The sequence below is a fragment of the Convolutriloba macropyga genome, chromosome 8 (genome assembly GCF_964194025.1).
Source record: "Convolutriloba macropyga chromosome 8, txConMacr16.3, whole genome shotgun sequence".
Classification (NCBI taxonomy): Eukaryota; Metazoa; Xenacoelomorpha; order Acoela; family Convolutidae; genus Convolutriloba; species Convolutriloba macropyga.
In genome coordinates, this window is record NC_134475.1 from 43,249,171 (window position 1) to 43,316,544 (window position 67,374).

At 34.9% G+C, this 67,374-nt stretch overlaps 3 protein-coding genes across 4 annotated transcripts in view; 1 reads left to right on the plus strand and 2 right to left on the minus strand.

The window, feature by feature from the left end:
* Nucleotides 1–1,577: 1,577 nt before the first annotated feature.
* On the minus strand, nucleotides 1,578–27,708 carry LOC142344746 (pseudouridylate synthase RPUSD4, mitochondrial-like). The gene is made up of 5 exons (XM_075396637.1): nucleotides 27,651–27,708; nucleotides 21,848–22,102; nucleotides 20,874–21,180; nucleotides 12,881–13,057; nucleotides 1,578–2,229 (listed from the first exon to the last, which is right to left on the minus strand). Exons 2-5 carry the CDS (start codon nucleotides 21,917–21,919, stop codon nucleotides 1,580–1,582), a joined length of 1,206 nt encoding a protein of 401 aa, XP_075252752.1. The 5' UTR covers nucleotides 21,920–22,102; nucleotides 27,651–27,708; the 3' UTR covers nucleotides 1,578–1,579.
* A 699-nt stretch (nucleotides 27,709–28,407) lies between these two features.
* LOC142345063 (uncharacterized) lies at nucleotides 28,408–31,464 on the plus strand. Its single transcript, XM_075397145.1, has 4 exons — nucleotides 28,408–28,904; nucleotides 29,623–29,779; nucleotides 30,169–30,424; nucleotides 30,806–31,464. Exons 1-4 carry the CDS (start codon nucleotides 28,734–28,736, stop codon nucleotides 31,416–31,418), a joined length of 1,197 nt encoding a protein of 398 aa, XP_075253260.1. The 5' UTR covers nucleotides 28,408–28,733; the 3' UTR covers nucleotides 31,419–31,464.
* A 7,538-nt stretch (nucleotides 31,465–39,002) lies between these two features.
* The window catches only part of LOC142344742 (tRNA (carboxymethyluridine(34)-5-O)-methyltransferase alkbh8-like), a 29,770-nt gene continuing 1,398 nt past the window's right edge, over nucleotides 39,003–67,374 (minus strand). The window contains exons 3-8 of one of the 2 annotated variants that reach the window (XM_075396634.1): nucleotides 65,689–65,906; nucleotides 65,212–65,401; nucleotides 64,033–64,175; nucleotides 61,912–62,048; nucleotides 45,725–45,880; nucleotides 39,003–39,656 (exon numbers count right to left, since the gene is read on the minus strand). In XM_075396634.1, the coding sequence (XP_075252749.1) occupies nucleotides 39,033–39,656; nucleotides 45,725–45,880; nucleotides 61,912–62,048; nucleotides 64,033–64,175; nucleotides 65,212–65,401; nucleotides 65,689–65,906 (1,468 nt within the window). In that variant the 3' untranslated portion in view covers nucleotides 39,003–39,032. Of the gene's footprint in view, nucleotides 39,657–45,724; nucleotides 45,881–61,911; nucleotides 62,054–64,032; nucleotides 64,176–65,211; nucleotides 65,402–65,688; nucleotides 65,907–67,374 lie in introns of both variants that reach the window. The other variant, XM_075396635.1, reaches the window with a different exon arrangement.

Genomic DNA, 67,374 nt, shown 5'->3' on the forward strand with positions numbered 1-67,374 from the left:
ATTTGTTTTAAACATGTGTTTTTCAGCAAAACTTTAGCTTTACATATTCTGCGCTATTCTAGAACACTATTAGCTTTCAACTAAGTTTTTTCACGCTTTAATTTGATTTTTGCGTGATCTCAAATGCTCTCCAATCTGAAATTTTATTTTTGATACGATGAAAGCGATTATGATAAACGGTGGTCAGTAGTGCTATATCGCAGTTGGTAAGATGGAGGACTGCTATTCTGAGGGTTGAGGGTTCGAACCCGCGTCGGGTACGCGAGTCGGTTTAGGTTCCTGTGTGCGTTTGGGGATTGAAAAAAGGTAATCCTGCATATTAAACGCGTGAGGTCTAATATGGGACAAAATTTTTGCATGTTTAAGGGACCTCTCAAGCGCATGTTAAGAGCCGCATTGAGCAGCATGGTTAAACGAGTTTATCGAGAGAGGTCAATGACCTAAAAGGCTCAAAGTAGATGGGTGAGAACCGAACCTGTGACATCAATCATGAGTGTAAATGGACTCAGAAAACTTTAGGATCTGCATACAATTACTCTACGAACGTTGGTCATCATCAAAATGAAATACGATTTGGGTCCATAAATCAATGACAATAAATTCACTGCCGATGTTTGTACACTTGAGATAATAAAAAAGCAATTAAGCTATTCGGGCTCTACTCGATTATATCGTTTTCGTTGAACAGTCAAATTGGTCGGGCTACTAAAAATTGCATAGAAAGCAGCAGGACCCAAATAGCTACAAATTCTGTTCGAGAGCAAACAAAAACTTATGAACGTAATTTGAGGACTGCCTCTTGACGCTAATCTTCTCACAGATTTACCAAAATCTATGAAAGTTTACATGACGTCTTCTTTCTATTTGGAAAACTTTTTGTGTTTTGGGACACATTCAATTCAGCTAAATTAGAAAGCGCGGAATACACAATTCTCTTTAGCTAAGTAAAACATTCTTGGTGCTAGTCCCTCGACTACTAACCAACTTGTGGTACTCGTGTAACATTCATAATCCCAGACAGACGAAAACGATTAAACTTTCATGTCCCTTTGAAATCGCTACTAATGTTCCAGAACACGTACTTTGGTCGGAATGCAAAACTTGCCCGGCGCAGATGACAAGACTTGTAATCAATAAACTCTCAAACTGGAATCTAAGGTTCATATCATCTGCTGCATAATTCGAACACGTTCTATGAAAATAGAATAACGCTTTGTACCTAATAGAAGCACATTTTCAAGGAATACAACCGTTCAAGTTTTTGCTGTAATTAACAATATTATTGAGCAAAGAAAGGCGACATTAAGTCATGATAATTACCAATCGAGAACATGAAAAATTTTCAGTAATCGCGTTCAAAAAACTTGCTACATTTTCAGTCCATACCGCAACAATATTGCTTGCTGGCAAAAAATGATTAAACGCCAGTGAAATATATTACCATAAAATACAACTGATAAGCTCAAAAAGCAAAGTCAAAATTTGCATGTTTTATACAATTCCTGCTATATTTGCTCGTTGCCTTAAAAATTCGGGGGTCATCTATCTGCTACTCAAATTTTTTAAAAAAAACGAAATTTCAGATAGAATAAATATTCAGTCTTCGCATGTTGTCTGTAAAATAAGGAGGCAGTCTTGTGTTCAAGTACAACTTTTTACCTGAATTCACATCGGGAATTGTCAGCATCTTTGCATGTAAATGCAGTGGCAAATGCCTAACTAGCGGCTGTTTAATTTTGAACACTTTCAACATCTCAGGAGGTAATTTCTGCGGCGCAATTTTATACAAATGATGAAATTTGTGATCACCCAAAATTGGACAACCCAATCCTTCTGAACAATGTACTCTTGCTTGATTCTTTTTTCCGGTCAGCAAATTCAATTCCAATAAACAACTGTCAATTCCAGCTGCAATCAAACTATACTTCGTAAGAGCTTCTGATTTTGAAAACGATCGCTGGATATTTTCTAAATCTCTAACTGGTGATACTACTTGAGATTTTTCATTCTTTGGAGGTATATAAATTGGTAGTTTGAAGCGACATCGCATTCTAATTTTGCCATTCTGCAATTCGTGACTGTGTATAGGTAGCCGAATAAGACCCGAGTGTGAGGCAACTTGAGGTTTGCCCACGCAAAGAGCCCAGTATATTTTCTCGACCTCTCCTTTGCGAAACTTTTCGTTGAGAAAGTCTGTTGTGTGCTGATTAAGACCGAACACAATTGCACCTGTGAACAGAATTGTTCATAACTATCATTCTGAACTAAGTTTCAGTTAAAAATAAAATGACGCAACGAGCTGCTTAAAAAGCAACAAAATATGTTCACATGATTGTATGCGTCTCAATTGCTTCTCTCAAAGACAGTAAGATAGCTGCAAGCACCTATGTAACTTATAAACCGAAAACAGAACCAACCAACTTTGGACAAATGAATATTGGAATTAACGTTCAAATCAAACTAACATTGCAACCAGAGCAAAAAGATAGCCGTAGTTCTAACAAAGGAGGAGCAACACAATGAATTTGAAACTGTATCATCGAGAGCAAATTATTCTTAGAAAAATTATAACACGTTTCAAGATGCTCTGTAAGAAGCATACTAAGATGAAACATTTCAATTTAAACCTCGTTAAAAACAACCTTTACAACACGGCTAAAAAGAGGTGTTTACGAGCATTTATTTACAATAAATGAACATAATCGACTAACGTCTGAAGAATTGCTCTCGAACATATTAAGGTAACTCGAATCTATTGCGGCTTGCTTCAATCCGGGGGGATGGGTGGGTCTAAATTCACGAAGGGGGCTTCAAATTCAACTGACATTAGACAAATAAGTTATTAGAGGTTATTATATACCACTAAATCCAGGCAGGCAGTTCTTTATTACTATACATTACAAACTAAGCTTCTGTTAGAGTTCAATGTTAGAAAACAGAAGACAACTTTCAAAAACAGGTGAAAGCTGGAAAAGAAATAAAACAAAATTGAAGTCACGAACAAATTTGCTTCAGATAAAACAAAACCTGTGTTATACCAATACTCCTCTCCGAGGAGACCCGCAAGCTTACAATAGTTGCTTCAAACTTCGTTCGAGATCAATTAATAATCAGATCGTTATCTAAAGCACTGACGCCAGATTATCACAAGATCTTTCCCACTACACCAGGTCAAAGTCTCCTCGAATTTGACCAAACTTTTGCAAAACAAAAGATGTGAAAACAAATCATGGCCCATCAGCTACAAAAAATTACCAGCAAATCTTCTTCAGATCTGATCAAGTCAGCAAAAAGATCGCCTCAAAAAAGAATGTGATACGAAAATCAGAATCAAGAACAACAGAACGCATTCCTCAAATGCAGTAAAACGATAGGAACCAACACAAAATAAAGCACTCCACCCAAAAACCTGTTGACTCTTAACAACTAATAATAAACAGCTTTGAGAGAAGTAAAGAACGTAATCTGTTCGACTAGTTTTGGTGTAATCGTCTCAACTGTCATGCAAAAGCTGGTAACCAAAAACTGGAAAAAACACTAATCCTTGCAATTAGTCCAAATTAATCTTTAACGATTGAAGGAAGCCAAAATCAGGCCAAAATTGAAGCTAAAAACTATCTATAATCATGGACATTCAACTCATTCGATATTCAAAAAGAATCTCTTGTAGCCAAAATACAGCCTTGCAACTTAACGGAAAACTACGTTCAAACCTCAAGTTGAACAGCGACAAAAAGCAAAAAATTATGCTCTCAAAATATCTCAAAAATAGATAATTTGTAGATTACCTCTGGTGATAAGGTCTCCGAGACCAGAAGCAATTAGACAAAAACCACACAGTAACACAAATTTGCGGAAAAATGCAAAAGAGTTAGCCAAAAAAGATTGTAAAAAACTCATTGCTTAATTATTAATCCCCTGTTGTTGAGAACAAACTGAATATGACGTTTGATTACATTAAAGCAAAAATGAACGAAAACACAGAAAATCTTATTTAAACCAGACTTCTGGACATGAAACCGACCTATTATCAGCAAGCACCATTCACTTTGATGAAAAAATGATTTCTGCACAGAAAGGAATTGAATACTACAAAAGAAACGAAAGGCAAAGACATCTTGCTGCTAAAGTTCTAAAAAGGAATAAAATGTTTGAATTAAGAAAACAGCGCTAGCATAGTTAGATAATATTTAACGAGAGATGTAAACCCAAGAAAAAGACAGCGCCTCGAAAAAAAGTAATTATATTACATCTGTCGCTAACCTTCGCTATTCCATTTACTTTGAAGAACTTAAACTTACCCCATTTAACAGAAAGAAAAACAAAAAAAGCAGTAAAGAGAGTTGAATTTAGCAAAGAATACAGGTAGCAACAACAGACATTAACATAGCCGGCAGATTGCCGGAAAATAGCCGCGATAGACGCTCGTGGCCTTCCATGGATTGAAACACCTAAAGAAATAAGATAGACAGATCGACCACCAGTCCTTTAATAGACCACAAGACTTTTTGGGTTAGCTTCGGACTGTCAATTTTTTGACACATACGTTCTATAAGGAAAAAGCCCTTAAATAGCTATTTCAAAATTGATATTCGAAATCAAAAACTCAAGACTAATAATCACGAATTAGGGCATAAAAGATTGGCACTACTTAGATGCACACTATTAACTAGTAAATCTTCATAAAAAACTAAAGTTCCATAAGTGAGTTCAGAAGTCATTTTTTTTAGTGAGGTAAGTCACGCAATTGACCTAAAAGCAGAAACGACGTCACGTACATAAATTTTAACTGCAAAGCAATAGAAGTCACTGAAGTCAATTCCAAGAAGTCAATTCAAAGAAGTCATGTCGTAAGAATCATCAATGGAGACGACGAATTAAAAAAAAACCACGATGTCCCCAATAATAGCCGCTATCGCTTCGCGGCTATTAAAAAGACTAACACCAGATGAATTGCTCTCGACCGACAGGTGAGGGCAATTTAATATAGAGGAGGTGTTGGTTCAAATGTTTTATGGGTGCGAAAAAGCCGGCGTAACAGGGGTTCCAGTACCGGACCTCCAAGAGGCCAGTCCATCATCTTAACAACTAGGCTACAATGGCGTCGATTCTTTTACGCTCATAATCGCTTTTCTAATAGCATAATTAGTTAAGAAAAAGAACGATCGCACGAAATGAGCTCAAGCGCGAAAAAGTCCCTCAATAAGTCAAAGAAAGTTCTAGAACAGAACTCAACAACAGCCATGGTCAAATAAAAATTTAGCATAAAAAAGACTCACATGTTAACAATAATTGCTTCATACTTCGTTCGAGCGCAGTTAACAAAAACGAAACTCTTTGTCTAAAACCGCCGAAAATCAAGATTAGGTTGCTTAATTTTCAAAACAATAAAATTGAAAACATACCCGGCAGATTGCCGAAAAATAGCCGCCGTTGATTCCAATAAGCATGATTGGGATTGAAAGAATAGACGATATTGAAAAAAAAAGATTTTTGTACAAAAATATTTTTAAGTCCAATTTATATTGATGGCACTTCGTAGTTGAACATACTTCTGTCTCTCAGTGAGAGGCTACAGGGTCTAGTTTCAATACCAATAAGCAGTATAGATAGTAACTAAAACTTATGAGAACAAAGTTCAAGTACCGGGCATCTAAAATGGGCTTTATGGGTTTATCCCGTTTCTATTTCTGACTTCAATTTTTTATACTGACTCTGTTCATTTTGAATTGCTTTGCTGAGCAACTGATGTTCAAATTCATTTTAAGCAGAATGAGAGAAGAGAGAAACTAGCCTAGAGAAGTCAAAGATTTCATGCAAAATGTCGAAAAAGCGACAAAATGCTAAAGCGAAAAAAAGTTTGACGAAGTAAAAAAAATAGGAGCACTATAATAGCCGGCTGAGAAGATGAGGGCGGCTATTAAAAATCAACATCAACTAGAAAAACTTCAGGCTCCTTAAATGGTCGAAAAAAATTGTTATAGGTTAAACCAATAGCTCAAGCAGATCACTAAAAAGATAAAATGCAATCTTAAAAAATTCCTTAGACTGAATAATTTAACATAGCCGGCAGATTGCCGGAAAAGCTGCGAAAGAATAGACCTGCGTGCCATATAATAGATAGAAACAGATACAGATCTAAATTGGAAAAAAATCGACACCGCTCAAAAAACCAGTTAAAAAACATTCAGCGATAAATTAAAAGCTTGCTAAAATTCATTCCGTAGAAGCCTCTTATTAGGGATCTTTACTGCACAAAGGAGTTCCTTTGGCCCTAAACAAATTCAAACTAAACATTTAACTAGTTTTAAAGCGCAAAAGTTATTTTATTGAATGAGGTAAGTCACGTATGATCAAAATCTAAAAACTTTTGCTAAAGCGACTGAGAAATGACGTCACGCGCGCAAATGCCGTTAGTGAGAGGAAGAAATCATTCCGAAAATTTGATTTTTTCAGCTTTGCTGTGAGAACAAATGTAAACCGAAAAAAGAGCGTCAGACGACGAAACAAACAAAAACAGCAGGACAAGTCCTGACTCAAAATTCAAAGAATTTTCATAGACTAAACAGAAAACTATACCTAGAAAGGACTATGAATGGATTGGGAAAAGCATTTAGAAAAAAATCTGAGCCAAAAAATCGAAACAACAGTGAAAATCAAAGTGAAATTGCCGCATGTGAACAAGAAACCACTAGCGAGAAAGCAAATTTCTGTTCAAACACCGTTTTCTAACTCTACTTTAAATTTAGAGCGCAAAAATTTCACGCCGCAAAACCACTCGCTTTTTCGCTCCACTTCCTGTTTCGGCGTGACCAAAATCACTACTCCAATTTGACTTCAAAAATTATGAAAACGTGTTAAGAGAGCTTAAAAAAACATCGCCCCAATACAATTCAAATTCTTTAAATTGTAAAACATACCCGGCAGATTGCCGGAAAATAGCCGCCGTTGATTCCAATAAGCATGATTGGGATTAAAATTACAGAAGATATTGAAAAAAAAAAGATTTTTGTACAAAAACATTTTTTCAGTCCGATTTATTTTGATGGCATTTCGTAGTTGAACATACTTCTGTTTCTTAGAGAGAGGCTACAGGGGCTACTATCAATAACAATAAGCATTAGAGATGGTAAACAAGACTTATAGGAACGACGTTCAAATAGCGGGCATCTAAAATTGGGCTTTATGGGTTTATACCGTTTCTATTTCTGACATCCATTTTTGTACTATCTCTGTTCATTTTGAATTGCTTTGCTGAGCAACTGATGTTCAAAATCACTTTTAGCAGAATGAGAGAAGAGAGAAACTAGCGTAGAGAAGTCAAAAAGATTTCACGCAAAATGTTGAAAAGGCGGCAAAATGAGGTAAAGCGAAACATTTTTTTATTCGACGAAGTAAAAAAAAAATAGAAGCGCTATAATAGCCGGCTGAGAAGATGAGGGCGGCTATTAAAAAAAACCAAGAGCACCGCAATATAGCTTCACTCAGCTTACAGCTTCGCAGCTATAAAAAACAGCCATCAAATTGAGGGCAAATCTCAGCTGGGTAAATGGCTGCAAATTGAGGGTAAATAGCCGCGTATTATTGACAGCACATTATTTTCGAAATATCTCAGGTTTAGGCTTGACGCGTAATTTTCATATGTCAAATGAAAGAAAAAACTCTTGCAATGAATAACGCGCCGTTAAATTTCTGATCTTCTAGATCACTAAAAAACATTTAACTTCATTTTTTCAAGTATTAGAGCACTATATTTTGAGGCTCTGTTTAGATGCAATCTTCTGACTTTCAATAGTAATTGTATCTAGAATTTACAAGTGCAGAAGCCATTCTTCAAGTGATCAAAGCACCCAAAAAGCTGCTATTGAACTAAAAGCGCACAATTCACCTAGAAGCTGATTCAGAAGGTCAAAAACGCACAGCTAAGATGCTATTAATCCAGAGACAATAAAGATAAAACGAGGCATCTGGAAAATAGCAGCGATGGCTTGGTATACATTTAAAATTGATTCAAATACCAAGAAAAAAGACTTAAACTACCAAGACAAGAAATTTCAATTTCTATCATTGCTGTGATGTTTTAATTTGATATTTAACACACAGCTCCAAGAAGAAACTTACACATCGCTCCAAAGAGCTGCCTTCAAATACGCTTTAATCAAAAACAGATCTCAGTTGCCATTCTATTTAAAGCACAAGTATGTCATTTTAAGAGTTTAGAAAGTTATGTTTTGACAAAAATATCCACGCAAATTAACAACGAACTCACTCCACCAGAACAAAAAAAAACATACCCGGCAGATTGTCGAAAAATAGCCGCCGTTGATTCCCATAAACAAATGGGATTGAAAGAGAAAAAACTAATAAAAAAAGTTTTTTGTACACAAACAATTTTGAAGTGCGAACTATTTTAATGTCATATTGTGGAGCTGAACATACTCCTATTTCGTAGTGAGATGACACAGGTGCTAGTAGCAATGCCATGGATTAGATACACAGGGGCTAGTATCAATACCACGTCATCTCACTATTTCGTAGTGAGATGACACGGGCTAGATCATACAGGGGCTAGTATATATTGTCAAAAGTGTCAATACCAATAAGCATTAGATATTGTAACTAAGAACAAAGCGTCAGTAGCAGGTATCTAAAATTGGACTTTTTTGGTTTATCCAGTTTCTATTTCCGACTTACTTTTTTGATACTGACTCTATTCACTTTCAATTGCTTTGCTGAGCAACTGCTGTCTAAAAACACTTAGCAGAATGAGAGAAGAGTGAAACTAGCCTAGAGAAGTCAAAAAAATGTCACGCAAAATGTTGAACAAGTTGTGAACTAAGGTACAGCAAAAAAATTTTACTCGACGAAGTCCTGAGCTACAAGGCAAAGAAATGAATGAAAAACAGAACTAATGTACCTGACCAGCAGAACAATTGAACAATCCCAGCCAAAAAAAACAGATACTAAAATTTGATATTTTAGTTGAGAAACTAAAATATCAAAACAACCTAAAAAAAAAATTGCTCAAACTCTTGAAGCTTTTACAGTGAAGGCCAAAAATGATACAATTCAATATAGTCAATAACTCACCCACCAGCCTTGAAAGAGATTAATTTGCCACTGAAGGTAGAAAAACTCGAGAGATGACAAATGCTTCAAAAAACTGAAAACTGCAAAATTTAAAGAAACTTTCCCAATTTCGCTGGAAAAAAGTTCAAAGCCTTTTTTATGTCTAGAGTTTTGTCTTGTAACCCATATTCAAGACTTACAAAGTGTCGTGGCCAGTAAGGATCGCTAAACTAAGAAAATGATCTAAAAAACAATTGCAAATCTTAACAAAATCTTCCTAAATTCAAGATATTAATATCTTCAGAACCATTTCATTGTCTCCAGAGACCATCCAGTATCCCCATAGCAAGCATTGAAAAGTTTCACTAGCTCAAAAAAAACAAAAATGGAATAACAATTTTCAGAGAATAAAAAAAATTATCATAAAAATGCTAGAACTCGTGTTATTAAAATATTGACAACCATTCCAATACCTCTAGAAACTATGCAGTAAATTGTTGTCAAATCGTGGTGGAGGTTCCTGGGCCCCTGATGCAGGAAGAACTCGAAAAATTCGAAACATTAAAAACTTAAAATTGCAAGTTTAAAATGAAACTGCTAAAATTCGTGATATAAAAAAATTGAAAGATAATTCGTTGCCCCTAGAAACTATTCAGTAACATACTAGCGAACTCTATGGGAGGTTCCCTGGCTACTGGGGAAAAAACTAAATTTTAAGAAATGCAAAAATTGCTAAAATTCGTAATATGAAAATCTTTCAAAACATTCTACTAAGAACTATGTAACCTGTTATCAAAACCAAAAATTATATTCTTAGACATTGACTGCAGAGAAAACTAAATTATGAAAAAGTTTTCAAAACTTAGAAAAAATGCAAAAAAAAAATTGCCAAAATTTGTGATATTAAAATGTTGAAAACAATCTCACGGCCAAAAAGTTTATTTTAGTAACCTATTATCAGACCTTAGAGCACGTTTCCTGGCACCTACGGCTGGTTGAAAAAACTTAAGAAAAAAGTCCGAAAATTTGAAAAAAAAACTTTAAAATTAGTATCAATTTGCGTGTTTATGTTTGGAGTACCAAAACATATAGCTCCTAAAATGGTCATAAAAAGTAATAACGTCTTCCAAAAGACCTTTATCAACTATTAACAAGCCTAAACTTTAGACTTTTCCACAGAAAAACTCAAAAATCACAGAAAACGCAAAAAATCGCAATAATTTGGGCTGAAAAACTCCTGAAAATGACCTTTTAAACTTGCTTGACCACTCTATGCACTTGAAGGACTACTAAACGCGGCTACGGGCCTCTAATGAAACTTAATGCCCGCTGAGCTTTACCCGTTTATCTAGTTTTGAAAGACACCAGTAACAATACAATCTAATTCTTGGACTGTAAAAAAATAGGAGCGCTATATAGCCGGCTGAGAAGCTGAGGCGCCTCTTTGTAAATTCGAACTACAAAGTTTCAAGAATGAATAAACAAGAACCTGATTAAGCGTGACGTCACAGGTCTAAGAAAAAACGTAGACGACAAAACAAAAAACATGGCAGATCAAGTCCTGAACTAAAATCCAAATTATTAAAACACACCCGGCACATTGTTGGAAAATAGTCGCCATTGATCCCCATAACACCGATTGTGATGGAAGGAACAGAAAACCGACAATTGATTGTTGTAAAAAGTGAAAACATTTTTCAAGTGAAAACTATTTCGATTGGATTTTTAGTTATTCATACTCCTGTTTCCTATTGAGAGGATGCAGTGGCCATCATCATTTCCAAAACGCTTGAGAGATGTTGGCTAAGACTTATAAGAACAAAGTTCAAGTAGTATTTTCGATGCTTAGTCTGTTAATTTTAGATTGCATTGTGTTAGATTTCATGAAAAACTGTTGAACAAGCAGTGAACTAAGGTAAAGTGAAACAAAAATTTGTTCGATTAATTTAACAACATAAGCAGGACAATTCCTGGCATACAAGTCAAAGAATTTTCATTGACTTATCACAAGATAGACCCAGAATGGACAATGATTCGATTGGAAAAACCATTGAAACAAATCCTATAAAAAATTGAAAAAAAAACAAAACAAATCAAAGCGAAAAACGCCGCATGTGAACACAACCACTAGCGAGAAAGCGAATTCTTGTTCATACACCGTTATTACCGTTTTCTCACTCTACTAAGAACTTAGATTGAAAAAAATCACGCTGAAAAAACACTCGCTTGTTCGCTCCACTTCCCGTTTCGGCGTGACCAAAATCATCGCTTCAATTTGACTTCAATAATCATGAAAATGTGAACAGATCTTACAAAAAGGACAGCGACCCAATACAATTCCAACTCCTTGAAAGGTAAAAATAGGAGCAATATAGTAACCGGTTGAGAAGATGAGAGCGGCTATTAACAAGAAACACGGGCAAAACTCAAAATATAAATATTGTATGAAATTGCATAGTGATGAAGTCATTAAGACCTTACGCTATCAACTCAAAAATAGGTTTCTTTATTAGATTAAGTGCAAGGACATCAAAAAGAAAAAAATGGGCATCAATAAAAATTTGTTGCAAAAGGGGGTTGATTATATCTATTATTATTGAGATTGGGAGACGAGACAACATAGAAAGAACAAAACATAGCTAGCAGATTGCCACAAAATAGCCGTAATAGCTTTGTAGATCTACAATCTCAAAAATATAGTAAAAGAAAGACAAAAATAAATTTTTCATTAAATGGTGAGATGTTACATTTTGATTATGAATCTGTATAACTTAATGCTGCTTCTATTGGCTGTTCTTATATAACCTTCAATTAGAGTGACATACACTAAAAAAAGTCAATTTCAGAGTGAGGAAGTCATTTTTGAGAGTGATGTGAGTCACGCGTAACCAAAAACTTAATCACGCGAATGAACAAAAATACTCGCTCCAATAAGAGTATTTCGATTTTCATGTCGATTTTCATTGACTAAACAAACAAACGACTAGAACTAGAACGGAATGAGTGAATTGGGAATAAAACTCTATAAAAATCAGATAAAAAACAGAAGATCAATGTCAAAATGCCGCATGTGAAAAAAAAAGCACTAGCGCGAATGCAAATTTTTGTTCAAACACCGTTTTCTCACTCTACTTTGAAATTAGAGCAGCAAATTTCACGCCGCAAAACCACTCGCTTTTTCGCTCCACTTCCTGTTTCGGCATGACCAAAATCACTACTCCAATTTGACCTCACAATTCATAGAAATGTTTGAACAGATCTCAAAAGAAGACAGCGCCCCAATACAATTCAAATTCTTTGAATTGTAAAAAAAAACAAAGAGAAGGCCAATAATAGCCCCAGCTATCGCCGTGCGGCTATTAAAAATGACTGAAATGAAAAAAATGTTTTTTTGAAACAGTGCCAAAGTTGTACAAACACTAACAGTCAACTGAATACATTAAATTGATTCAGTTTTTCCCTATAAAGGATTCAATGGGAGTTGTGATTAAAGAAACCAAACGCCAAGAGGATAAAACTGACAAAAAATGAGGGCAAAATAATTAATTGTCCATTTTATTTACTATTGTCAGACGCACTGTCAAAGACAAAAACCACTAACTATTAGCTGATGATTACCTATGAGTTTTTAATTAGCATGTGTTTTAACGTGTTTAATGGGTTTGTAAACTCTAAAACACGTTATAAACAGCTCCAAAATAGTCATACTTTCTTTCACTGGCAACGGAAAAATCTCTTAATATAGGAGTCAAATAGAGGCCGAGATAAATTTTAAAATCCTCGGGATATTGTGTGTTCAAAAGACATTTACCTGATACATCTTGGTCCAATCTATGAATAATCTTCATCATGGTAGGCATCTCGTGTTGCTTGCTTGCTGTCATAGCCCCAGTTTTGATTCTACCGGTCTTCTTGAGGAGAAACAGCATCCTATCTGTCATACTGTCCATACTATACTGCAAACCAGCACCGTCCTGCACTGCTAATCCTACAGAAATTTTAGAAGTCAAAAACGATTGGACAATTTCCATCAAAACAAAAACATATTGCATAAAAATGAAAAATTAAATATTTTACCGGGGAATTTAATGTTTCTAATTTAATAAGGATTGACAAAATCTGTAAACATTTACACTGCCGAGTTGTTAATTATAAAAGTTTGCAATACAATTCTGACCCGGATTTCGGTTTTCTTTTATTACTAACATAGCCGGCAGACTGCCGCAAGAGCTGCGAAATAGACTTGCGTGCCGTAAAATACAGATAAAACAGATACAGAAAAGAGTTGAAAAAGTAATCGCGGCAACCTTGAAAATTTTAACTTGAAGGGGTGTATCATTGAGAAAATTTTTTGGTGCAAAAAGTTTTGACGAGGAGGTTCTAACCCCATTCCCCGGCTTAAGATACAGAAGCATTATTCACTCGGCCCTTGCCACCATTTATCTTACAGTTGATTTTGTTTTAGCAACAAACGTTATTTCTAAATGCAAGCAATTTAGCTCACGCAAAAAGCAGGAAATCAAGCGTGAAAAAGTTACTGAAAAAGGAAATCGAAAGAATTTTCTATAACATATGTTGAACGAAAAAGCGTCCGACGACAAAAAACATAGCAGTAAGTCCTGAAAAACAATCCGAAGAATTGAATGAAACACTAACAACTACTGTACCTCGTCAGGAGACCATGTGAACAATGCCAGACAAACAGATAAAAGTAGAATCTGCAATTTAGCGAAAAACAGAAACAAAAGAATTCAAAGTGTACATACTTTGATGATCAGCAACAACCTCAAAAAATATTGACTCCTTGAGATCCGAAAATTTGAAAGTGACAACACATTACCAAAATCTCAAAGACAATTTGTTTTATTCTTCATACTAATCTCATCAAATCCAGTTAATTATTGCTGAAATCTGCAAAACATTTAACTTGCAGTCTAGTAGAGATCTTGCAGAACAGAGGCAAAAAGAGGCAAGAACGATAGAAAACTTAATTTGAAAAATTTAGAGGAAGCTACATAAATGAAATTCTTGATGCTAATGTCCACAAACGAAAGACCTCTGTCACAATATCAAAAGTAATAACAAACGAAAAAACCTTTCTAAAAGATTCATTGCACCTACTGACGGAAAAACTACTGACGGATTGCACCTACTGAGATGAACAAAAAATTTCCAAAAAAATTCGAGAAAAGTTGCAAATTTTGAGTTGCAAAGTTGCAAGTCTGCAAAACTTATGAAACTATTGACTTCAAAATTATTTCTTTTTCACTAAAAAATCCAGTAATTCATTGTCACTCATCTGGTTCATTTATTCTTGAAGAGCATTCTTATGTCCCTAGAAGCTTTCAAGTAATAGAGCGTCAAGCTCATAGAAGCTTCATAGGCACCATTGGAATAAGAACATGCTGCCAAAAATGTGCTGCCAGAACATGCTGCCACATTGAAGTCTTCAAAACAATCCTTTGTCTGAAGACACTATCCAGTAAACCATGTTCAAGCTCTAAATAAGTTTATCAAAAGAACAAAACATGAAATGACAAATATTTGAAAAAAACTGTATAATTTCAAATTTTATTGAAACGACGCTAAAGTCCTTGATGATGATAGTTTCAAAACCATCAAATTCCCTCACGAAACCAACCAGTTGCCCTCTTCAAGCTCATAAAATGTTTCCTTGGCCCATAAAAATCGGAAAACTCAAAAAACGGCAAAAAAACTTTGAAAATTGAAAAAAATGACTGTTATTTTGAGTGTTCAGGTTTGCATTATCAAAGAAGAATTATGGCTCGCAATGGACCTCGTGAACTTTGAAAAACCATTATTGTACTACCTATATGAAAAATTTTTATATAATGGCAAAAGGCATGAGAAATTAAACCATCATGGACTCAAAAACTACAAACTGACCTTCTCTAATAACACTTTATGGCCACAGGGCACAATCTGTTTATCCCGTTTCTAAAGGTCAAAGTCATGGAAGTGAATGGAAAACGTTAGAGTTCCTCAACTGACCAACGGAAAAATTCGATTACACCAGCCAAACGAAAATTCTTGTTACATCAGGGAATTATCAAAAACTGTAAAGTTAACTGTTGTTGAGGTATCAAGAACCTATAATTAGGGTACACAATTTGCAGACAAAGGAAACTCAAATTCGCATTGATAGAGGACAAGCAGAAGCAAAAACTGTAAAAGCTGAGTTTTTTTTGTAAAAGACAAGTAATTAATAAAATCGCTATATCCTTGGTACTATTGTAAAAAATTTTGGGCTAACTTTCTTTGTGTTTCAGTCCTCAGAAACATTTTTGTGCTTCTGGAACCCATTAAGGAAACCAGCAGCAAGAAAAGCGCATAATGATATTGAAGTGTTTATCAAAAAGCACGTTGAAGATTGCAATAAACAATCGGAAAGCAAATCGGCAATTTTTGCATAAAAGCTTGAAAATTGATCACTTCGGTTCAAGGACTAAAATTCTTCATTACCAACAATTTCTTATTATATGCCAGCCAAACAGCAAAACCTGATCAAAACTTAAAAATAAGAAATTACAAAAAAGTGCTAGAAATCTTTTAGATAGAAACTTCAAACTAGCTCTGTAACGCTAAAATTCTATTAAAAACCCTAGTTCGAAGCTGAAAAAAGTTTTATTGCCCTCTTTAACAAAAGAACGGGAAAAATCATAAGAAGTATCAAAAAACTTTTAAACAGTTAGGAAATTTAAAAAAAACTTTCAAAATTGTGCCGTAAACGGATTTTACCTGCACTCAAAACTTTATCTGGACCATAAACAATTATCTATGAACACATATTCAGCCCTCAGTTTAAAACGTTCAAAAAACTTGCAAAGTTGTAAAAACTACTAGTCATAACCAGATTCTCGAAATCAAATCTGTATTTACAAAACTTGATAGAAGTTTCAAATTTATGAAAATAGTAACTTGAAAAATACTTCGTTTTCACTAAAACATTCCAGTAAATTAATGTCGTTCATCTGGTTCAATCATTCTTGATTAGCATTCTTATGTCGCTAGAAGCTATCCAAACGTTAAGCTCAAAAGCACATTGGCCACGGCGGAACACGAACATGCTGCCAAAAAGGTAACATTTAAGTCTTCAAAACAATCCTTCGTCTCAAGACACTATCTAGTAAACCATGTTCAAGCTCTAAATAAATTTATAAAAAGGACAGAACAAGAAATGACAAAAAAATGAAACACTTTGACAAAACTTTCAATTTTCATTGAAACGCCGCTTAAGTCCTTGATAATACTATTTTCAAAACCATTCCATTCTCTCTAGAAACCATCCAGTTGCCAATCTTCAAGCTCTAAAAACGCTAAAGTTAAAAAACAATGCAATTATTATTAGTTTGCGTGTTTAAATTTGTATTATCAAACTTTATAGCATAAAAACCAGACATCAAGAAGAATTGTGGCTTGCAATGGACCCTATGAATTTCGAAAAACTTTATTTTGATACCTATCTAAAACTTTTTATATAATAAAAAACAAATAATAATAAAATAAACTATTCTGGACTCAAAAACTACAAATTGACCTTCTCACCTTAAAATTAGCCTTCCCAAAACGTTGAGAACTCTAAGCACTTGAAACACTACTAAAGCCAGCTAATAAAACTTAATGACCACAGGGCACTACTTGTTTATCCCGTTTTTAAAGGTCAGAATCATGGGAAAAAGTGTAATATCATAAAAAAAGTCCAGAATTACAAAGAGAAAACTGAATGCAAAACGTAGAAACTCGTCAATTGACCACCGGAAACATCGCATGACACCAACCAAACAAAAATTCCGGTTAAATAAATAAGGAATTCTCAAAAACAATTTGAACTGTAGAGAACTCGTAGAGTGAACTGTTGTTGAGGTAACGAGAACCAAAAATTAACGTACAAAATTTGCAGCCAAAGGAAACTCAAATTGGCATTGAGAGAGGACAAGCAGAAGCAAAAACTACAAAAATAAGCAATTTTGTTAAAAAAAGCAAGTATAGAATAAAATCGATATATTCTTGGCACTATTGTAAAATATCTTTTAACATTCTTCGTGTTTCAGTCCTCAGAAACATTTTTGTGTTTCTGGAACTCATTCAGGAATTCAGCAATATAGGCGCATAATGATGCTGAAGTGTTTATCAAAAAGCACGTTGAAAATTGCAAAAAAAAAATCGGAATGCAAATCGGCAATTTTTGCATAAAAGCTTGAAAATTGATCAATGGGTTTGTTCCGTTCAAGGACTCTAACTTCTTCAATACCAGCAATTTCTGATATGCGAGCCAAACAGCAAAAACCTGATCAAAACTTAAAAACAAGAAATTACAAAAATGTGCTAGAAAAATTTTAGATAGAAACTTCAAACTAGCTCTGTAACGCTAAAAATCTATTAAAAACCCTAGTTCGAAGCTGAAGAAAAGTTTTATTGCCCTCTTTAACAAAAGAACGAGAAAAATGATAAGAACTATCAAAAATTTTTTAAACAGTTAGAAAATTTAAAAAACGTTCAAAACTGTGCCGTAAACGGATTTTACCTGCACTCAAAACTTTATATGGACCATAAACAATTATCTATGAACACATATTCAGCCCTCAGTTTAAAACGTTCAAAAAAACTTGCAAAGTTGTAAAAACTACTAGTCATAACCAGATTATCGAAATCAAATCTTTATTTACAAAACTTGATAGAAGTTTCAAATTTTCTTGAATTTTCTGTAAAATTAATGAAAATAGTAACTTGAAAAATACTTCATTTTCACTAAAACTTTCCAGTAAATCATTGTCATTCATCTGGTTCAACAATTCTTGAATAGCATTTTTATGTCTCTAGAAGCTATTTAAACGTTAAGCTCAAAAGCATCATTGGCCACGGCGGAACAAGAAACTGCTGCCAAAAAGCTAACATTTAAGTCCTTAAAAGCAATTCTGTCTCTAAATAAAATTCAAAAAGGACAAAACACGAAATGACAAAAATATGAAAAAATTTGACAAAACTTTCAATTTTTATTGAAACGCCGCTTAAGTCCTTGATAATAATATTTTCTAAAGCATTCCATTCTCTCTAGAAACAATCCAGTTGCCAATCTTCAAGCTCTAAAAATACCAAATTAAAAAAATGCAACTATTATTAGTTTGCAAGTTTAAATTTGTTGTATCAAACTTTATAGCAAAAAAATCAGACAACAAGAAGACTTATGGCTTGCAAAGGACCTTATGAACTTTGAAAAACGTTAGTGTTACATATCTAAATTTTTTTATATAATAAAAAACAAAAAACTAAACTATTCTGGACTCAAAAACTACAAATTGTCCTTCTCACCTTAAAAACAGTTTTCCCAAAACGTTGAGAGCTCTAAGCACTTGAAACACTACTAAAGCCAGCTAATAAAACTTAATGACCACTGGGCACTACTTGTTTATCCCGTTTTTAAAGGTCAGAATCATGAAAAAAAGTGTAATATCATACAAAAGTTCAGAATTACAAAGAAAAACTGAATGCAAAACGTGGAAACTCGTCAATTGACCACCGGAAACATTGCATGACACCAACCAAACGACAATTCTGGTTAAATAAATAGGGAATTCTCGAAAACAATTTGAACTGTTGAGAACTCGTAGAGTGAACTGTTGTTGAGGTAACCAGAACCAAAAATTAACGTACAAAACTTGCAGACAAAGGAAACTCAAATTGGCATTGAGAGAGGACAAGCAGAAGCAAAAGCTACAAAAATAAGCAATTTTGTAAAAAGCAAGTATTTAATAAAATCGATATATTCTTGGTACTATTGTAAATTATCTTGGGATTATTTTCTTGGTGTTTAAGTCCTCTGAAAGATTTTTATGTTTTTAAAGATGATTCAAGAACCCAGCAGGCAAGATACGAGCATAATGATGTTGAAGTTTTTTTTATCAAAAAGCACGTAGACAATTGCAATAAAAATCGGAAATTTTTACATAAAGCTTTGAAATTGATTAATATTTTTGTTCCGGATAAAGACGCTAATTTCTTCAATACCAACAATTTCTTGCCAAAGACTACAAAATAGCAAGCCGTCAGGCTGCAAAATAATTTCCTGATATATGCGAGCCGGACAGCAAAAGCTGATAAAATTCTTAAAAAATAAGTGGAAATTTAAAAAATGTGCAAAAATCTTTAAGATAAGAACTTCAATCCATCTTCTGTATTGACAACTGCTGCAAACAAGTTTTAATGCGCTCTTTAACAAAAAGAACCAGAAAAACGATAAAACGTCTGAAAAAACTTGAACAATTAGCAAATATTTTGAAACAATTGCTCAAATTTGTGCCGTTAATATCCTCAAAATTTAATCAGGACCATTAAAAATTACACAAATTCAGCCTGAACTCTGTTTCGTTGGTCAATAAAGAAAACAGCGTGCAAAATGTTTAAAACATTAAAAAAAACAAACTTGCACAGTTCCAAACATTACTCATATCCAGATCCTCAAAATCAAATGTATATTGTTAAAAATCAATCCATTGACCCATTTTCCAGCCTGAAAAATGTTTCACTGAACTGTGAAATTAGAAATAACTGAGGGAACATTTAAAAAAAACTTGAAATTAGCGAAAAATGCTTTGACTAGGGTATTAAATTTGGCATAAATAACACAACGAGACAAAAAACATCAGGATAAAAAGACATTTCGTAGAGCATAACAGCCAAGTACAATATATAAACTATGACTGACCTTTAAAAAGTCCAAACTTAAAAATCAAAGAATTTGACAAAAACAAGGAAAAATTGCTTTATTCAGGTTTTAAAAACAGCACAAACTGAAATCTTCAAATTGAAATTAGATCTTCCCAGCAGTTTCTGCACTCTAGTCACATTAAAGACTACTAAGTCGTGCAAAAAGGTGTAAAACTTATTACAAAAAAGCAGTAATGCAATCCAAGTTCTTTGGATTGTAAAAAACCAAGAGTACCGCCAAGCATCACCCAGGTTGAAGTTTAATAGATTAGCCTAGAGAAGTCAAAAAAGACTTCACGCAAAATGTTGAACAAGCTGTGAACTAAGGTAAAGCAAAACAAATTTTTATTCGACGACGTAAAAAATAGGAACGCAAAAATAACCTGCTGAGAAGCTGAGGGCGGCTATTAAACATGGCAAACTAATGTCTAGCAAATTGATCCCAACAATCGCCGGGCACGGGAGATTAATTAAACGGCTTCAGCAGCTGCAGTGGATGGCCTAAGGGCTTGAAATGCTTTCATTAGAACTAAATACACAAGATTTAAATTGAAAACAAAAATGATATCAATATTGGGTGAGCCAGCTAAGTTATTAAGCCGCTTTAAACTCTGAATGGGAGCAATTTAACCCTCAAAAATCAAGAAGCCAAGAGCGAAAAAGCCGGTCAAAAAAGTGGTCAAAAACAGTTAAATGAAAAATCGATAGCACAAAATATCCGTATAAGACCAACAGGATTAAAATTAATTGTTGCAAATAATACAAAAACGGAAAATTAAAAATCAATCACGCTAAAATGAAGAATTATAGAGTGAAATAGTCACTCGCTTAGTCAAATCGTTTAAGCGAGCGAAAGAGTTCTTTTAGAAAAACGTTCAGGAAAAATACTTTCAACAGTAGCTTGCAGCTAATAACCCCACAATAACAAAATGCGCTCTCGAAGGACAGGCGGGGCAAATTAATTCAGCGGGCAAAATTCTTACATGCAAAAGTCACACATGTGTACAATAATTGCTTCAAACTTCGTTCAGGGTCAATTAAAAATCGTATTTCATAAATATTACCATGTTCAAACTTACCAGGGGGTTTATTGAAAGCAACCAAGTCGTTAGAGCAAAATATGACGTTGTTGAGCAACAGCTGACATGCATCCTCTTCGTCTGTCCTCCATTGGGGCAGGAACCCAGTTCTCAAGTGAGCAGTCAGCATTTTATTTGTGGGTTTGTCGAATTCTTTCGGATCTCTTCTCTCTAGAGCCAGCTGATCACGTCTAGAGGTCACAAGAGACAGTCTTGTGGGATAATACGACAGCTTTTCAGGCGTTGATTTTTTGCCTAGGTTATCAACTCGTATGAGGTCACTTCCATGAGTCATTTGCTCTGCACTCTATGATCCAAAATCAGAAAATCAGTACGTTGTACACCCCCAATTTCGGCTTTGACTATTATACGAGGTAAAAGCGTGAAAATACACCTAGTTATTTAGGCTAGAACACAATCAGCTATTGTTTTGCATCACTAAAAAATGATTGCGTGCCAGCTGGTGAGGAGGAGGATGCATATCAGCTAATTCTGAACTACGCAATATATTGTTCAAACTACTTGGTTTCTTCCAATAAACCAGATGATAAGCTTTCTAATTGCTCTTGAACAAAGACAGAAGCAATTATTCTACCTTTTCACACCTGAATTGGGATCGCGGTTAGACGATAGGAGGCAGAACTTGGGTCAGAAAGGCAGGCCAGCAAAAATTTTAAAAAATGCGATAGTACTTCCAGTTTTGTCAAGGCTCAAAATTAGTATATTTAAGAACAACTACATCAGTTAATAAGGGCAAAAACCCCAACGGAACAATTCATTTTGGACGTTTTTCAAGATCAATCGAAAAACCCCACAATAACAAAATGCGCTCTCGAAGGACAGGCGGGGCAAATTAATTCAGCGGGCAAAATTCTTACATGCAAAAGTCACACATGTGTACAATAATTGCTTCAAACTTCGTTCAGGGTCAATTAAAAATCGTATTTCATAAATATTACCATGTTCAAACTTACCAGGGGGTTTATTGAAAGCAACCAAGTCGTTAGAGCAAAATATGACGTTGTTGAGCAACAGCTGACATGCATCCTCTTCGTCTGTCCTCCATTGGGGCAGGAACCCAGTTCTCAAGTGAGCAGTCAGCATTTTATTTGTGGGTTTGTCGAATTCTTTCGGATCTCTTCTCTCTAGAGCCAGCTGATCACGTCTAGAGGTCACAAGAGACAGTCTTGTGGGATAATACGACAGCTTTTCAGGCGTTGATTTTTTGCCTAGGTTATCAACTCGTATGAGGTCACTTCCATGAGTCATTTGCTCTGCACTCTATGATCCAAAATCAGAAAATCAGTACGTTGTACACCCCCAATTTCGGCTTTGACTATTATACGAGGTAAAAGCGTGAAAATACACCTAGTTATTTAGGCTAGAACACAATCAGCTATTGTTTTGCATCACTAAAAAATGATTGCGTGCCAGCTGGTGAGGAGGAGGATGCATATCAGCTAATTCTGAACTACGCAATATATTGTTCAAACTACTTGGTTTCTTCCAATAAACCAGATGATAAGCTTTCTAATTGCTCTTGAACAAAGACAGAAGCAATTATTCTACCTTTTCACACCTGAATTGGGATCGCGGTTAGACGATAGGAGGCAGAACTTGGGTCAGAAAGGCAGGCCAGCAAAAATTTTAAAAAATGCGATAGTACTTCCAGTTTTGTCAAGGCTCAAAATTAGTATATTTAAGAACAACTACATCAGTTAATAAGGGCAAAAACCCCAACGGAACAATTCATTTTGGACGTTTTTCAAGATCAATCGAAAAACGCAATCAAACTTCACTACGTACGTATCAAGGCAAAAAAAAGTTAAGCATTGAGCGGAAAGAGCTCCGCTGATATGTTCTTCAAAGACAAACAAATTAAGTCTAAAAAGAACGAAATCGATGAAATATCACAGTAGCATTAACGAAATAGGTTATTTGACCGTTTATATAGACTTTTATCTTTAAGATATATCTTTTAGACTGACGCAATACTTTCCTCGCTTTATTCACTTAAAAAAATCTTACGACCCGAAAAGAAGCTGGAAGAACCGGCACGCGATTAAAAAGCTAAAGGACGATCGAACCGAACGATCTTCGTACGACCGCGGAGGCTGCAACGCTTTCGGAACCGTATCTGAGTTCTTCAATCCGAGCGATGGAAAACCCCTCGGGTTGACTTCTTCGACAATCTCAACTAATTCACCAGCTCATTGGCAGACATCTGCCAATTCGATCTACGGTTCATAGCAGGACCATAGTCCTTGAGCCAACGCGACCAAATTGAATTTGCATAGGACTGCGCGCAAGCACACCGTACCCCGTATGATTATCGAATTCGTCAACAACTGACAGAAATCCGGCTGTTCCGTAACCGAATAGGATCGATTGGGGGCCTTTAGGTCAAAGTTCAGCGATTACGCGCCTGAGCGGACGTGCGTTCAATGCATATTCGACAGGACAAAAGTGGTATACAAAATCTAATCAGGCGACAGCAATCGAGGATAAAAACTCTTTTCTGAAAAAAAGCTGCAGAACAACCTAAGCCAACTTGATGTGCAAGTTCAGCTGCAATGTTCATTATATTCAACATTTCAATGCTCTCATGGAGCTCCTTTTCCGATTAATTTCGAAGCCGTATCTGACCAAATTATAGATAAGCAAAGCATTCATCAACAAGAGACGAACCGCTCCACTTCAATCTGACATGAACTAGCGTCCAGCCATACACGGAAGGATTTCAACGTGGACAGCACGAGTAGTCAGACATCTTATGTAACACGACAAAGAGTAATGTAAAAGAGCCGAAAGCGATCAATCCCAACGTTCACAAAAAGATGAGACAGGTTCGCGAATCGCTTCTTTGGGAGCTTGGTCATGAATGGTCACCGCACTGAACCTTCTGCACGTGACGCAGTTCCGCTTGATGTCCCAGAGCTCGAGCAGTTTCAGGACAGCACAACGTTACTGCAACTGTACTTTCGATCGTAAGTAAACGATTCCAGAGATTTCTTATGTGAGTCTACTGTAGCAACAGTTAAACAAAAATGTGACGTGCATCTAACACAAATGAATCTTCGCGACTCAGTTCAACAATGCAACACGGCTGCTCCGATTGACGGGCCTATTCTTAAGATGTTTTCCTTTGGTGTTAAACAACTATCACTGAACAAAAACTGAAGATCCAGAATTTCACTTTTGCCATTCAAACCAGGCTTTTGCAATGCAAACCAGCATTTCACAGTTTGCGATAACACTTATCTACGGAGAGATTGGCGCTCAAAAACTCAAGAGCGGCAAGGAGAGTCACCTAGAGTTCCACAGAATATTTATTGCCTTCATAGCTGCAACACGGGCCTTTCACACAGCGATTGTTTTAATCGAAGTTGAAAAGTTGCTGAGCCTTGAGGAAATCGACAGCACTAAATACGTATTGAAAGCCTTCAGCAAAAACTTGGAGTTTAAGATGTTTGGTGTTGAAAAGTAGCCGCCTGGAATAGCGATCTTAGCCAGCTGCAGCACATCAACACACAATTCACGGTACCTATCAACTGTGTCTTCATTAAACTTGTCATCCCAACGTTGACTATTCACCAGCCAAAGGTCTTTCAAAAATAACCGAGCACCTGCAGTGAACGGTGCAGCACGGCCGAAATGACCATAGACAGAAGACATAGTTAACGTTGTTTTGGATTTTTGCAACTGGTGCTAGTGTCACGATTCATAAATTGAGTGTCGGTCATCTGATCCAATTTAATCCCAAGCTCATTCAAAGCTACTTTCATAGATAAAACGATGATTTTGGGATCAGCGCATTGACGTGCTCTATGAATTAGGACACTCAGATGTGGGACAGTGATTACGCTATCAGTAGGCTTCAACCCACACAAAAATGTATTATCGTATGCAGTTTTCGACAAAATGCATTGTTTATTGATATACCAGAGCCATTGATTGCCACAAAAAGCGCAAAATGGGTTGCACACACGGTAGCACTTCAACCTGGAGAGACACTCCCTTAATGTCGGCCGATATGGAGAAATTTGCATGAAACAATGTAGTATATAGAATTAGGGTTTCGCAGAAACTCGGGTTCGGTAAATATTTTTGTTCTAGAATGCAGTGGGACTCTGGGAAATTTTTCAGACGCAATGATATGTTACAAACATTAGCCTACTTACGCACCACACAACTCCGTGTTGAACAAAGACCCCGCTTGAGGAGACAAAAACGTTCCAAGTTTGCTTTGAAGCAAGTCGAAACCTGCCCTGAAGACCACGGCAGAGTAACCTTTAAAATTTAACTTTGGGTTAGTGAACGGCGAGCACTTGTCGGCAGCAAAGTACTCTTAACGGCCAAATGGATCGACACCCATCCTGTTCAAGCATCATCTAGATGTTTCCATAACGTGACGGGATCTAAACCTACCGAGAGAGGTATTTTTCTTACAGTCTTTCAAAATAGATGTATGAGCCAACATTCAATTTATCTTTCTCGGACGGAATATTTATTGCCTTCATAGCTGCAACACGGCCCTTTCACACAGCGATTGTTTTAATCGAAGTTGAAAAGTTGCTGAGCCTTGAGGAAATCGACAGCACTAAATACGTATTGAAAGCCTTCAGCAAAAACTTGGAGTTTGAGATGTTTGGTGTTGAAAAGTAGCCACCTGGAATAGCGATCTTAGCCAGCTGCAGCACATCAACACACAATTCAAGGTACCTATCAACTGTGTCTTCGTTAAACTTGTCATCCTAACGTTGACTATTCACCAGCCAAAGGTCTTTCAAAAATAAACGAGCACCTGCAGTGAACGGTGCAGCACGGCCGAAATGACCATAGACAGAAGACTTAGTAAACGTTGTTTTGGATTTTTGTAACTGGTGCTAGTGTCACGATTAATAAATTGAGTGTCGGTCATCTGATCTGATTTAAACCCAAGCTCATCCAAAGATACTTTCATAGATAAAATGATGATTTTGGGATCAGTGCATTGACGTGCTCTATGAATTAGGACACTCAGATGTGGGACAGTGATTACGCTATCAGTAGGCTTCAACCCACACAAAAATGTATTATCGTATGCAGTTTTCGACAAAATGTATTGTTTATTGATATACCAGAGCGATTGATTGCCACAAAAAGCACAAAAATCGCTGCACACACGGTAGCACTTCAACCTGGAGAGACACTCCCTTAATGTCGGCCGATAGGCGAAATTTGCATGAAACAATGTAGTATATAGAATTAAGGTTTTGCAGAAACTCAGGTTCGGTAAATATTTTTGTTCTAGAATGCACTGGGACTCTGGGAAATTTTTCAGACGCAATGATACGTTACAAACATTAGCCTACTTACGCACCACCCAACTCCGTGTTGCACAAAGACCCCGCTTGAGGAGACAAAAACGTTCCAAGTTTGCTTTGAAGCAAGTCGAAACTTGCCCTGAAGACCACGGCAGAGTAACCTTTAAAAATTAACTTTGGATAAGTGAACGGCGAGCACTTGTCGGCAGCAAAGTACTCTTAACGGCCAAATGGATCGACACCCATCCTGTTCAAGCATAATCTAGATGTTTCCATAACGTGACGGGATCTAAACCTACCGAGAGAGGTATTTTTCTTACAGTCTTTCCAAATAGATGTATGAGCCAACATTCAATTTATCTTTCTCGGACGGACTTGCTTTGAGTGCTTCAAATGCGTGGTTGCTGTTTGGTGTTGGTCAGTTCAATCAACTTTGTGTCAAAAACCTCATCGGAACTTTTACCCTTGATTGTTTGTTTCCAAGTTTTACCGTGAAAATTTGCAAGAGCATTGGACACCAAGGAGTTATTGCAAGCGGTATCGAGCAAAACTAAAACCCTGGTATCTTTACCAGAAGATTTCGCCAAATTCACTAAGAGGCCTGATGGAGACCTTTCTCATTGCTGACAGATAAATTGTAGTAATCATTTGATGATTACTACCTAGGTCTACTTTTGATTTTGACGGCCTTTACCTTCGCTCGTTGAGAGGGAGATTCTGCGTTAAGTAGACAACACTTGAAGGCGGTCGTTATCTTACAGACAACGCAGCGAATAGAGGGCAATGTTGCAGTTGAAGCCTGTTTGTATGCGCTCCTTTCCTCTGCGTTGGCACTAACTGTCTTTGCGGCAACCTGCTCATGGTTACGGAATTAGCTCAAAAAGAGTTCGATTTTCTTATAATTGCAAAACAAAAACTTTCAGCTTGACAGGAAAACATTAAATCTGACAACCTGGCGAAAGCTAACGCTAAATTCCTTCGTTTAGCTTATAGATATTTAGCTTTTAGATAATCAAAACAGAATTATAAAAACTAGTGCAGTTAGGTTGAGAGTGATTCATCTACCGTTAGTTGCTTCTGCTTTTTTATAAAATGTCAACCGAAAAGTCAACATGGTCAGGCATCAGTTTTGCATAAAGACACACACTACTATAATTTCCTCAAACCTCATCCAATAGAACTTAAGCAAGCAAATAAAGCTGGCATCGAGTATCAGTTTTTCATTTATTTTTTTTTAAAATTTAAATGAATAAAGCATCCTGGGCTAAACGACATCAAGGTAGGCTATTTTTTTTCACAATTTGACTTTACTCAGTAACTTCCTAGTGGAACAAAACTGGATCGTGACATACAATGACGTGTTCCCATCACGAATATTGCCAGGATCTTATGCAGATATCTTATCTAGTAAAGTTTCACCTCTCTTCAATTATTGTGATGTCAAATTAACCAATCGTTTAAAAGTACTCACACAGTTTACTGGGACGCTTCGTTGAGCAGAATCTTGGGACCTTAAAGGCTTTGGTCCCTTTAAGCGCCGTGGCCACCGTCTGATGAAATTAGATCTCTCACTGGGAGCACGAAACACTTTCCTTGCAACATGCTCCATTGTTTTTTTTTTTAACTCCTGCAACCACTTTTCCAGCCAATTTACATATCTGAAATAAGACACCTGTTTTCAGTATAAAAGATTTGGAAGCCGATTAATAAAAGCTGCGCTATAATGACAATTGTACACGTTCGCATCGATTTACATAAAAATTTACTGTACAAGACGGCACAAACACAGATGCAGAAAAGCTTAATTGGGGGTTAACACACCAAGAGCATATCCGTACATAAAACCATTGATCTCATTTTACAACAAGAAATCGTATTTACATATTTAAAAATTTTTTCGTCATAAGTGTTGCTACTGAATTTTAATAAGGATGTATCCTTATCCAATCAAAAAGCTGTTTTCTGATTGGATGACGCCCGGAGGATATTATGGAGAGCAAGCGTGAGCGAGGGGGAAAATAAAAGGGAGACACTTAACTTTGGAGTGCAATTAAGTCAACCTCCACTAATTACTCACTCAATCGACCGACTTCCTTATAAAAACAACAACAAAAATCAGTTGATCTATTAAATATTATGGTTATTCAAACCATTACCAACACAGATTGTTATAGTCACGCTCATTAACATAGCTGTAGGGTATAATCAGGCATCCATTTTTCATTAATTCCTTTCAATTTATTTCAATCACAACTTGTTTTAATTTAGATGAATAGTAAAATCTTTTAATTCTAATAAGCAATAAACTGAATCCCAAGTTTAGTTTCCTTGGTCCATTCTCCTCCATTATAATTTTTTCCATCTTTCATTAAAATTTTTGGCGCTTGAAACGACTAGTACTAAACGTATTTCTAGTCAACAGCGATAGCTGTAATTGTCATTCGTTTCTGTTAGTCCTTTTACAGTTTTACAGCTATTTTTTATTAATCGTCAAAATCTAGTCTCTCGTTCCAACAACATAATTTAGCAACCTGCGAATTCAAAAAACGCGATTATGTGCGACTTTGGGACAGTTGGCCTTGGTCCTGGTGCCCAATCTAACTTCTACTTCAACAGAGAGCAGATAGAGTGCATAGCCGAGGTCATGTTCCAGAGTGGAGATGTGGACAAGCTCACTAGATTCCTCTGGACTCTCCCCAGCTCAGAACTTATTCATGGATCAGAGGTAATGTATGCATTCATAGATTGATTAGTGTTGAAAAATGATAATTACCCAAAACAACCGCCCCCTTAGTTGAAACAAGCAGAGCATTATCAAATTCTTTGTTTTCTACAACTTTTATCTATTGCTACTGCAAAACCATTTATTTCGATAATATTTAATTAAAAAGAATAAACATAGCCGGCAGATTGCCGGAATAGCTGCGAAATAGACTTGCGTGCCGTAAAATACAGATGGAAAAAGATACAGAAGTGAGTTGATAATAGTTATCGCCGCCGCCTATAAAACTTATTTCAAAGGAGGTTGTTTTTGGGTGCAAAAAAAGTTTCCCTGTCGCGTCTCGAACCGGCGATCTCCGGATTAACAGCCAGTCGCCTTAACTACTCGGCTGTCGGACCATACAAACTGTTTTCTTACAATCAAATTTGTTTTAGGAACAGATTCTGTTTCTGAATAACCGCAATTTAGGTCACGCAGAAAGCATGAAATCAAGCGCGAAAAAGCCATTTAAGCAGTGACGAGACAGAATGTTCTAGAACAAATGTAAAACGAAAATGAAGCGTCAGACGACGAAACAAAAAAAACCAAGAGCACCGCAATATAGCTACGCTCAGCTTACAGCTTCGCAGCTATAATAAAAATAATCGTTCCTCTTGTTTCTAACGTCATTAGAAGTAAGAGTCAATATTTAACTAGTAATCATCGCCACTTTTGCTCCCAGGTAGTGATGAAATCACGAGCAGTAGTGGCCTTCCACACACGCAACTTCAGAGAACTCTACTCTCTCTTGGAGACATACACATTCAGTCTGAAGAATCACGACCTATTGCAGGATGTGTGGTACAAAGCTCACTACTACGAGGCAGAGAAGATCAGAGGTAAGTTTGGGCATCTTTATGACAAGTAAGGATTATTCAGGTGAAAAGGATAATCTATACTCAAAAGAAGCGGTTCGATTGTATTCAGTTAATATGCTAAGAAAACATTTCAAGGCCTAAAAAAAACTTAGGAAGGAATAGAGATCTCAATATCAATCAGTGATGATCCTCAGGACGGTAACCATTAAAACCCGAGTTTTCAAAAGTTCTGTTAGTGAGTCCGGAAACCTGGATATCAAGCTGAAAACAAAGAGATCGCAAACTAAAAATATCAGTTTTTTTTTAATTTTTTTATTCGTCAGCAGCTTTGCATCAGGAAAGCTGCAATCGATGACAATATTTCGAAGGCAACGTTTTGGGAAGCAACACTTTATTTCCTCTTTTTTTAGGACGCGCACTTGGAGCCGTGGACAAATATCGCATCCGAAGGAAATTCCCTCTCCCAAAGACTATCTGGGACGGGGAAGAGACTATCTACTGCTTCAAGGAGAAGTCACGCAACAAACTCAAAGAGAGCTACAAGAAGAACAAATACCCCACCCCTGAGGAGAAAAAAGCACTGGCCAAGAGTTCTGGCCTTACACTGACACAAGTCAGCAACTGGTTCAAAAACAGACGACAAAGAGATAGAACTCCACACAAAAAGTTAGTATCGAAATTACAGCAAACTACAGCTATTATATCCTCCTTTAAACATCGGTTCGCTTATGCTTGTATTAATTTCAAACACATTCTCAACAAGTATAGTTCACAGAGCCATCATCGTGTCACATATTTTAAAACAAAAATCCAGGAACAAAGTTCAGAACAATTCGTCCAGGAACAAAGTTCCGGAAAAATTTCAACATTCGGATGCATAATTTCTAAGCATTAGTCAAAAATGCTCATGTTTCAATTTTCCACATGTACTAACCACTACTGTGTACTTTCCCGTAGCTTTGCTAACTTTACCTGAAAATTTGACAAAACAATTTCAAAAAATGGCACTGAACTCCAGCAGGATTATTTTTTTATAACTTTGTTTAGCCACGATGGCAGTGATAGCGAAGATGAACTCACAATAGACCACAAGGGCAAATTTGTGTCCTTAAAAGCCAACTCAACAACTACAGCCAATAGCAACACTCATCCATCAATATACGCAAACACAGCACAAAATCATCTCAACACCAACTACTCTTCAACCAACAGCACTTCCAAGCAAAGCAATAATTACAGATCAATTGAATCTAATCAACAAAAAATAACCATGCCAAATATTTTTCCACAATCTGAGCACAAACATTCGTCAACAAAAAACGGATTCAAAAAGAGCCCAGACTCACAACATCCGAAGAAAAACCTAGCCGCAACATTTACCAGTGGAGCAAACAATGTCAAAACTGGCTCCCAAAATACAAAACCGGCGATTCGCCAAGCTCCAAACACGAACTCTATAGCCAATAGCGGCCTAGCACCCTATCACGCGCTTGGGCTATTTGCCCACAATGCGAATGTACCCGATGGCACCCACAAACTGGCCGACGTCTCCTCAGAACATCAAAACCAACCCGTTGCTTTTGAGTCTATTATTTCTGCAAACACAATTAGCCCTTATCACAACGCAGCAGCTTACTTACAGTCTTTCTCCAAAAACTGATAATTATGAAATTCAATTTGCACAGCTATATATCATTGAAGTTTTAATTTCAAATTCTTTTTAATCAAGACATAGATCATACAAAAACGAGTATGATCTCTTCGATAAGTATATGATAACCATTTTCTTGCATTTTGAAATTTCATCAATGGTTTAAATTACTTGTTATGGCGAGCTTATGATCGAAGAGTAACTGCTTTTAAGCAGTAATCAGTGCAAATACTTAGCACTAATATGAAAGTATTTTAGAAGCTCGAATTCAAATTGCATCATTATGCACATCCAAAATTTGTCCACTGAAATTGGAATCCTCTTAGAAAGATTGTAGGATTGTAGAAAAATTCGAGGTTCAATCTGCTCATATAAACAAGGTATTTTTGCCGTGAAATCCAATTTATCAGACTTTAAAATTTATCAGAGTGAAATCGGTCATATATTTTCACACAACAATAACTGACTGCGCAGCTCAGTAGAATAGAAAACGGGAGCAAAATACAATTAGGTACTATTTCAAATTCAATTACCCCTCCGTTTGGATAAGCCGATAATCACTCCACACGGGCTAACTAGGTGGCAGATTTTACACAGTCAGTGCTAATAACTATAGCCTATTCTCTGTCTATTTACACCCCACTTACTAAGGACACCCTATTGATAATCCTATTTTGCCACTTCACTTCAAAAAACAGCAAATTTTGCAGATTTTAACAAAAGTTGTCTCAGATCTTTTGGCCTTGATTGTATGCTTCGAATACACTAGCCTGGTTTTCTAAAAACTAAAAAAACTCATTTTAGTTTGTTCACAAAAAAATTAGATGTCATAATCCTGATATAATTTGAGATGTAATGATGATCTCTAATAAAAAAGGAATTGCAGGAAATGAGCAAACAGCTTTATTTCACGAGAAAACTTCATATATCGCAGATATAGCTGCTGCTCTTGAAGAGTATTAAAAAATTGCAAAATTTTCAAAGTGGATTGCAAAACTTCAAGAAAACTATGAAATCTGTGAACACTTATGGTAAAATCTTCAATTAACATTTTTTCACAAAAAATTTCAAAGACAATAGGTATACGTGCAAATAGTAAATATCGTAAAAAGAAAAGTATTGCACATTAGAGTGATTAAATTTGAAAACTATATTGGTGCCCCAGCGAAGTTACATAAAGAACTTGTTGATAAGTTATATTTATCATAACTAGTTACAAAAAGCATGCTTCACATAATCTCATCATAGTAAATTTACTCGAACAGCTTACAAAAACACGTGAACAATATGACAATTATACGTCTATAACAACTTTAAACGAATTTGAACTGAGCTGTGACCGGCACAAAAAAGGCACGCAGTGAAGTTCATTAAACTACACTGCTTTATTGCTAGAGAAATAAACAAATTACAGAGTAAAAAAACAAGGGCCAGACAACGCAATATTAATCGATGCTGTAATTCTCAATATTGCTCAATTAAACCACAGGTAGAACTAAAATAAGAATACTCTGAACTTTCTCAATGCAGCATCTATCGCAAATAGCGGAGTCATTGTTTTAATTGAAATTATCCAACTTTCAATTTTAAACGCAAACTTTAAAACGCGAGTTGATGTTGCGATCGATCTGAGATATCACACAATGGCATGATTCAATGAGGGCAAAAACTAAGACAATTACAAATTGAGTTGACAATTAAGCGCAACTGCTTAAAAATACATTTCAAAAGAATCAACATGGGAGTGATGTCGTCACATGAATTTAAAAGCTGCAAATGAAAACTAATTAAAATCTTCTTTAAGAAAGTTCTCGTTTCAATTTCACGAAGACTAATTTACAGTCAATAATAAATTTTTCGGTGGAAGACGAACAAGGTGAGGAAATATTGCACCAAAAACAACAGCTTCGTGGAAAGTGCACTAGAATGTATTTGCTTTTGGGTACCTTTTAATCCCCTTTTTGAGGACGAAAAGTCAAATGGTTCAGACGAGAACTCGGTCAAGCGAAAAATCACATAAGGACAAACAACAAAATTAGCACCAACAAAAATTTCACGGCAAAAACTCAATATCTAAATTTAAAAGCACCTAGTAACAACGTCAAAAAGCAGTCACACAAAACCTTAACTACACAAGTTTACTTTATACTAAATGTACAGCAGATGGAGAGTTTTCCTAATGAGATTAGGTAACAAGCCGACAAAAAGAACGAACAGAGAGGCGAAACTTAGAAATTAATCAACGTTTTTACACCAAGAAATGAAAGAAATTTAATTAAATATTCCTTGATAAATTAATAAAAAGTTATTACAAAACCAAAAAGTCCTTTTGGTTAGAATAAGCCATAGAAACTAACACAATAGAAACTCAAAAAAATACACACGATTTGCGAAAACACAAACTATTGCTACAATTAATATCAGTAGCTATCATCTGAATATTATGTATTTTTTATTTCAGCTGTTATTTCTACTAATTCAGCTGAAGTATTAACACTGAGAGATTAAATAGGTTTACTTGGTCCACATTTGAAAACCCTTGGCCTCTGTTATTACGCGATTGTTCTGAAAGAAGAGAAAAAGAAACACAAAAATTGGCCGCTCAATAAACGTTCATAAAAACGCATATTGCCTAACAAACAAAACATTAGTGAAACATAGCCGGCAGATTGCCGGAATAGCTGCGAAAGAATAGACCTGCGTGCCATATAATAGAGATAGAAACAGATACAGATCTAAACTGAAAAAAATCGACGCCGCTCAAAAAACTAGGCTGAAAACATTCAGCGATAAATTAATAAAGCTTGTTAAAATCCATTCCACAGTAGCCTCTTATCAGGGACCTTTACTGCACATATGAGTTCCTTTGACCTGAAACAAATTCAATTTAAACTTAAGTTTTACAGTGCAGAAGCCATTTTATTGAGTGAGGTAAGTCACGTATGATCAAAATCTAATCACGCAAATAACCTAAAAACTTTCGCTAAAGCGAGTGAGAAATGACGTCACGCGCGCAAATGCCGTTAGTGAGAGGAAGAAGTCATTCAGAAAATTTGACTTTTTTAGCTTTGCTGTGTGAACAAATGTAAAACGAAAAAAGAGCGTCAGACGACGAAACAAAAAAAACCAAGAGCACCGCAATACAGCTACGCTCAGCTAACAGCTTTGCAGCTATAAAAATAATATCGCCACATATAAATTTTCTCGAAATACGAGAAATAGGATGGGACCTCTCATTGATGAACATAAGTTACAATTTGACGAAAAGAACAAAAACTGAAAAGTTGGAAAAATATTTCAAAATGTTTATCAAAACTTTAAGATTATTCGCTATAAACTGACTGCTTCGGGTAACATCAATCATTCAATCCTCAATTACAAGCCTATGAGACCTGTCAATAATTTGCGGCTACCTAAAGAACAAAAACAACAAGTTCAAGAAAAAGATGAGAGAAAAAAGTCGAAGGCGTTAAAAAATGAACTTTTCACTAAAAATTCTTCTATTTCCTATCATTTTTTAAGAGCAATGGCATTTCTCATTTTTTGTCAAAATAATTTCAAAAAATCAACAATTATCAACAAATACATTAGAACCACGAAATTTTCGAGGCAACACGTTTTATCAACGCCATTAAATTCATTAGCTTTGCACGGAAGCCAGTAAATACGCTAAATTATGCCTCGATGGGACAACAAGTTTCTTTGCCAATCATATTTTAGCAATAAAATCTTAAAACAAGTTATTGACTATGAAAACAACAACAGAGACAGGCAAAAACCAAAAATTAATTAGAAAAAGGCCAGAAGAAATTGTCGAAGCAATTCAAATCGTAAGCTCTTCTTTAAAAAATATCTATGATCCGTTGAACTTCTTCTCTGAACCAACGGGGGCTATCAGCAGTGAGATGATGGGATAAGATTTCAAAAGGAACCAAAAATAAAATAAAGTACCCGAATAATTAAAAAAAAAAGAAATCTCGTGGCATTAAATATTTAAAACTAATAGGTAGAAGATAAAGCCGCTAACCAGATTAGTTTTGGCTGCAGTAGAACGGAAAGAGATTCTGTTAGTACTGACATTGACCAGAACTTCGCGAAAAAAAGTTTAAGGTTGGTTAATGTTCAAAAAAATTCTCAAAAAATTATTTTTAAATTCTTAACAGCCATTAAATTCAAAATCTTTCAACGGAGCTTAATAACTACGCTCAGATATAACCCGATGGGAGACGAATATTGTTTGTCATGCATAGATAAATATTAAGACATCACAAAAGGTCTTATGAATGTGAAAACAATAAAAACAGGCAAAAACAAAAATTCAGTAGAAAAGTGGGAGAAGAAAGTGTCGAAACCAATTAAACAATTAGCTTTTCCCTGAAACAATTAGCTTTTCCCTGAAAACTTTTCCCCTCTCTAAGCCAATGGGGCTATAAATATTTTTTGATAATGTGTAAAATGTTTGGATAATGTGATAAGAGTTCAAAAGTAACCAATAATACAAAAATATCCAAAAAAATTAAAAAAAAAAAGAACTGAAATCTTGTGTCATTGAAGTCATATAACCAATAGTTAGAAGAAAAAACCGCTAACCAGATTCAATTTAATTGCAATAGAAAGCAAGTGGGTCCTGTCAGTACTGACACTGACTAACAGTTCACAAAAAAGTTTAATATTTGTTAGTGTTCGAAAAAATTTTCGAAAAATTATTTTAAATTCTTAACAGCCATAAATTTCAATAGCTTTCAACGGAAGTCAATAAATACTCTCAAAGGTGCCCCCATGGGAGTACATCTATGTTGGTCATGCATAGGTAATCAACAAGATATCACAATAAGTCTTATGACTATTAAAACACCAACAAAAACAGTCAAAAACCAAAAAGTCAAAAAAAAGTGCAAGAACGTGTCGAAGCCATCTAAACCACTTTTTCTCAGAAATTTTTATCTCTGATCCACTGAACACTTTCTTTAAGCCAATGGGAGACATCAAAATTTGGATAATGTGATAAGATTTCAAAAGAAACCAATAATACGAAAAAAAAAATCTTGTGTCATTGAAGTCATATAACCAATAGTTAGAAGATAAAAGCACTCATCAGATTGAATTTGGTTGCAGTAGGAAGGAGGAGGGTGCTGTCACCCCTGTACAGAAATACAGTTCACGATAATAATAATTTTTTAAGTCTTAACAGCCATTAGCTGTCCCCTCAAAGCACTAGATATGTTCACTTAATGCTCATCATGGAAAATATTGCACTGTTAGTCAATGAATCAAAGCCCTAGGACTAAAAAATAGTAAAACCTCAAAAACAGATTAAAATTTTCATTTAAAAATTTGAAAACTCAGAATCGAAGCCAAAAAAAACATGCGCAATTCCTTGAAAACGATGTTTTTTTGTTCATTGGGCTTCATTTGAATGTAAAGAAGGTTTGTCATTAATCGAACCTCGATATAAAAAGTGACTTGTCTCTAGGTGACTTAAAAAAAGCAAAAAAAGAGAAAATTTTTTTAAAAAAAGCTCTCAAAAAGAATTCGAATTTTTTTTGATAGTGAACTTCACTATGAGACCAGAACTAGTATTTTTTATCGCCTTTAGTCTATTAGGAACACAAAATTGGTCCATTTTTTGTCGTGAAATTTAATTTTGAATTACTATTTTTATAGAAAATATTTTAATTTTGAGAAAAATTACACTAAAAGTGAACAAAACATCCCGTGTTCACACAAAATTTCAATCCTCGATAACTCCTCGAAAAAAACGAAATCAAAAAAATCTTTTTAATTTTGAATTCTACGCTGCACCAGCTTTTTAATGACACCACTCACATTTCTCTACGACGAATATATCGATCGGCCAAAATTGACTGAACAAAAAAAAACCCGTTTGAGTATATAGTTCCCCCCCCCCCCCCCCCCCTCCACAAGTGGGGTCGGAACAATAATTTAAAAAATTATACCAACGTTGGTGCAGTTTTAACCTGGCTTTTAGTAGTGAACAACCGCCACTGGAGTTCAGTTGTTGAATGAGAGCGAAATTTAGCAAAAACAAAAGGGTAGAGCGAAATTTAGCAAAAACAAAAGTCAAAGCGGTAAAGCATAAAAAGGACCAACAGGTTTAGAATAATTGCTTCAAACTTTGTTCGAGAGCAATTAAAAAAGTAGGTAGCTGGTCAGTGCAGAAATTTCACGTCCTTCGGTCAAATTTGTGAACAATACAAAATTCAACTTCCAGTCGTAATACCACCATGAGATCAGTAACAGCTGTTCTTTCGCAGCTATCAAACTTGTCACACACAATACTTATGTAAAAAAATAATAATCCGCCTTTCTCGAAGATGCAACTTGGAAAAGTTAGTGGTTAAGTGTACTCGAATGATAAGGAACGAAACAACAACAATTCCTCTTGCAATCTCTAACGCATGGATATAAATATACTGGGGATGCAATAGCTCTTCTCCTCAACACAAATATACTCATCTTTCGTTGACATTTTCTTTCGTTGACAAATTTTCTTTTATTCAGGTACTTTACGAGTTCGCAAAATCTTCAAACTTCGCAAAACTTTCAAACTTCCGATCTTTAAGCAATTTCAATGATTTAGAGATTACTTCGATGCCAAGCGAGAAACTACACATATTTATGTTACGCATTTAAGCCAAAAAAATCAGTTAAACGATGTGTTCGTGGTTTGCCTAGCTATACACAAAGAGGGTACAACTTTCAATGTTCATTGCTTGCAATTGTGAATCAATAGATCATCCAAAACTTTTCAGTTTATTACTCCACGAAGAAGACGAAACCCCCCTCTATTTCCACGGAGGCCTTTTTCAATCTTTCAATCTAGTTTATTTCCTTAATGTCCTTTATTATCTATAACTGATAACTTCAGCTTTCTTCTTAAACCGGCTCGCTTCTAAGAAAAGTATCAATTAGCCCTCAACACTCATCGCAAAGACGCAATTAAAACCACATCCTAACCAACAACTTTGAGGATGTGTGTTAACTAGGGAGTTAAATTTGAGATATAATTAGTAAAAGACACCCAGTTATAACAGGGTTGTTAATGGGAACTCAAAGGAAATTGGAGAAATGGAGCGAACATGAGAAAGAGCGAGTGTGGATTAAGTGAGCGGGCAAATGTGGATAAATTTGGGTGAGAATAATCGCAGTGGGTGGGAGACAACATATCCTTATCTACAACTGCTTAGGAGAAGGGATATGCAATTATTAACGCATCACTAAACTGACCGTCTAAAATTTTGAACTTTCGGAAAATTGTTTGAAAGACAAGATCAAGCATGAAAAAGGACTAGCTAGATCATTGACTTCGATTTTTCTAGTAGAAGAGAATAGTAACAATAAGATAGCTTCTGCTGTTGAACATATAAATAGACTTTTGATAATCAGAAATGTTAACATTGACTGGAGACCGGAATAGCCCATAAAATACGAACTTAAGGTCTTCGAATGTATACATAGCTGGTTTTACAATGAGACATCAAGGAAAAAAGCAAGCGATCTCGCAAAAACGGTAAATTAGACTCGAAAATTGCCATTAGACAATTATAAGACTCGAAAATTGTCATTAGACAATTATTTCATATCAAATAAGAGCGGGCGGATTTAAATTTTCTGAATAATCACACACCAATTTCCATCATCGTAATAACTGTGTACAATTTCAACTTTGTTTCCATCACACTTAGAACTCAAACAAAGCTTTTCCAATTCATTTTTGCGAAACAAATGATAAAATCGGTAAAATGTCTCGTCCGTTTGTTTAGACTGTCCATTGCATTTTGCTTTTTGATCGCGTTTTGCAAACGGTACAAATAAATCTTGTTGCTGAAATGGGGTTCTGTTCACATGATATTCAATTACTTCTGACTCGCTATTTTCAGTTGCATCTAATTCCTTTTGTTTTGACTCCAATACTGTTTTCGGAGTAAACAAGTCTTCAATTTGACCTTTTTTGGAAGATATGTAATTTGACTTTTCATTGTTCATGTTTTGTTCCATGGCCCAAACGTATATCAACGCTTTACCCCCTGGTCGAAGTAACCTCAAAAATTCACTGATAACTTCTTTCCTTCTTTCTAATGTTGATAAATGGTGAATGACAGCAATTGAAATTATGTAATCACAGCAGTTATTGCGTAACGGCGTGTTGAGGCAGTCTGTCGTCATAACTTGAAATCCACGCTCTGAACAGATGTCGATTAGCCCCGAACTGTTGTCTAATCCAACCTGAAAAATATCCAGTCTTACGTGACCCGAGAATTTTTAGCAGATTGTAATAGAACAAATTTTAGGTCAAATAATGGGAGAACTAGATAGATTACTATCTGCTGACCTTCTCAGCGTTTCAAAATATCCAAGACGAAACTTTTCAGTCACTACGAAGGTCCCTTAAACCTGATTCAAAAAATTTTTGGCTTAGAAAACAATAGAAAAAAATTTCACCCAAAAGCGCGGCTAGAAACAAGTAAACGGCATAGAAAAAGAGATTTAAAAATTGGATCTAATATAAATTTTGGATTGTCAGTCAGAGCGCACCTCTAACTAGATTACAGACAAAGATAAGCAGGCAAAAATAATTAAAAACGATGAAGACCAAAAACAACTATTCTTTTCAAGTGGGTAAAACTTGTATATAAAACTTGTTCAAGTGGGTAAAACTTGTTAACACAATCGGGACCTAAAGAATAAAATTAATATTTGACGATATGACGTAAAAAATATTTGTATCAAACCGGAAAATTCAGAAAAGAAGAATCTTGAAAAGTCAATAGCTGCTGGCATAAACCGATCTATGATTAGTTTCATACAACAGAAAAAAAACCTGTCGCTCTTCAGCAAAAAATGCGGACAAAAACAATTAACGACGGATATATTGCTCTCGAACAGGGGGCTTTATTTTAATGTAGCCTACTTCAACCGAGTGGTGAGTTGATAATAGCCTCTTGCTATAGTGGGTATGGGGTATACCTCCACTCAGGCGTCCATAGTTAGATCTAATTAGATTAGAGAATTACAATAGAAAAACGAAACCGTTGCAGCGCACGTATTCGATTTTTGTTACTAAATCGAGACAATTGATTTGAGCTCAAAAATTTATGAAAAGAGGAAGATCAAAGAAAACTTAAAAAAAAACTTTACAAAATTGGTTTTTCTACTGATTGTTGTGAAGTCTATAATTGGATTAGACTTATGTACTGTTTGACTCTGATTCCTCTCATTAAACTATACAAAAATCATTGAGAAAGATAGAGGCCAGAAGATCATTTTAAGAACGGTACGGTTCGAGTGCGAGCAAAAAATTATTCGCGTGAATGAACAAAAAAAACTAGCAACAAAAATAAGGACGTGACGGATATCAGACGAAAAACTGCATGAATGAACAAAAGTCGATTTAAAGCGAGTGTGATGTCAAAAAATAGTAGCTAAAAAATTATGCCGAAATACCAGAAACTAGAGAAGGCCAATAACAGCTTCAATCAGCTATCGCTATCGCAGTTATCAATCACGAAACATTCCAAAAGCTAATAGCTAGAAGTAAAACCAGAAAACAAAACGAAACTTTTAAGTAAAAAGACTACACAAGACTACAATAATCACTTCAGTAGCATCTAATTACGATACATAACTACAGAATAAATTTCAGTGCAGAACAATGTTTATCTCAGACCCTTAAAGCTATTTCAATGATTATTTCCACTCCGAACACATTTTATGTCAAAAACTTCATAAGTAACGACAATACAAAAATTTAATCATGAAACACTCACCATTAAGAGTGAAAAAAAGACGCACGCAATTAAGCTGCAATTGCATGAACGTATGGACAAAAGGCAGATTTGTGACATAAGGTCGTAAGAAAAATCCTGTTGATGAAATAAACATAGCAGGACAAGTCCAGGCCCAAAATTCAAAGAATTTTCAATGACTTAACCAAAAACTAGTTCTAGAATCGACTATGACTAGATTGGGAAAACCATTTAGAAAAAATTCCATCAAAAAACTGAAAAAACAGTGAAAATCGAAGCGAAAATGCCGCATGTGAACAAAACACCCCTAGCTAGAAAGCAAATTTTTGTTCATACACCGTTGTCTCTCTACTTAAAAATTGGAACGAAAAAAATTCACGCAGCAAAAACACTCGCTTTTTCGCTCAACTACCTGTTTCGGCGTGACCAAAATCATTACTCCAATTTGACTTTAAAAAATCATGAAAACGTGAACAGATCTTAAAAAAAAACAAAGCCGTAAGACTAACGGAAACGACTCGGAGTAGAAAATTGACTACACTAACTAACATAAAGAACCCCCTAATTGATAATGCTAATCAAATCGAAATAGCAGGAAAAAAATAACGGAAAAGTAGCTGACAACAAAAACTGATAAGAATCATAAAAAAAATTTGCGAAATGCGGCTCAAAACTAATACCGGCAAAAAACCTTGCGAAACAGTTAGTTCTCATTCAAAAACCGAGCGCCAATTAACAAGAGCCGAAGAAATAGTGCATAAAACGTTGAAATGCTTTTTCGGCAAATTAATCATTCGGCAAGTAAATTTTAAAACTGCTTCTGTTCAGATATTTACCCACCCAACCAAGAGAAGCTATAGCGAGAAGCTTAAAACAGACAAAAATAGTCCAAAATTTGCTTAAATTTACTCAATTATCATCAGAAAAACAACTCAAAATCAATAACAATTATATCGCAAATCCAACCAAAACCACTGAATCAGCTTCTTTGAACCACAGGACTCCACTAAAGCTATAAAAATTTGAAGAATGTAAAAACTGCTGAAAAGGCGTAAAACCTGTCAATGTTAAACATACCCGGCAGATTGCCGGAAAATAGCCGCCATTGATTCCAATAAGCATGATTGGGATTGAAAGAATAGAAGATATTGAAAAAAAAGATTTTTGTACAAAAACATTTTTTAAGTCCGATTTATTTTGATGGCATTTCGTAGTTGAACATAACGTACTTCTGTTTCTTGGAGAGAGGCTACAGGGGCTACTATCAATACCAATAAGCATTAGAGGTGGTAACTAAGACTTATAGGAACGACGTTCAAATAGCGGGCATCTAAAATTGGGCTTTATGGGTTTATCCCGTTTCTAAGTAGAAACGGGATAAACCCATAAAGCCCAATTTTAGATGCCCGCTATTTTGAGCCGCAATTCGCAAATTTTTTTATGATTCTTATCAGTTTTTGTTGTCAGCTACTTTTCCGTTATTTTTTGCCTGCTATTTCGATTTGATTAGCATTATCAATTAGGGGGTTCTTTATGTTAGTTAGTGTAGTCAACTTTCTACTCCGAGTCGTTTCCGTTAGTCTTACGGCTATGTTTTTTTTAAGATCTGTTCACGTTTTCATGATTTTTTAAAGTCAAATTGGAGTAATGATTTTGGTCACGCCGAAACAGGTAGTTGAGCGAAAAAGCGAGTGGTTTTGCTGCGTGAAATTTTTTCGTTCCAATTTTTAAGTAGAGAGACAACGGTGTATGAACAAAAATTTGCTTTCTAGCTCTAATACTAGTTTGGATAAATGATGCAAACATCTTTGACAGATAAAAATGGAGTGTAAACTACAAAACTGCTTTGAAAGTTCGCACGTGATAAAAAAAATTTTGCTCCCTTAACAAAATTTTTTTCACACCTACTTTTCTCACACTCTCAGAAATATAGCATGAACAGAAAACCACTCTCTCCTCTCTCTTCTCTCTGCTCTTCCGCAATCTGACCTAAAGACTTTTTTCACTCATTTCACTCAAGACGCTCCACCAATACTCCTCACCGAGTCGTAAAAACAGATCACCATAACTCCTCTTCGAGTCAGTGCCCTGATACAATTCAAATTTTTTGAATAGTAAAAAGCCAAGAGAAAGCCAATAATAGCCTCAGCTATCGCTTTGCAGCTATTAATAAAAGAAAAGGCCGTAAAACTCAATAAAACTCTAAAAGTAGTTCAAAAACTGAGTATCCACTTACTTCCCACGAGCTGTATCTGTTAACACCGTTTTCCAATCCGCGGTTAAAAAAGCCGAAAAGACAAGAGGACCCACATCATTTTAGTGTTAGCTACATATTTAGTTTGAGAGCTTTTAAGAAAACGAAAGCATAAAAATGTATATTAATGTTAGCATGAAGCAATTTCTAAAACGACGTTCTCGGCGTTCGAAAATTTGTTGACCAGAAAACGCGAATTCAAAATTTTACCATTGCTTCGCGGTTTAAGAACTTTGGAGAATGTATTACCAAAATTCACAACATAGCTGGCAGATTGTCAGAAAATAGCTGCAAAAGCTTTGTAGATCTGCTGTCTCAAAAAAAAACAGTAAGACAGACCAAAAAAATTCGTCTTTTCATTGAAGGCCGATATGTTAGATTTTGATTAAAAATCTGTATAAGTTTTTCCTGCCTCTATTAGCTGCTAAACTAACCTTCATTTAGAGCGACACACACCCATTTCACCTTATCTCTTTGAATTAAAGTAAATAAAAGTCAATTTCAAAGTGCGGAAGTCATTCTTGTGAGTGAGGCAAGTCAAGTGTGACCAAAAATTTAATCACGCAAATGAACAAAAAAAACTCGCTCCACTAAGAGCGAAAAATGACGTCACACACGCACTTCAGTTGAAAATGCATGAACGAATGAACCAAAAAGCAGATTTGAAGTGACGTCAGATGGTCGTAAGAAAAATCGCGAAATAAAAAAACATAGCAGGACAAGTCCTGAAACACAATTCAAAGAACTGAACGAATAACTTAGAAGTACTCTACCCGGCCAGCAAATCCATTGAAAAATGGCAGCCAAAACAAACAAAATCATCTAAAAAAATTGAGAAACAAACAATCAAACTCAACAAAAATATAAAAATTGCTAAAACTTTGAAGCTTTTACCCCTAAGGCAAAACTTCATCTCCTTAAACATACCTATTTCAAAAATATGCTTAAAACTAAATTTTGTTTCGGAAATTGCTGCAGCATTATATCTGCAAGGCCTGAAAAAATTCATTGGCAATTGAAGATCGATTAACTCGAAAATGACCCAAAATTCTTTTAAAAAAATAAAATCAATTGCAAATTTCAATGAAATTTTGCCAAAAATTGTGATATTCTTATCTTAAGAATCATTTCTGTGTCTCTAGAGGTTATCCACTAACCCAATTCCAAGCCTTAAAAAATTAATTGGTTCAAAGGTCGATAGGCAATAATTTTTATAAATTTCAAATTATTCTTTTAAAATGTTGAAAAGCATTCAATTGCCCCCTAGCAACTCTTTAATAACATACTATCAAACCCTGCATTGGGTTATCTGGCTACTTAGGCAAGAAAAACTGAATAAAAATCAAATGTTTTGAAAAAACTTTAAAATTGCAAATTTTATCAGAAAATTTTGAAACGTTAAATTGTTGCAAACAAATCCATTGAGGACTAACAGTATTCCAGACTAACAATCATGCAGTAATTTTTTCAGACCATGGAATAGGTTTCCTGGCACTTGAGAATGGACAATTATCAAAAATTGACAAACATTTTAAACCTTAAAAAAATTGCAGATTTTATCAAAAAAAAAGGCCGAAATTTGAGACATTACAATGTTGAAAACCAATCCATTGTTACTAGAAACTATACAATGCCCTATTATCAAACCTTGAAGGCGATTCCCTGGCCCCTGAAGCTGGAAAAACTCAAAAAATGACAATAATTTTCAAAAAACTTGCAACAAAATTTGCAAAATTAGTATCATTTTGCGTGTTTGTGTTTGTAGTACCAAAACATATAGCTCATAAAACGGTCAAAACGAGTAATTTTGGCTCGCAAAAGGCCGTCATCAATTTTTAAAAATTTCAACCTAAGACTAGTCAAACAAAAAAAAACTAAAAATCACAAAAAACATGAAAAAGTACACCATATTGAGTCCAAAACCCCCTAAAAATGACCTTTTAGCCTAAAATTGAGGCCATCCCAGCAGCTGCACCACTCTAAGCACTTGAAGGACTAACATCCACTTTGGGCCTCTAATGAAACTTAATGCCCGCTGGGTTTTACCTGTTTACTCCGTTTTGAAAGATCGAAGTCATTGAAAAATGTGTGAACACATCTTAAAAAAAAACAGCGCCTCAATACAATTCAAATTCTTTGAATTGTAAAAAACCAAGAGAAGGCCAATAATAGCCCCAGCTATCGCTGTGCGGCTATTAAAAAGATTGAACTGTTAGCCACAAATTTAAAACGAAAATGGGTAAAATTTTACGCATACATGCAGGGATCATTCAAAAATTTGCTTTCAAAGTAACCTTGAACAGTTGAGAATGGCCGTAAAGGTATTTCCCATTGCCACAACCCAAATCCAAAACTATTGATCCACTTGGAATTTCATCCAGGAACTGTTTAACTTTCGGCCAGGGTGAATGTCTGGTGCCACTGAACGAAATCGCTATCTGGTCATATACCTGAGAAAACAAACATTTCTGCTGTTTCATAGGCACCGGCAGAAAAATGTTGCAAGACTAATATTACGTTAACATAGTTCTTACAAACTAGTTCTTGAATCCTAAATATAAGGCACATTGAAACGCTTCTTCAATTTGGATTAATCAACTCTAGTTATGATAACAATAGTTGCATCGAAATTGAAATAATTTGCAAGTACCCGATTAATACTGAGAAAATCTGAATTAGTGGTGAAATTCTAATCTGATTTTAGCCTAGTATCTTTTATCGCCACTGTTGCTAAATGGAGAAACACCATTTAAAAAAGGCGAAAAAGATAGTCCAATCAGCTGCATTGAGGTATAAGTTATGCAACTGTTGTAATCGCAACGAGAGTTAAAAACTTTGCCACACGTTAGTAGTATAGTAAGTTGCCTAGTGCTTGTAGGGGGGGGGGGGTCCGGACCCCCCCCCCCCCCCCCCCTACAAGAAATTTTTTCTCTGAAAAAGTGGAATCTTGTAATTTTTTCGGAGTGTAAGGCAAATTACTATACTTTTCAGCTATTTCCATTTCATTTTGATGGTTCATGTAAATTGAAACTTGGGAATTGGGTTTTGGTGGTTTTGAATTCATGTTTTGTGCGCGTTTGGGAAAGTTTTTCACCTATGCAGTATGGGGGTTGAAACCTACGAAATTTTCAAATTTTTTCAAAGTCCTAAAATGGTTTGAAATGGATTTTGCGCTATGAAAGAGCACTCAAAAGTGATTTTTATGGACCTCTTTTTGTTCAACCAAGTAGGAACGGAACAACTCAATTCTGGAATGGTCTGAAATAAGTCAAAGAGCAGTCAAAAGCAGTTTTTAATGACAATACTATTGCAAATGTGGAAAGCATGTCTTTATTTTTTTGTATGCATTTGTAACTATGTATATTTCTATCTAAACAACTAGGTATGTTTGCATGCATGTGTTCAAAATTTTTTTATGCATGAATGAGCAATTGAAAGAAATCAAAGAATGAAAATGTTACGTATAAATTATGCGTATTCATGTATATAATCGTGAAAGTATATTTGTTCATAAGTAAGTATAACAGTGCTTAAGTTTAGTAATATGTTTGTATGAGTATAAGCTGGAATGTATATTTGTCTGTAGAAATTCTAAATGTGTGTTTATGTCAAGGCATTTTTGATTTTATATGTGTATGTTTTTCTATATGTTTACAGTGGAATGTAATTATATATGTCTGAATGTGTTTATGTATTTATGTATTTATATGCAAGCAAGTCTGACAAGAGAGAGAAAGAGAGAATTCCCTGGAGGAGGGCAATTGAATTGCTTAGAAGAATGTTGTTATTCGTTTCTACGATCCAACAATATTATATCTTACAAACAGATTTTGACCTTCCGCGTAGTCAAAAATCACGATTTTGTCCTTCAAACATTGGCAAGCAAAATGTTACAACCGAAGACGACAACAATTTTTTGATGTTCTGAGCATGCTCTTTTGAAAATTGTTGAATTTTCTACACCTATCTAGCTACTATATTAAAAAACTATCAAGGTTCTTTACAGAAAAAAAATTAAATTCATGCTTTTGTCTTTTAATCCTTGGCAAGAAAATGAAACAAAAGTTGAAACACAGTAAACAAAAACATTTTTTTGATGTTCTGAGCATGCTTTTTTGAGAACAAAGAACTTTCCACACTTGATCAGCTATACTTTTAGGATTGAGCAGGATTAATTTCAGGAAAAATGGGTTTGAGATAAATTGTTGAGAGATAAACAATAAATTGAGCTAAGTAAAATGAATAATTTCTGTAAACCGAAAAAGTTGGTGGTAAAACTATGATATGCGGGAGCAGCTGAACTTTTTAGTTAAATAAAGTAGAATGATAGGAATTCATCAAGAGCTTGAACCACACAAAAAGTGTAATGATGTACAAGAAGAGTAGTTTGCACTGGAACTAAAAAAAATAGCTATTTTTTCAAAAGTTTATTAGCCACTTGATCAATTAAGCAACAAGGAACACAACCTCTGTATCTGCAGGGGTTGCTAGAAACAGCTCCAATAGTGTATAAGTCTTGTTTGCGTATTGGGAATAACACTAATGGATAATGTGTGCTGGGACTGAAATCTTAAACAAAAGCGAATAGCTTCTTCAGTAAAGGGTTCCAACATACTCAATACACTCAATTATTGAACACTGGAAGTAAAATACCAGAGCACCTCAAGCCAACAAAATCAAATGAGTTCATTATTGTTCTTTCTTGAATCAAAGTTACTGTGCATTCCGTAACCCAGTGTTAATATTTTGGATGACTCTGTTGACGTTTTAAAATAACATAACCGTAACGATATCTGAGATATCATCGGAAAGAGGTACATCCAATAGAATTTGAAAAGAGCAGGGTCTATATAACATATAATTGGGCTAAGAAGCCTGGAGAACATTTCGGAATCGAACACAACACTACTGCTGTCCACTACTGCTACTTCCTACTACTACAACCTGCAAATACTATCTACAATTAGTACCTACTACTGCTACCTGCTAGTACTACCTACAACTACTACTAGATACTATTACTCACTACTATAACTACTTATACCTACCACTACAACCTACTTTTTTACCTTCCAATATTACTTGTTCTACCAACTATCTACAACAATGTGTTTTTTTTTTCTTAAAAACGAAAACAATTCATTTCTTTAGACATCCGCTTAACATAACCAACAGAAGCTGTTATCTACTTTAAGGTAACGTGTCCTGACTGACGCAGATCGACAGACTTTATCCGCCAATATTTTCAAAAAATAATCAAGTGTTTGAAAGTTTTTCAAAGATATGAAAAACTCTTAAATTCATTGTTACATATATTAACTCAGCACTTTTCAACTGAAAGTCAATTTTCTGAATTAACAATTAAAAAAATTCATAGTATAATATATGAGGTGGTATTTAATTAATAAAAAATAATGTAGGGTATATACTGTTTAGCGAACAAGTCTAATTTTTAGAACTTCAAATAAGTTTATTGCATGTTTTTTTGAAGTGCAACTTTTTTGTGTACTTTTGTTACTTATGACGGATCAGTCAAAAGTTTTTTGTTCAAAAGCTGAGTTTTTTTGTTTAATCAGTGTATGCCGTCTGATTCCATTTACAATTAATTGAAAGATATGAAAATTAAATTTTTTCAACATTCTTATTTAAAGGATTGTATAGCTTAAACATTGAGTGCTTCACAATGGCGCTACACTATGTCTATTTAAAATATCAACATCATAGACATATGTTTGTTTCAAAAAAAATCTATAGTGTGTACCTAAATGGAGTCAAATGCTTTAAAACGTACCTACATTATCCAAAAAACTGAGGTTTCACTGTATATAGTTGTTTTCATATGTTTATTCAGAGTCATTCGTTATTTCAATTGTCAGATATAACACAACTTCTTCTAAATCTTTCGGTTTCAACTTTTTGCATAGACTGAAAACTGCTGGGACTGCTTGACAAAAACAATGTATTAGTTAAGTTTCATATTAACCTTAGCTTGCGCTCAGGATTGGTTCACAGCTAAGACTGTAATTGTGAACTTGCATTTCATCGAAAGTTTAACGCTACATGATTCTTTAAATTTTTTTTGTATTAACTTCTTCATAATTTTATTGAATTTCAATTAATCCTTGTTTATCTAAAGAAAATGAAAAATAAATTAACCTCATCAAACGTTTCTTAGCAAAATTGAGTGGAACAGTCTTGTGGGATTTGAGAGCTCAAACAAAAACCTTAAATTTAGGGGTTTAGGTTAACAAATTTGTTTGTTTTTAAAGTCTGCTTACACTAAATGGACACCAAATGGTTCCAGAGATGTACTTTTTAGGGAATTTGAGACAAAATTCTTGTTTTTTAGTGTTCGAAACTCAACAACCGGAGACGGTATGGCTTTGGATAAGCAAGTATATTAAAATTGTGAAAAATGGCCGACCACTTTACATAAAAAGTTGAACCATTGAGTTCGAGTTCGAGTTTGTGATCTAAAAATAGTCTCCAAGCATAATTGACTTTTTTTTAAAAGGACTTCTTTTTTAGTATTCAAAACTCAACAATATGCAGTATGGATTTCGATAAGCAAGTATATTAAAATGGTGATGCTTGGTAGATCACTCTACGTAAGAATTGAAGTTTTGAGTGTGTTCCAGTCTGTGATCTAAAAACACTATTCAAGGATAATTGACTTTGAAAAAAGACTACTTTTTGTATTCAAAACTCAATAATCGGTGACCGCGTTACTTTGAATTACCAAATATAAAATGTGAAAATTTGGCCTATCGCTCTATTTAAAAGTCACAGTTTGAGTTTGAGTTCGTGATCTAAAAATAGTATTCATGGGATAATTACATCATAATAGTTGAGATCTGTTACATAGTTGCGAACGCAAAACAGTTGAAACACGTTCTCACAGTTTATTTAAACTACAGCTCTATGTGTGTCAAAGAAGCGAAGAGACTTTCTGGTTTTACTAAGGTTTTTGATATAGTTTACTATGTTATATAGACTAAATTCACATGGTCTATTATGCAATCTTTACTGCACGAGTTCTACAAGCATTCCTGAAGTGTATTATTTTGCATTGTTTTATAGAAGAGTAGAGAAAAAAACACATGATTTTCCTGGGTGCTAGGAAAATTGACTGACGGGGCGTTTAGCCGACAATGAAAAAAATGAGAAATTTAGCTGACAGTTTTTATCATAATTGGTAATGAAAGTGTGATTGGTTTATAAATCAGTAGTTCGGTTGTGATAGATTCATATCAAGTCCCACAGGCCGTTGAGGCATGGCCATGGCCCGCGAGGCATGGCCAGATGCGGTTAAATATGGTCCGACCACGGATAGACCTTCGTTGCACTAGTTGATAAACAAACTTCAGTGGATTTGTCCGCTTACGGAATAGTGTTTTAAATTGGTCAATCATAGCTTCAGAATATGTTTCATTGCTCATTTTACTTAAATTGTTGGTTAAATTTCTCATTTTTTGGTTGTCTATAAACACCCTGTCAGCCAATACGGCGGCCACCGGTTTTCCAAAATTAGCACAGTGTTGACATTTTTTACCAATAATCCTTGAAAAGAGAGGTCAGTGCAACTCTTTAAATGATTAATTTTCTCTTAAAAATGATCTGCTAATGAACTTCAAAGATTGCAGAATAACTAATATAGAGATACTTTTAAGTCATGACCACATTAAGTAACAGTTAAAACAACTAACCTTGATTTTTGCTACCATCAAAAACTGTCGATACCGAGAGTAGAGATCAAAATAGGCGCTCTGATACCATCGTCAAACTGACAAGTGTATTTCTACAGTCAATTTGACCGATTTGGAAAAGTTTCCAGCGTTAAAACCCTGATACCCATTATGCACCAAGTTCAAAGTTTAAACTATTTAAAGCTTTTGGAAATTGGTGTTTCACTTTTCTTTGTGTTAATAAGTATTCTTGGCTTTGTGCACTTCGTTTTGATGGTATCTTTCCGAAGGGGTTTCTATGTTTTCAAACGTTTGTTTGTTATGAATCCTATGAGGATTTGACTTGAGTTCTTTTAACTTAGTCAAAGAAAAAACAACTGACAAAAAGACTAATTTTGATTATAAAGGCAATTAGGCTTATTTTTGATTTCCAGGTTTTTTAATGCAGTATTTTATTGTCTCTCAGCTTAATCGATGTGAGAAATATGTAAAACTGCATCTTTGAGAAAAGTTTTGGGTGGAACTTTAATACTGCGTATTTTGCTAATTGCCACAATTATAACTTAAAATGATTTGTATCCTCTATAACAATAAGATGGTAGAATCATTATGTACAAGAATAAGTGTCTTTTCAAGATTAATCATATAGCAATACCTTAATCTTCAATAAAGCTTTTTTGATCTGCAATTTACGCTATGAATCAGTGGTCTCACAGGTAGTATGAAAACATTCTTTTCGTGGCGCTAAAAAAGAAAACCACTAACGGAACTGCAAAATAACAAAGGTAAGAAAAGAAACGTTTTCCACGTTAAATTTGTTTTTTGTTTAAAAGACTTAAAATAAAACAATGCCTAGCTGACATAAAAAAAATTTAGATTATACAAACCATTATATAAAAAATCGTTGACAATCAAACTGTTTATGTGCAAGCTGATTTTTTATTGCTACTTTATCAAATTTGTACTTTTAAGACCTCAATAGTTTGCCTTGAAGAAACTCAAAAGAGAACGGACAAGTATTCACTTCTTGCATTTATCGGAAAATTCGTTCTGATACGTTAAATGCTTACTTTTCATAAGACCATAGCCTTATGGATTAACGAAGTTTTGCGTTCGCGTTAATGAATACTTAGGTTTTAAAACTTTATGAATTACTTAAAAAACATACTGAAATACTTCATATTGACACATAGCTTTAAAAGCTACTGAGTGAATTCTGTGAAAACTAAATGTTCCATGACAAACACAAGTTGTTGCACATGTATACAGAAAACACTAGTGTATACTTACGTCTATGGTTCAGGTTGAGCCTTTGAGCAAAACATGTTTGTTATCTACTAACAGAAAACGCGAGCAGAGGGTTTCTTATCATTCCTCAAAATAAACCACGTCATAACTAAGCAAAATCAATACTATTGTACAAATAACTTGGCATTAAAAGTACGACTTAGAACCAGTTACTATATAACCTAGAAGCAATTGTAACCATGAAAGTCAAACAATAAGGCCAATAGTTGAATTTAAAAGAATTTGATTTGTCCTGTTTATTCAATTGTTTTGTTTAAGTTAACGTTATTTTGCTTAACTGGAGCACACTTTGGGTCGAAATGTATTCCGTAATAAACAATTGCAAGCCTATGTACTCACTCTTCTTTTATCTCAACGTTATCTCTCAGTAGAGTACATGTATATACGCCTTCCTGATCACAGATTAGAGAATACTTAAGCAGAATAATAAAAATGCTTTTAGCCGAAAATGTTATGCAAGAATTTTGCAGAGCAGACTGAACTTCTCACAATATAGGTATTTTTATTCATAAAAATCAAGTGGTCAGTTTGGATTTTTGTTTCAACCAGTAAATTGTAAGAGAACCGAAGTGAAAAGAGCTGATTTAAAAGAGACCCGACATTTTATTTTATATTATTAGTTGATAATTTCAGATAAATGTTGTGGCCAATTAAATTGGCTTCTCAAATGAGACTACTAAAATTTTCCCCAATCATAACCGAGTATGTGAGAACAGAGAATTTAGTATCTCCTAGTATAGACACTGAAAGCGAATTAAAATATAATTATCTTGAAACCATCGTGGACCATGGCCATGCCTCAGCGGCTCTTGGGACTTGATATGAAACTATCATAACCGAACATGAGACCAATTGACCCACTCAGGTACTTTTTTAGTAATCAACTAACAAATTAGGGTAATTAACAGCAACTTTTTGATTTCGGCTTTCCATAAATCAAAACAAGTTGCGGCGTTTTCTAACGTCAGCTCTTTATATCGTCTTCTCTCTTGCGCGTATCCGTTTCAACATTTTCAGAACAATAATTTACGGTTGGGGGTTCCTCTGGGGAACAAATTTCTGACTTTCTACTCCTTGGAACAGGCCGAACACTGTTTACTGTTTCTCTGACGTGGATAATGTTGAATCAACAAACTGTTATATAAAGGAGTGGTTTTGCAACTACTAAATTTTGGATAATAAGCATACACAATGAAGTTTAATAATGCAGAGCCTTTCAAGTAAAAGGTTATAAATGGAAACAATTCAATACTGAAAACCAACGTCTAGTTCAAAAGCTTTAATCAACAAGAATTTTTCAGTTCTAAATGTTATTGTCACATGAACACCTCACATTTTCATCGAATCTCATTCTTTTTGGAAAATTTCCACTGTGAAGTACACATCCTCGAACTACACGAAAATGTCTCCTCTTCTGTGGAACATTGTTAGACGACGGCTCAGTGCTAATTTTCCGGAAGTTTTCTTCATTTTTTGAATTTTCTTCAAGAAGACTAGGGAACCGTTCTAGGATGGAAGATATCACAGTCTTTCTGTTATCATCGGATTTGGATGATGTAGTATGATCAATTTTAGCGTGAATAGTGGTTAGTTTGGTTTCATTGCTGCATGATTCAAACTTTTTCCACAGATTTTCCAAATCTTCTACAGCAGCGAAGTATTCTTCATGGCTCCTGAAGAGGGGCATACTTTCGAAATCGTAACTGCGCAAAATGCTCTTGATGTCCATGGGAAGTGATCCTATGTCAGAAGTCAAAAGATTGGGTATATGCTGAGAAGTTACTTCAGTTTGCGAGGGGGTTGAGTTGTTGATAAAGTCTTCTTCTTCGGCTATATTAGGTAATGTAGAAATAAAGTCAATAAATTTTTTGGGTATGAGGCAATGATCGAAGGTAGTCCAGCTTGAAATTGAACTGTCCTTCCTTTGTTGTACAAAAGGCAATATTGTTTTCAAATCGAGTTTGATAGACAATTGTGCGCTGAAATGAGCCTTCAAATTGCGTTAGGATATGATACATTATAAGTTACAAACCGGACAGTTGAGTTTGGGTTTTGGCATACACTAACTTAATGGAATACCAGTCAAGAACGAAAACGCTAAAATGTTATTTTGAGAAGCAAGTCATTCAGTTAAAAGTAAATTCAAACTGTTGGCTGAGATGTTAGCATTCGTTCTATTAGCCTAATTAGCCAAATAGTTTCCAATGAATACCTATAACATTTCGAGGAGGCCTCAGTTGTTATTCCTGTTAGACTAAATTTTATTCGTTTTCATTTGTAAAATAGATTGAAGTTTCTCCTAAGTACCTTGGACGTTGACATTTCAGGGTTTTGATCTGATTGCTAGGCATAAACCAGAAGAATTGCACTTTGCGTTTGAGAAGTTCAGTCTGCTCTGCAAAATTCTTGCATAACATTTTCGGCTAAAAGCACTTTTATTATTCTGCTTAAGTATTCTCTAATCTGTGATCAGGAAGGCGTATATACATGTACTCTACTGAGAGATAACGTTGAGATAAAAGGAGAGTGAGTACATAGGCTTGCAATTGTTTATTACGGAATACATTTCGACCCAAAGTGTGCTCCAGTTAAGCAAAATAACGTTAACTTAAACAAAACAATTGAATAAACAGGACAAATCAAATTCTTTTAAATTCAACTATTGGCCTTATTGTTTGACTTTCATGGTTACAATTGCTTCTAGGTTATATAGTAACTGGTTCTAAGTCGTACTTTTAAAGCCAAGTTATTTGTACAATAGTATTGATTTTGCTTAGTTATGACGTGGTTTATTTTGAGGAATGATAAGAAACCCTCTGCTCGCGTTTTCTGTTAGTAGATAACAAACATGTTTTGCTCAAAGGCTCAACCTGAACCATAGACGTAAGTATACACTAGTGTTTTCTGTATACATGTGCAACAACTTGTGTTTGTCATGGAACATTTAGTTTTCACAGAATTCACTCAGTAGCTTTTAAAGCTATGTGTCAATATGAAGTATTTCAGTATGTTTTTTAAGTAATTCATAAAGTTTTAAAACCTAAGTATTCATTAACGCGAACGCAAAACTTCGTTAATCCATAAGGCTATGGTCTTATGAAAAGTAAGCATTTAACGTATCAGAACGAATTTTCCGATAAATGCAAGAAGTGAATACTTGTCCGTTCTCTTTTGAGTTTCTTCAAGGCAAACTATTGAGGTCTTAAAAGTACAAATTTGATAAAGTAGCAATAAAAAATCAGCTTGCACATAAACAGTTTGATTGTCAACGATTTTTTATATAATGGTTTGTAAAATCTAAATTTTTTTAAATGTCAGCTAGGCATTGTTTTATTTTAAGTCTTTTAAACAAAAAACAAATTTAACGTGGAAAACGTTTCTTTTCTTAACTTTGTTATTTTGCAGTTCCGTTAGTGGTTTTCTTTTTGAGCGCCACGAAAAGAATGTTTTCATACTACCTGTGAGACCACTGATTCATAGCGTAAATTGCAGATCAAAAAAGCTTTATTGAAGATTAAGGTATTGCTATATGATTAATCTTGAAAAGACACTTATTCTTGTACATAATGATTCTACCATCTTATTGTTATAGAGGATACAAATCATTTTAAGTTACAATGGTGGCAATTAGCAAAATACGCAGTATTAAAGTTCCACCCAAAACTTTTCTCAAAGATGCAGTTTTACATATTTCTCACATCGATTAAGCTGAGAGACAATAAAATACTGCATTAAAAAACCTGGAAATCAAAAATAAGCCTAATTGCCTTTATAATCAAAATTAGTCTTTTTGTCAGTTGTTTTTTCTTTGACTAAGTTAAAAGAACTCAAGTCAAATCCTCATAGGATTCATAACAAACAAACGTTTGAAAACATAGAAACCCCTTCGGAAAGATACCATCAAAACGAAGTGCACAAAGCCAAGAAAACTTATTAACACAAAGAAAAGTGAAACACCAATTTCCAAAAGCTTTAAACAGTTTAAACTTTGAACTTGGTGCATAATGGGTATTAGGGTTTTAACGCTGGAAACTTTTCCAAATCGGTCAAATTGACTGTAGAAATACACTTGTCAGTTTGACGATGGTATCAGAGCGCCTATTTTGATCTCTACTCTCGGTATCGACAGTTTTTGATGGTAGCAAAAATCAAGGTTAGTTGTTTTAACTGTTACTTAATGTGGTCATGACTTAAAAGTATCTCTATATTAGTTATTCTGCAATCTTTGAAGTTCATTAGCAGAACATTTTTAAGAGAAAATTAATCATTTAAAGAGTTGCACTGACCTCTCTTTTCAAGGATTATTGGTAAAAAATGTCAACACTGTGCTAATTTTGGAAAACCGGTGGCCGCCGTATTGGCTGACAGGGTGTTTATAGACAACCAAAAAATGAGAAATTTAACCAACAATTTAAGTAAAATGAGCAATGAAACATATTCTGAAGCTATGATTGACCAATTTAAAACACTATTCCGTAAGCGGACAAATCCACTGAAGTTTGTTTATCAACTAGTGCAACGAAGGTCTATCCGTGGTCGGACCATATTTAACCGCATCTGGCCATGCCTCGCGGGCCATGGCCATGCCTCAACGGCCTGTGGGACTTGATATGAATCTATCACAACCGAACTACTGATTTATAAACCAATCACACTTTCATTACCAATTATGATAAAAACTGTCAGCTAAATTTCTCATTTTTTTCTTTGTCGGCTAAACGCCCCGTCAGTCAATTTTCCTAGCACCCAGGAAAATCATGTGTTTTTTTTCTGTACTCATCTATAAAACAATGCAAAATAATACACTTCAGGAATGCTTGTAGAACTCGTGCAGTAAAGATTGCATAATAGACCATGTGAATTTAGTCTATATAACATAAACTATATCAAAAACCTTAGTAAAACCAGAAAGTCTCTTCGCTTCTTTGACACACATAGAGCTGTAGTTTAAATAAATTGTGAGAACGTGTTTCAACTGTTTTGCGTTCGCAACTATGTAACAGATCTCAACTATTATGATGTAATTATCCCATGAATACTATTTTTAGATCACGAACTCAAACTCAAACTGTGACTTTTAAATAGAGCGATAGGCCAAATTTTCACATTTTATATTTGGTAATTCAAAGTAACGCGGTCACCGATTATTGAGTTTTGAATACAAAAAGTAGTCTTTTTTCAAAGTCAATTATCATTGAATAGTGTTTTTAGATCACAGACTGGAACACACTCAAAACTTCAATTCTTACGTAGAGTGATCTACCAAGCATCACCATTTTAATATACTTGCTTATCGAAATCCATACTGCATATTGTTGAGTTTTGAATACTAAAAAAGAAGTCCTTTTAAAAAAAAGTCAATTATGCTTGGAGACTATTTTTAGATCACAAACTCGAACTCGAACTCAATGGTTCAACTTTTTATGTAAAGTGGTCGGCCATTTTTCACAATTTTAATATACTTGCTTATCCAAAGCCATACCGTCTCCGGTTGTTGAGTTTCGAACACTAAAAAACAAGAATTTTGTCTCAAATTCCCTAAAAAGTACATCTCTGGAACCATTTGGTGTCCATTTAGTGTAAGCAGACTTTAAAAACAAACAAATTGGTTAACCTAAACCCCTAAATTTAAGGTTTTTGTTTGAGCTCTCATATCCCACAAGACTGTTCCACTCAATTTTGCTAAGAAACGTTTGATGAGGTTAATTTATTTTTCATTTTCTTTAGATAAACAAGGATTAATTGAAATTCAATAAAATTATGAAGAAGTTAATACAAAAAAAATTTAAAGAATCATGTAGCGTTAAACTTTCGATGAAATGCAAGTTCACAATTACAGTCTTAGCTGTGAACCAATCCTGAGCCCAAGCTAAGGTTAATATGAAACTTAACTAATACATTGTTTTTGTCAAGCAGTCCCAGCAGTTTTCAGTCTATGCAAAAAGTTGAAACCGAAAGATTTAGAAGAAGTTGTGTTATATCTGACAATTGAAATAACGAATGACTCTGAATAAACATATGAAAACAACTATATACAGTGAAACCTCAGTTTTTTGGATAATGTAGGTACGTTTTAAAGCATTTGACTCCATTTAGGTACACACTATAGATTTTTTTTGAAACAAACATATGTCTATGATGTTGATATTTTAAATAGACATAGTGTAGCGCCATTGTGAAGCACTCAATGTTTAAGCTGTACAATCCTTTAAATAAGAATGTTGAAAAAATTTAATTTTCATATCTTTCAATTAATTGTAAATGGAATCAGACGGCATACATTGATTAAACAAAAAAACTCAGCTTTTGAACAAAAAACTTTTGACTGATCCGTCATAAGTAACAAAAGTACACAAAAAAGTTGCACTTCAAAAAAACATGCAATAAACTTATTTGAAGTTCTAAAAATTAGACTTGTTCGCTAAACAGTATATACCCTACATTATTTTTTATTAATTAAATACCACCTCATATATTATACTATGAATTTTTTTAATTGTTAATTCAGAAAATTGACTTTCAGTTGAAAAATGCTGAGTTAATATATGTAACAATGAATTTAAGAGTTTTTCATATCTTTGAAAACTTTCAAACACTTGATTATTTTTTGAAAATATTGGAGGATAAAGTCTGTCGATCTGCGTCAGTCAGGACACGTTACCTTAAAGTAGATAACAGCTTCTGTTGGTTATGTTAAGCGGATGTCTAAAGAAATGAATTGTTTTCGTTTTTAAGAAAAAACTCATTGTTGTAGATAGTTGGTAGAACAAGTAATATTGGAAGGTAAAAAAGTAGGTTGTAGTGGTAGGTATAAGTAGTTATAGTAGTGAGTAATAGTATCTAGTAGTAGTTGTAGGTAGTACTAGCAGGTAGCAGTAGTAGGTACTAATTGTAGATAGTATTTGCAGGTTGTAGTAGTAGGAAGTAGCAGTAGTGGACAGCAGTAGTGTTGTGTTCGATTCCGAAATGTTCTCCAGGCTTCTTAGCCCAATTATATGTTATATAGACCCTGCTCTTTTCAAATTCTATTGGATGTACCTCTTTCCGATTATCTCTCAGATATCGTTACGGTTATGTTATTTTAAAACGTCAACAGAGTCATCCAAAATATTAACACTGGGTTACGGAATGCACAGTAACTTTGATTCAAGAAAGAACAATAATGAACTCATTTGATTTTGTTGGATTGAGGTGCTCTGGTATTTTACTTCCAGTGTTCAATAATTGAGTGTATTGAGTATGTTGGAACCCTTTACTGAAGAAGCTATTCGCTTTTGTTTAAGATTTCAGTCCCAGCACACATTATCCATTAGTGTTATTCCCAATACGCAAACAAGACTTATACACTATTGGAGCTGTTTCTAGCAACCCCTGCAGATACAGAGGTTGTGTTCCTTGTTGCTTAATTGATCAAGTGGCTAATAAACTTTTGAAAAATAGCTATTTTTTTTAGTTCCAGTGCAAACTACTCTTCTTGTACATCACTACACTTTTTGTCTGGTTCAAGCTCTTGATGAATTCCTAACATTCTACTTTATTTAACTAAAAAGTTCAGCTGCTCCCGCATATCATAGTTTTACCACCAACTTTTTCGGTTTACAGAAATTATTCATTTTACTTAGCTCAATTTATTGTTTATCTCTCAACAATTTATCTCAAACCCATTTTTCCTGAAATTAATCCTGCTCAATCCTAAAAGTATAGCTGATCAAGTGTGGAAAGTTCTTTGTTTTCAAAAAAGCATGCTCAGAACATCAAAAAAATGTTTTTGTCTACTGTGTTTCAACTTTTGTTTCATTTTCTTGCCAAGGATTAAAAGACAAAAGCATGAATTTAATTTTTTTCTGTAAAGAACCTTGATAGTTTTTTAATATAGTAGCTAGATAGGTGTAGAAAATTCAACAATTTTCAAAAGAGCATGCTCAGAACATCAAAAAATTGTTGTCGTCTTCGGTTGTAACATTTTGCTTGCCAATGTTTGAAGGACAAAATCGTGATTTTTGACTACGCGGAAGGTCAAAATCTGTTTGTAAGATATAATATTGTTGGATCGTAGAAACGAATAACAACATTCTTCTAAGCAATTCAATTGCCCTCCTCCAGGGAATTCTCTCTTTCTCTCTCTTGTCAGACTTGCATGCATATAAACACATAAATACATAAACACATTCAGACATATATAATTACATTCCACTGTAAACATATAGAAAAACATACACATATAAAATCAAAAATGCCTTGACATAAACACACATTTAGAATTTCTACAGACAAATATACATTCCAGCTTATACTCATACAAACATATTACTAAACTTAAGCACTGTTATACTTACTTATGAACAAATATACTTTCACGATTATATACATGAATACGCATAATTTATACATAACATTTTCATTCTTTGATTTCTTTCAATTGCTCATTCATGCATAAAAAAATTTTGAACACATGCATGCAAACATACCTAGTTGTTTAGATAGAAATATACATAGTTACAAATGCATACAAAAAAATAAAGACATGCTTTCCACATTTGCAATAGTATTGTCATTAAAAACTGCTTTTGACTGCTCTTTGACTTATTTCAGACCATTCCAAAATTGAGTTGTTCCGTTCCTACTTGGTTGAACAAAAAGAGGTCCATAAAAATCACTTTTGAGTGCTCTTTCATGGCGCAAAATCCATTTCAAACCATTTTAGGACTTTGAAAATTTTTGAAAAATTTTCAAAAAAAATTTGAAAATTTCGTAGGTTTCAACCCCCATACTGCATAGGTGAAAAAGTGAAGTCAACATAAAATCACTTTTGAGTGCTCTTTCATAGCGCAAAATCCATTTCAGACAATTTTAGGACTCCAAAAAATTCGAAATTTTTATGTTTCGACCCCTATACTACTTAGGTGAAAAAAGTGAAGTCAACAAAAAATCACTTTTGAGTGCTCTTTCATAGCGCAAAATCCATTTCAGACAATTTTAGGACTTTGAAAAACTTTGAAAAATTTTCGAAAAAATTTTTGAAAATTTTTCTCAATCGCGCACAAAACATGAATTCAAAACCACCAAAACCCAATTCCCAAGTTTCAATTTACATGAACCATCAAAATGAAATGGAAATAGCTGAAAAGTATAGTAATTTGCCTTACACTCCGAAAAAATTACAAGATTCCACTTTTTCAGAGAAAAAATTTCTTGTAGGGGGGGGGGGGGGGTCCGGACCCCCCCCCCCCCCCCCCCTACAAGCACTAGGCAACTTACTATACTACTCACATTTGTTATCCCCCTGTCAAAGTTACTCAACAACTCGGCTTCGCCTTGGACGTTGATAACTTCTCGATGGCGATGACAACAGTGTAGTAATATTCATTTCTCACACTTTCTCATCAATAATAATAGGAATTGAGTGAGAGGCTGACGGCGGCTATTAAACATTCACCAATTAATATCACTGATTTGTAAACATGAATTCAACAATCGAATGAACTTACTTCTTTCACATATTTCGCTTCCAGAGTAGCAGCATCATCCGTAGATCTGGGTAAATAAGTTCTATTGTTATCTTGGTCTGATTTAGGCTCGGATAAGTGCTGGATCCGTTTCTGAGAATCGCACAGCATTGGGTAATCTAAACTAAAGCATCCATATGGACAACATAGTTTTATTGATCAAATTATATCGTCATACAGGTTATGAGCTTGATTGATTTGATTGCCTCTGCTAGCAATAGCCAGCCGTGTTCGAGGATACTCAATGGTTATAATGACCGGGGGAAACAACGTCTCTTCTCAAATGATAGCTCATCATTAAAATGAAAGCTTAGAGAGCAAGGAAGCAATCGCATCATTTGGGTTAGTCAGCTCAAATGAAAGTACGATGGCAATCAAAATAGGGATTGGATCAAATCCCATATACATTTTTCCCAACCAGAACGGTCTGGCCGATTAAGTTCCCAACGACCCGGGATGACTTGTCGATAAAATATACGACCCATATAGTCCATCAAAAATTTCCGGCGGGCTCTTACCGTGGTCCCGAAGTAAATGAATGCTCTTGGATATGATTGCGAAGTTTCCTGCACTTATGATGCAAAGTTATGATTAAGTTTCATGATTGCAAACAATAATCGGGAATTGAATCCAGAACCGTAGGATGGTGCTTGCAAGTACAGTCAGTTTTAATAATAATAATAATGAATTTTTCTGAATGATCAAATACAGACATTATACAAAACAACTTCTTTCGTAACAAATTGTGATCATTCGAGAGAGAGAGCACCAAAAAGGCCGTTGGCCTGTCAAGTGGTGCCTCCAGAGCAAAATATGAACTAGCTAGTGTAAAGACTGACTGCATATTCAAGTTTTAATATATATAGGAATTGTCAACTAAGCCTATTTTTTTCACCAAAATGCATTCAATAATTCTTTATTTAGTAAAATATAATTACCTCGAAACATATGTAAGAAACATTCCGTTCCTTCTGTTTTTAAATTTACAATTTCTTGAATAAATGAAAAATCAAGTCTTGCGATTATGTTGAAAAGATTTCTTACACGTTCAGTTATTGATTTTCTTACATGTGTAGTGTTTTTGTTTATTGTTTTCAATTTCTTAATTCTATGTTCTGTTGAAAGTACTGCATTCAATTCGTTATCCGATATTATTCGCGTTTTTAAATTTTTTGCTTCTGACATACTTATGTTTTTTACTAGTTGTTTCAATAGCTCATATACATGGAGCTCAAAAACTGAGATTTTGAAGTTCTGCCTAATTTCTGACAAATCAATCCCCTTATTTAATGAGAAAATTAACCGTAATATCCTGTTTTGTGCCCAATCAATTTTCTTAAGATCTCTCTTGTTGCCACAGCCGTAAACTAAGACACCACATTGCACAATGGGCTGGACATAAGTTTTATATCACTTCACAAGTGTTGGTCGTCGAAAAAAATTTTTGAATTGGAACATAGCGGCTGAGACTTGAGTTAATTTGATCTTAACTTGTTTAATGTGTTCCTTAAAGTTTAGCTGGTTGTCTAAATAAACCCCTAAATATTTCAAATTTTCACTAATCTTCAATTTGTGGTTAAGTATTTCTAGATGATCACATGTGTTCTTTTCATTGGTCATCATTAAAGACGATTTTTCATCATTAATTGTTAATTTGTTTGCTGTCATCCATTCAAAAACTCTTATTAGGCAATTTTTGTAGTTTCCGTTTCCATTTTTTAGCGATCCATAAATGTTAGTGTCATCAGCAAATAAGGTTACTTTGTTATCATTGCAAACTGATGGAAGGTCGTTAATATATATCAAAAACAGTAGAGGACCCAGTACTGAGCCTTGTGGGACGCCACAGTTTACCAGTAGTTTATCCGATTTCTTATTTCCAATTTCAACATATTGTTTCCTATCTTCTAGAAAAGACTTCAAAATGTTGTGAGCAGGTCCGCGCAATCCATATTTGTAACATTTGGTTAGTAGGTAACTGTGAGTTTTCCGGCACATATCTGCCTAGATTTGTTCTCAGACGCTTAGTTCCCAAAATTCAATTGTGGTCACCCCGGGGAGCTGGAACATGCTCTAATTTATCATTTAAACATCGAGCCTTACCACAAGTGCAAACAGCTGGCTTTCTGATCTTCCTGAATGTAAAGGACACACGAGTTGACCTTTCAAAAGTCTCCAATTTGCCTGTTTCTGAATTAACGTACGAGTCAAATCTGCGTGGAACAATTCCATGCTTCCAGAGATACCTGTAACATCCAGCATTCACTTATAAAAGAACCTCTGCACAAACTGGCTTGCTTATAAGTATATATGCAAGTAGTTACCGTACAGCCTAGTGCATACGCGATTTAATTTTTTTAGCGGATGGCATTTTTTACACTAGGCATGTATGCATGGCTCAATTTTCTAGTATTCAGTCAACTACCCGACTAAAATTACTAGCATGACCGACTAACGTCGGGCGAACTGCTCTCAAGAGCACAGCGGGGGGGGGGGGGGTGATTGAATTTTAGGATCTAAGCGTCTGAGAACAAATCTAGGCAGATATGTTCCGGAAAACTGACTGTACTTGTAAGCAGCATCCTACGGTTCTGGATTCAATTCCCGATTATTGTTTGTAATCATGATAAGTGCAGGAAACTTTGCAATCGTATCCAAAAGCATTCATTTTCTTCGGGACGACGGCAAGAGCTCGCCGAAAATTTTTAATGGACTAAATGGGTCATATATTTAATCGACAAGTCATCCTGGGTCGGTAGGAACTTAATGTGGGGGGGGGGGGGTGGGGGTGACAGGACGGTGGGAGAGCGGTTTTTGACAGCACGGTGTCTTTGCTATTCACGGGGGTTGTTTTCAATCGGGGTGTCTTCAACCTCTAAGAACCGCCCTTCGCACCATAAGTATAAGCCTCCAAAACAGATTCTGTGAATCGCATAATTGAAGACTAGTGAGCTGAAAGGCTCTAAGAGCACTTAATACCCGCTGGGCGCTACCTGTTTATTCCGTTTTTGAGGAGCAAAAGTCAAATGGGTCAGACGAAAAATCGGTCAAACGAAAAATCGCATTAAAAAAAGACCGACAGGACTAATATAATTGGTACAAACTTCGTCTCAGCACAAATAAAAATCACACGCCACGAAATATTAAAGATCATCGCTACTTGCTACTGGGAGAACTCTTAGGAAAAATGGAACGCACAAAAGCTGCGACCATCAGATCTTGCAATTGTCAGATCTCGTCAAATAATCAAGACAGTAGGATTCTTATTAAAACAATTCAAACCTGGCTTGCTGCTCCATGATGGCTAAACTTCTCCTCGGTAACAGCACTGGTATTTTCTTTTCTTTGGCACAATCATTTTCACCAGATAAATTAAGCTTCATTTCCATAATACAAGGAGATCCCAGAGACAATGAGAGGAGTTGTTCCGTGAACACACTGTGCGTATCCACGTGACTTGGTATTCCCTGACCTACATACAACGATAATCTTAAGCATCTGCAGCAATACAATTCCTTCCATCTCCTCTTCCTCCCTTTCCCCTAATAATTCTTTAAATTTCTCTTTGTAAGATTCCATTCGAAACGAGCTTAATTCAAAATGCATGAATCAGTATTACAGATCTTGTTATAACATTTTAGCCGGTCAACAAAAAAGTTAGTTCGGTCGAAGCTGTCAGTGGAAAAGGCCATTATCTCAAAAAATAATTACGATATGAACAGCGCTAATTTTGGTTGAATAATTGTCAGTCAACGCTACCTGGCTGATAGACATTGACTGTTAGCTGATCGGGCATCTGTGGTATCCTTCCACTATCCAACAGGGAATTAAGGAACAGATCGTAGCATATGTCGGGAATAGGCAGCACTTGATCCCCACTGAAACGCTCATCAACTCCGTTTGTATTGTAGTTGAAATTGTATCCGAAATGGAGAACTCTTCTGTGTTTCAGACTGTCACTGTTTACTAATTCAGAACTGAAAAACATTAATTTCAGCAATTAGGTATAATACTTAGGTAGAAACGAACCAGTTATCATAGAACATTCACAAAGCAGAGAAACAAATTTTATACTAATTCTTTATAATATATATTAATTCTCTATTCGTGAAAGAATGTACTATAAACAACAGAGTTCAATTGCAGGAAAATTCGAAATACCAGCGAGAAAACACAACCGGGATAAGATTTCCTTGAAGAATAGAGGTTGCAAAAAATTGAACTTTTCGATTGCTCCAAAACTGTAGCCAGGAAACTGACAGTCTGCCAGCTTAATAATGCAATTCATAACTTGAAAAAACGTTCTTCAACTAAAACCAGATCACACATTTGGTATCCTGTTAAAATAGTAGCCGTGCAAAACATAGGCGCTTGATTTGTATGGCATGAACATGCAGCGTCCGGTCCTCATGGCAATTTGTTTGCTATCTTTGGATAAATTTGCGATTTACTATTCTGATGGTTGTCATTGATTTTATAATCATAACAACAATAATTAAAAACAATCTTAGATTTTGCTTCTGTCAACATTGCAGGTACAATATATATCACACGCAATGAAGAAAAAAGATTGAACGAGAGAAAATCTGCAAAAATAAAAGTCGATAAATAACCAGATCAAAAAACTGAGTCACTACAAATTTGAGTCATAAAGGATGCTAAGAATCAAACAGATAAAAAAAATAACAGACTGCGTAATCGGTTTTAAAAAATCTCCGAAGAAGTCGAGCAATATTGGTCCAATAATTGAATAAAGGCACCGAACAAGGCCGCTTCTCTTAGGCGTACAAAAAGGTTCAGAAATAGCCAACTACAAGTTAACCGATCATCAAAATAAAAATTCTTAAAGTAGGAAAACAATTGTCACAAAATCTTAATTCTTTCGTGTAGAGATAGAACATTGATAATATTGATGAGCAGTTTTTCCCGCAGTAAGAACACCTTCAGTTGTTAAAATAATACTTCATTTGCAGCGTACATAACTCATTTGTACATTTCACCTATGTCACCTTTGCTGGTCATTGATTCTCGGAGCGAAATATTCCAAAAACCAGATAATTTGATTAAAGGTGCATGCGACAGAAATTTTTACAGATATCGTTTGAAATAGCACTGAGCTCTACGTGTGTACAATGAAAAAACTAGATTAAGTTTTTAAAATGGCTTGCAAAATATACGTCCGAAACATCATAAATTAGTCCAAATTCAGTTCTATGATCTTAAATTTTATTATACGAAAACATAATTTGGTTCAAGTTTTTGTTTTTCGCTCGAATTTACCGCTTTAAGATTTTTAGAAAAAGCAATTTTGCCACACAACCAGTAGTTCCGAATAAAAGCAGATTGAATTAGCAATTTTAGACAATAGTAAAAAAATATATAATTCGAATATTCTTCACTTTAGATTTTCAAGCAACCTCAGAAACAGCCGACATATTTCGGACG

What these genes read in the sequence shown, in the direction of transcription:
- LOC142345063 (XM_075397145.1), top strand. Translation starts at nt 28,734, where the DNA reads ATGTGCGACTTTGGGACAGTTGGCCTTGGTCCTGGTGCCCAATCTAAC. An exon ending in CGAGGCAGAGAAGATCAGAG is followed by an intron (nt 29,780 to 30,168) that starts GTAAGTTTGGGC and finishes CTCTTTTTTTAG; the next exon opens with GACGCGCACTTGGAGCCGTG. An exon ending in GATAGAACTCCACACAAAAA is followed by an intron (nt 30,425 to 30,805) that starts GTTAGTATCGAA and finishes AACTTTGTTTAG; the next exon opens with CCACGATGGCAGTGATAGCG.
- LOC142344746 (XM_075396637.1), bottom strand. Translation starts at nt 21,919, where the DNA reads ATGCATGTCAGCTGTTGCTCAACAACGTCATATTTTGCTCTAACGACT. An exon ending in TGCTTTCAATAAACCCCCTG is followed by an intron (nt 13,058 to 20,873) that starts GTAAGTTTGAAC and finishes AAATTTCTGTAG; the next exon opens with GATTAGCAGTGCAGGACGGT. An exon ending in ATTGGACCAAGATGTATCAG is followed by an intron (nt 2,230 to 12,880) that starts GTAAATGTCTTT and finishes TTCTGTTCACAG; the next exon opens with GTGCAATTGTGTTCGGTCTT.